Below are 60948 nucleotides of genomic sequence, written 5' to 3' on the forward strand. Positions count from 1 at the left end.
CAGTCCAAAAGACTCGCAAGAGTCTTCTCCAGCACCAGAATTCAAAAGCCTCAATTCTTTGATGCTCGGCCTTCCTTATGGTACAACTTTCTCAGCCATGCATTGCAACTGGGAAGACCATAGCCTTGACTAAACGCACTTTTGTTGGCAGGGTGATGTCTCTGCTTTTTAGGATGCTGTCTAGATTTGCCATAGCTTTCCTCCCCAGGAGCAAGCGTCTTTTCTTTGCTGAAGTCCCCATCTGCAGTGATCTTGGAGCTCAGGAAAATAAAATATGTCACTACCTCCATTTCTTCCCCATCTTCCCCATCTATTTGCCAGGAATTATATTATTGTTGTTGTTGTTGTTGTTGTTATTGTTGTATAATTTCAGTTTCCCCAAAATTTGTGCCTGCTCCCCTCCTCAAGATGGAAAAAGTTCCTCTTTCTCATGACTTCAAAAGTTACAGAAATTTGACATATTTAGGCTGATTCCTCCCCTCTCCTGCTATATTAGAGCTCTGCTTGCAAAGATTTCCTCACCCCCTCATGGCAGAGCATTCCAAAAGGCAGCCCCTCTTCTGCATCTTGAACTGGCCCAGTCTAGGAAAAACTTTACTATTCGGGTGGAGCTGTGATTCAAGTGGAGACCATCTGCTTGGCATGTAGAAGGTCCCAGGTTCAATCCTCAGCATCTCCAGTTAAAAAGTTCAGGTAGCAGGTCATATGAAAGACCGCCACCTGAGACCCCGGAGAGCCACCAGCAATGGGAATATAAAGTACTGACTTTGATGGGCCAGCAGTCTGATTCAGTATAAGGCAGCTTCATGTGTTGAATATATGAATATCTAAATAAAATAAATCAAAATTTGCCCTTAATACAGAGAAGGGAAATGGCACTAGTGGTTCATGGCTATCGTGGCCTCTCATTAGCTTGCATAGCTATATCAGTTTTCAGAGAAGGCAGGCATGGCATACAAAATGGTGCATTATATTTCTGCAGAGTATCTCACCTTCACCCCCTTCTTTGGTTCTTTGCTGCTCTCAGGATTTCTTTTCCTCAAACATATATTTAAGATAATAAGGAAGGATTGGTTGATTTTGTTCAGACACATAGTTCTCCCTTCACCAGAACCGCACACAAATACTATAGTTCACATGTTTCCTGCATGTTGAGGACAGGGCTTCCAAAATATGAACAGACCATATTGTAGAGAACTTGTTAGAGTAGAGAAGTGTACAGAATGCATGTTTTGCATGTTGTTCTCAGCACAAATGAACTTTTCAGCAATGTTGGCACTGAACAGTTTTTAGGAAGTCCCCAACTCATGTTTTGATTGCAACTCAGTTAAATTTTGGAAAGTGAAATCTTTACTAGTGAACCCTTAGAAACTGTGACATGGAACACTGCAGGTTCGTTTTGAAGCAAAAACTGGAGTCTGGATAACGTTTTCCCCCAATGGAAGCCTGGTATAATTCTGGCGCAAGAGACATGGGCAGCCAAAGATCTTGCACTTGACAGCTATCAATCATATAAAGTAGAGACAGCTCCTGGTTTGGGACCAGGGAGGTTGAAAGGGAGCCTGGGTATATTTGCTTCTACTTCCCGAAGAGCAAGGAGTATAGCCATGCCTCCATTGAAACATCTAGCTATGGCCATTCTTCTTCGATTTGGCATGGGTGTGGTGTTATTTTTATTTATTTATTCATTTATTTATTTATTTAGATTTATATACCGCCCTCCCCGAAGGCTCAGGGAGCCTCTCAACAAAAGAAAAGCCAACATTAATGAAAACTGGTTAAAGGCAGAATGTTATGTTGGTGATATCAATGCAATATTAGCCTAGGACAATCCTACTCTGTGGATCAAGTACAAACTAGTTATGGGAGACCAGGAAGAAGAGTCATGGTACACCTTGTTCCCACATTCCTTTAAGAATAAGAGATCAAACAATGCAGAACTTTGCCTTGTGAAAATGGCTAACAGGCTAAGCCTTTATATTTTGAATGGCTCTACCACAGGAGATTACCCTGGCGAGTTTACATTCATCTCCCTCTTTTTCTATAAATGACTTCACCATTTCAACAGACATCCCTGAAGACCCACCTCTCTATCTATGTTTCATTGACAGAACATGCAGGATGTCAAGCTAAATGTTCTAGATTAAAGGTTAGATCAGAGGTCGAAGAAAGGAGAATTTACAGATGTGTCAGTTAGCCCTCGTGGTAATCAACCCAAACAGTGGTCCCTTGACTCTGTATGAAAATCTAGTTCAGATACTGAACTTTACAGGCATGTGATGCCAGTCTAGGTGATAAGAGGCCAACAAAACCATGTATTGAAGTCAAAAAAGCTCTCTTCTGTATTCCATATTTCAAAAAGGCAAATGGAAACGACAGTCAAGCAGCTCATTTATATTTCATTGTTAAAAATACATATTGCAAGCATCTGGTTGCCTGGAAAAAAATAGGAGAAATGAGAGTTTCATGGGAGTGTCATATACAGTCTGTTAAAAGAACACAGCTGTCTTTTGGAGGATGACCAAGCCATGCATTTAAGGACATATCCTCCTCTGGACTCCTACATCTTTTCAGATACCTGGAAATTATCCTTCCAGAAGATGTATGAGGATTCCTCTTATGAGCCCCCCAAACAAACACACACACACACTCAAAAAATAGAGGACTTACCTAAATGGCCTCTATAGGAGAGTTTAAATCACTCATTGACTAACTCAGAAGTGGAAAAGCTCCTGGTGCAGAACTTTTCAAAAAAGCTGGCTAGAGCAGAAAGAATTAATTGCAGAGGAGCAAGGGGGCTTCAGGGGAGGAAGAGCTACTATAGACCACTGCCTAATTTTACAGTGCCTAATAAAAAATATTCATCTAAAATCTTGGTTTCATGCCATGCTGACTTTATAGATCTGAAAGCAGCCTCTCTAGGCCCAAATTATGGGGAAAATTAGGAGCAGCATGAATATTCCATAGACTTCATGCTTTGCACATTTACATCACCCTTAAGATTAGATGCAGTAGGCAAGGGCATCATATGAATCCAATTAAAACCTCAATCAAGGTTGTACTCTGGTCCCATTGCTTTTCATTTAAAACATTTAAATGAATCAGATTTCCACATACTGACCCATAAACTAGTGGATCGTAAGATCGCCCTGTTATTGTATGCAGATGATGCTGTGATTCTATCAAGGACTCCTGTTGGACTCAAAAGAGCACCACCACCCAATACCCAGTACTGTAGTAGGGATCATCTAATAATAAATTAGCAAAATCTAAAATCTGGGAATGGACTATAAATGGCCACCTTTAAGTATTTGTGGGTGGTATTACATGCCTCCGGTTCAAGGAAAGCTCACTGTGAGTACATAGCTGATGATAGACATAAAGCTGCCCATGTCAATATATTCTGGCTGTGCTCAATTTCAAGCTTAGCCACTGGCTCGACTTCTATATGGAACCACGATTGGAGCACTGTCTTTCTACTTTGCATCTTTGGAGCAGGTACAATCGAAATATTTTAGAGCAGTCCTTCCGTTACCTTGTTGTGTCTCAAATGCAACTTTGCACTTTGAGACAGACATGGTAAAAGTTGAGGCTAGGGTATGTCTTGTCTCCATTAACCTTTGTCTTAAGCACAGTTTCAGTTCACCAGGACTAACTCCTTTGATCCTTTGAGATAGTTACAAATCCATGTGGATAACGGCTATTAGGATCAAGTGGACGTGCTTGAGCTTTCCCCCCTCTGTTTTGAAAATGGGGTATGAGCAAGCAAAGCAAGTCTTAAAGCAGAGGGTGATAGACTCTGAGTGGCAGGAAGGTTTAGAAAGGACACCAGTTTTCCTGGCTATAGTGAACTCTAGGTATGTCGTTTCTCTAGCTGCATATCTCTCCCAATTGGAGATTTTTAGTCATAGGAAGGCTTTCCCCCTGGCTAGATGCCAAGTACTCCCTTTAACAAGTTTGGAGGGGCAATGCAAAAAAGTCTCCAAGTATGTGTCCTTGTGGATTAGGGGAGACAGAAACCACGGGACATATTCTTCTTTGTTGGCCCATATACCAAGAGCCTTGTTCCAAAATTATTCTTCCCTCTTTCAGCAGGTATTCTGGGCAATCAGAATCAGCATATGCAAAGTTGCTGCTTATAGATAGAAATCCAAAGATATCGGCTAAGGTATCAATGTTTTGTGCGGCATTCTTTAAGTTTATTTATACACTGTAGTATTTTAATTTTTAAACAAATGTTCATTGTTAAAAACATATAACTTCCACTGAATTTTTATCGTATGCATGGGACTAATTTATATTATATTCTGATGGAACTGGATAACCTTTGTGCTGGTCTATGACCATAATAAGTGGGATTTGGAGAGCGATTTATATTTGTCCATTGTCTGGGCTGGGATGAAGCTCAAATAGTTCATCTCTGCCCCCCTTATTACAGACTCACGGAGCTAGAAAGAAGGAATCCAGGTCCTCTTGCCCAGGTAACACAACACAATCCCCCAAGCCACACAATCCTGATCATAGGGCAGTAGAAACACCATGGAACAAGTGTCGGTGACTGTGGTACAGCAAGGGACCCAAGCAAAGGAACTAGCTCCCTGCAACAAGAGATGATAGAGTGGATTGAAACTGCATAATTTAACAAGCGCCTTCTGACTTCAGGTCCTGCAGAACCAGGAAAGACTTTTGTGTGAGATGGGGCCAATCAGAACTGGGCAAGATAAGTCAATGCATTTGCAAGGCTGGGAACCTGCAGATGTAATAAACTAACAATGCCCCAGTGAAGTTTGCTTTTGACCATTAAGGGAATGGTGTGCAACCTATCTATCCCTCACACTTTTATCTCACCTGTCCTCCAAACAGCTCAGAGCTCAGGTTCTCCTCTCCTCTAGTTTGCCCTTATAACAATCCGGTAAGTTAGGTTAGAATGAGAGAGAATGACCTTCTCAAGGTGACCCATCAAACTTGATGGCTAAGTAAGGATTTGAACCCAAGTCCCCCCAGTCCTAGTCCAACATGCAAGCCACTACAGCACACCGGCTGTCAGCTCTAGTGTGGCTTGAGAGTTACAAGATGCAAGAACTTTTCATAATTATCTGAATAACAACACCAGGGTACTGTTGAGCCACATTTCCTGTTGGTTCTGCATACTTATTCAGCAAGGCCAAATGACCCTAAAGGAGCTCATCTAATGACATTTTCTGAAGAACGTTGTGGCTCCTCCAGCCTAGAGTTGTCTCATTAGTGAATAAAAGTCGCAGTGAAATCAACAGCTGCTTTTTTCATTCATCCCAAGGAAGTTTGTCGATTTGTTTCCAATGCAACCAACACAGAGACTTGTGATGAACAAAAAATTTATTTTCATCCTAATGGATGCAATGTAAAACAATCAGTTTTTTCTCTGAAAGACTGCTTTAAAATATGTTCGTCCCCTACCCAACTCTCTTTTTCTCCCATCTCCTGGGTTGTATACACACGCAAACTGAATTAGAAAGATCTATGGTGGATTTTTTTAAAGGGAAATAATTAATTACTCAACTAACTTTAAAATGCTTTGGAATAATCAGTCACTAATTCAATGAATAGGAGAAGCAGCAAAGGGCTGTTGTAAAAAAAACCCAGCCGGTTGCGTTCTGGGACAGTAAATCTTCTCCCTTTTTTAAGGGTGTCCTTTGTGTATACAGACCCAAGACAGCGCAAGTGAAAGCAGAGCCGTCTACACAGAGAAAGGTCTCTGGGGTCTTTTTCGGCAACATATACACATGCCTGGGGGGTAGCTAGCAACAGACAATCTCCCAGTCCACCCATAGTGTAAACTGGGTTTTTATCACTAGAACTATTAACTGCTTAGGGTGAGGCACTCTCTCCCCACCACCCCTTAGAATCACCTCTGCAAATATTTTATCAGGGCAGGGGGGAGTCCAATCTGCAAGCTGAGACTAAGGACTTGTTCCCACAACCAAACCGGCAACGGTAGTACAGATCTAGGCAGCACAGGAACATCTGCTTTGGCCTCCACCTTGTCAGTGGCTATTTAATTGGGAAGTGTGAGGCATCGGAAAGCAAGATGGCCGACTTCCGCCTTCTTTCAGGCCTATTTCATTCTTCAGAGCGGTCTGAGGTCAGAGAGTGATTTTCTGTTGTGCAGATTCTCTTTCTTTCTTCACACTGTTGTTCTCTGTCCTGGAAGTGAAAGATGTGGATGTTTTTACAACAGTTTTTTAAGGCCTCAGTCAAAAATACACAAAATCCCACATTTGGCCTGGCAATTAGGAAGGATGCGGGGGGAGGGGTTAGGGTTGTCAGATCCAGGTTGGGAAAGTCCTGGAGATTTGGAGATTTGCCTTAATTTAAATTAAGGCAAAAAGTTCAGATAAAGTTCAGATTATAAGAATTCTTTTTAGCCAGCTGTCATTTATTGAAAAGAGCCTCTTGTGGTAGCGATCCCCAACCTGTGGGCCGCGGACCACATGTGGTCCTTCGACTAATTGGAGGTGGGCCCCGAAGGACGCCTTCTCTCCCCCCCCCAGCCCTTTACTTCATCCCCCCCAGTGGTTGAGAGTAGAGGAGTAAACTACCCCCCCCCACCGGGCCTCAGTAAAAGGCGTTGAGTGGTCCCCGGTGAGTGGTCCCCGGTGTTGAGTGGTCCCCGGTGATAAAAAGGTTGCGGACCACTATCTTGTGGCACAGAGTGGTAAGGCAGCGACATGCTGTCTGACTCTGCCCATGAGGCTGGGAGTTCGATCCCAGCAGCCGGCTCAAGGTTGACTCAGCCTTCCATCCTTCCAAGGTCGGTAAAATGAGTACCCAGCTTGCTGGGGGGTAAAACGGTAATGACTGGGGAAGGCACTGGCAAACCACCCCGTATTGAGTCTGCTATGAAAACGATGGAGGGCGTCACCCCATGAGTCAGACATGACTCGGTGCTTGCACAGGGGATACCTTTACCTTTACCTTTTACATTTATTGAAGCCCCTTCACAGAGAGGGAGGAATGAAAAACAGAGAGTCTACAAGGTAAGAAATGACTGTTCTTCTTTGGGGAGGCTTCCCTTCAAATTTAATCCACATATTTAAATCAGTCCAAATGTCAGCCAGTTTAAGAGCTATGACTTCTGGCTAGGTACTAAAGTGCTATGACTGGGCTAATTAATACAAGATTTTTTTTTGTTCATTGATTAGAACTGTTTGAGGCTGCCTGTCTCTGAAGACCCTAGTCAACTAACAACATACCAAGAGGAAGAAATCATTAAAATCAAAGCATACATCAATCTGTTCCACATATTTCCGGTAAGGGCTTGGAGGAGGAACATGTCTCATGGCTTAAGTGCCACTCAATGCTTAACACCCACTTAGGGTTGTTGTCCCGCCCTTGAGTGCCTCCTCCTCCAATCGGCTTGCCTGTCTGTCCAGCAGCCAGCCCATCACCTTCCGTCCCCCACCCCTGACCACTCCTCATCCTTCCACTTCCCTCCAAATCTCAGAAACTGCAGATCCCTGCCGCATGAGAGCTGCCCCTGCCAGTGAGTTTCCTTCCCAGGGGTCTCCAGCCTGTAGCCTTTCCAGGTCCTGGGGGGAGGGAGAGGCCATCCACAGAGTTCTTCCACCCCACTCCCCTAATCTAGCACCAATTGTATTCCTGAATGCAACAGGCTTGGCCCCTAGTTATACAATATAGTCAATGCATCACAACAAATGATAAACTGGTACATCATTTCTTATGAGGCACAAGTACCCAACACCTGTTAGCAGTGTTTGAATTTGCAGAGAAAGTGCAGCACCAGACTGCTTAAAGAATAAAACAGTTTTTATTGTGAAGAGAAACAACTATATATAGAAAGAGTAGAGGAAAGACCTAACTGGCTAAATAGCTGTCGTCTGCAGCCATTCTTCTGTTCAGGCGCTGTTCTGGAGGCAAGAATACCATTTGCTGCAAGAAATCTTTTGATTTGGCTTAATCACTAGTGGTCTTATTTGGGTGCATAAGTATGGCCATTGTTAATTGGTTCCAGATTCTTTTGTGCTGCTTTGTTACCAAGTGTGGAGGTGAACCTTGCCCCTCTATGACATTCTTCCCCCCCCCCTGCAGCTGGAGCTAGAATAAGATTTTTATGGACTGTATCCTATAGATCCAGAGCCTCTTGTGGCGCAGAGTGGTAAGGCAGCAGACATGCAGTCTGAAGCTCTGCCCATGAGGCTGGGAGTTCGGCCCCAGCAGCCGGTTCAAGGTTGACTCAGCCTTCCATCCTTCCGAGGTTGGTAAAATGAGTACCCAGCTTGCTGGGAGGTAAACGGTAATGACTGGGGAAGGCACTGGCAAACCACCCCGTATTGAGTCTGCAATGAAAACGCTAGAGGGCGTCACCCCAAGGGTCAGACATGACCCGGTGCTTGCACAGGGGGTACCTTTACCTTTACCTTTATCCTATAGATCAGCAATTCCCAGCATCGTACCATGTGCTGCCCAATGGGACCATCACCTGGTGTGCCTCCCTCCAGTTCAAGGCACAACAGAGAGATTCTGTTTAAGCAGAGTGACCCTTTTATTGCAATAAGAGGTGGTCCCAAAAAAACAGCTAAGTGTTCTATCCAAGCTGTTATACTCCATAATAAACTATTTCTTCAAGTAAGCACAAATTCTTTGGATTATACAATCTTTATACATGGGTCTTCTACGGACAATACATCAACAATCATATTAGAGCCATAGCATTGGTCTCTATGCAAGGTTATCCTGCCTACTGCTACACAATGGCCCATTCACTTTTGGTATACCTTATCTAGCACACTTACTAAATGTGGCCTACAAGTTGTCCATTGATCTCTAAGATGGTTACAGCCTTGCCTATAATCTAGTTCTGGCCACAGGCATGACCTGTCTAAGATAGAACCATGGTATTTAGTCTTCAGCATAACTTCAGCATTCTGGTCTGCATGTGGGCTAACTTAAGCTGTCTGCAGCCCTCTAAATGGCTCTGAACTAAAATTAATCTAAAATAGCTCCACTTTGGCCTATAACATGGTACCTATAACTACATTTCCTGGCATCTGTTTGCCGTCCCACTTCTTGGCCCCTTCCACACTCCTCCCTTATTCCTTGTCATGTTGCCATCTTCTCTTTTACCCCATCATTGTCTACTCTTCCCTCTGTGTCTTTCCTATTCCTTTGGTCCCTTTTCCCCCACCCTTCTTTCTCAGTTCAACCCCACAACCCTCCTCCAGCTAATTTTAAGATGTGCTGTGGGTCACTGAGAGATTGTGGTAGCAGCCACTGGGAGGAAGGGAGAGCCAAACTCTAGCTGCCTCCCAAAATGTCCAGGAGTCGTCCCAGCATAAAGGACTGTGCGATTCGGCTGCCGAAGCGGCCGTTCCTGTCCATAGCAGCCAGCGCTGCAGTGCTGGCTGCTATGGGTAGGAACAGCCACTTCGGCGGCCGAATCACACAACCCTATCTGTGAGTGTCTGAGTGTTTAGATTGGTAATGTCTATGTACATTAGGGGAATGTGTTTGTTGAAATTGTTTTGCCACCACAACAGCCCCAAGAGCAGCAGAAAAGGTGGGGGCATTGCTATGCTAAATAAATGTAACTACAAGAAGACTCAGGAGAGATGATGATGAACAAAACAATGATCCAGTGGAATACCTTCACAAACATCCCAGATATAGTAAATAGAACACTGTCTAACAGACTTCTCAATATTGACTTCAACTGGATTCACCTGTCAGAATCTCAAGCCCCCCCCCCCCCCCAGAAACTGGACAAATATTAAGTTTGGGCAATTACACTATTACCTGGAAGGGTTTTTTTTCTCATCATCTTCCATTTCCTCCCCCCTTGAATGTTTCATTTAACTGAAACTTAAAACAAAATAATATGTATAATAGGAAAAGCTGAAGGCAGCTGGAGAAAAGAAAGTAATACTCCTTGCTTTGAGGGGGATTTTGCCCACAAATATCCTTTGTCAATGTTGCCTGCACCTTGCTATTACGTTGTTCTGTTAAAAATCGACAAATATGCTTCAGTTTGACCAGTGGTGCTCGTGCAGAAATGCAAAGTGTACTCTCCAGCCAGATGCCAGGCTTTTCAAGAGCTGCCTGGATTCTTCAGGGGACATCATCATCAGCCGGCAGAGGTTCTCAGTCACTAGCTTTTCTCTCCCCTCCCCAGAAACAATGGCAATTTTTAGGTCAATGGCTCACCTAGGAATATTACTAATTTTATCTCCTCTGAAGTGCTTCCCTCTTCAACATGCCTACCTTTTACAGAATTAAATGCAGCTGTCGTCTCACCCCTTGCCCTCCTCTTCTCCAAGCTACACATGCTCAACTCCCTCAGCCTCTCCTCGTAAGGCATGGATTCCAACCTCTCAACCATCTAGTTGACTGAACATGTCCCAACTTCTGGACATAATATTCCTAATGAGGCCTAACCAATGCAGAAAATAATTACTCTTGCTCTAGATCAGCCTTTTGCAACCTTTTTACCATTGTGAAACCCCTGAAATATTCTTCAGGCTTCAAGAAACCCTAGAAGTGGTGCAATCATGCAGAATATGGTTGGGAAGCATGGCTGTGTAGGAGTCACATCCGGGCCCCTCCCTTCCTGCCCGCTCCAGTCCCATCATTGGCTATTTTGGGAGGGGAGAGTGGGTTGACATGACCATATATGGTCATATCACCTGATAAATGTTTAACAAATGTTAAAAATATATTTACAAAGTAATTAACTCCCACCCATTCAGGAAATCCTTCCAAGGCTGCCAAGAAGCCCCAGGTTTTTGCTTAACCATGGATAAGAAAGCCTTAGCAATGCAGCCTAATCTTGCATTAGCCCTCCTACCTGCCATTTTGCACTGTTGGCTCATATTCAACTTATGTACCACCTGAACTCCCTTTCACACACTATCAAGCCAGGTATCCCTCATCTTATATTTTTGGCAACCCAACTGAAGGTAGAAGGCATAAGATTGGTAGTTGAGCCATCATTTGTTCTACTGGTCTGGAGGGTTAGACTGTCAAAACTAGAGAAATGTATGCCCACTCTTGGTGGACATGCAATGAGCTCTCTTTTTCAGTTTCAGATTGGCTTGCAGCATCGCTCTCCCATTCCCTTCTTTTTATCCTCACAACACCCCTTTAATGTAGGTTAGAGCAGTGATCCCCAACCACTGGTCTGGGGACCGGGACCGGTCAGTAGATCAGTCGGTACTGGGCCACGGCTCCTCCTCGTCCTTCTCCTCAGCTGCTGCCTTGGGGGCTGCCCTGCCACTCTGCCGCCAGCTCACCTTTGGTGCTCTCCAGCGGCCGCCATGGCTGGGGCTCCCCCTTGGTAGGGCACTGCACAGCTGCTGCTGGCAGCGCCCCCCAGCAGGCAGCGAGAAGTCAGGGGCGCTGGCGGGAAAGCAAGTGGAGCAGGGGCTCAGGCAGCGGTGGTGACATCCCTTGGCTAAAGACTACCCCCCCCCCCGGGTCTCAGTAAAATTGTCAAGCATTGACCGGTCCCCGGTGATAAAAAAGCTGGGGACCACTGGGTCAGAGTAAGAGGCAGTGAGCATCCCAAGGACACACATTGAGCCCAAACTCCCCCAGTTCCCCATGGCAGAGTGGGGATTTGAACCTGGGTCTCCCAGATCCTAGGGGATACCTGGAGATTTTTTGGGGGGTGGGGGAGTGGAGCCTGAGGAGGGCAGAGTTCTGGGGTGAATATATGCCATGGAGTCCACCTTCCACAGCAGCCATTTTTTATCAGTGAACAGATCTTTTTCACCAGAGGGTTAGTTGTAATAGTAGATCTCCAGCCAGCAAATGGAGGATATTTTTAAAAAGTGAAAGAGTAGCTGAATATTATTTCAGGTATTTAATGATCTTATTTCCAAATAAAAATATTTTAATCTGTGTGTACACGGCTTTAGTCAACGTTTTTATATTAAGAAACCCCGGAAGCAGGGCAACTATGCAGAATAGGGTTGGGAAGCATAGCTGTGGACACGTCCCCCTCCCCCCCTCCCCCCCAGGCCCATCATTGGCTATCTTGAGAAAGAAGAATAGGTCAACATGACCATATATGTTCATATCACCTGAAAAATGTTTAACAAATTTTAAAAATATATAAAATTATTTAATTCCCACCCATTTGGGAAACCCTTCAAGATCAGTCAAGAAACCCCAGGATTTCACAAAACCCTAGTTGAGAAAGCATGGTATAGATGTTTGTGAGCAGGCATTTTATTAACTTTCATGTTATATTACTTAATTTTAGATAAGTGATTAGGTTCTGATTTTTTTAAACAGCTTACATCAGATACTGCTTAACAACGCACAATAAAATAAAATAAAATACATTGGGAAAATATACCTATGAGAATAATTATTTCTGTTCACCATCAATTTTCATATATTTTTGGAAGATCAGTGACCTCTACAATTGAGACTTTTAAGTTTAACTACTGAGTGTTTGAAACTCTGCTGTTCATTTCTTTGGAAATAAGATCATTAAATAGTTGAAATAATATTCAGCTATTTTTGCTTCTCACAGTTTATAATAGTTTTCTACCAAATAAAGGGTGGCAGCCCTAGTGATTGGGTTACATCTGAGTGTTGCATTCAAATGTGGTAAGGATGATAGTCCCCAGAGGCCTCCGCCTGCATTGGCTGCCTCCCTCCCTCCCTCCCTCCATCACAGCTGGTGCCCCTGCCTCTACCTCCCCCGGCCCCCTCCTTCCCTCACAGCCAGCACCCCAACCTCTGCCTCCACCAGTCTTCTCCCTCCCTCCCTGCTTCTTCTGCCATGCTCCCTGGGGCGGGACTACAGATGTCATGTCTGTACCCATTACCATCCCAGGAGGCGCACCATAAGATGTGTTCCATATCAAAAATACACACAAAACCAGACCTGGTCATCTGGCAGTTCTAAGCATATTCACATAAACCAACCAAAAGACACTAAACAATTTGACCTCTGTTTCTGTTGGTACAAGGAGAATCCATGCCTCCAGTATTTGACACTTGAAAGTGCCTTTTTCCTATATTTTTGCAATCAGCGCTCCTAGTTAGGCACTGAAACCTTCCATTTTCCTACAGGAATATCTAATGGTTTTGCTCTCATTTTCATGAATGTATCCGATGTCAAATTAAGCAGAATCTCTTTGTTCAGTTACTTTAATTGCAGAAGGTCACATCAGTGGTTTCCTATCTGAACTTCCATCTTGTCCCAATGATTCAACAGGCCTTGACTACCCGTCTCCTCATCCAAAGGCACTGTTGTTATTCGCAGTAGAAGTAGCTCTGTGTCCATAAATGGAATGCAGGGGGGAGCTGTTGCTTGTGGCTCCCGCTTTACTTTCCCACACAGAGGCGCTCCCATGATCACACTTAAACTTTGCCCACGAGCACCGAACCTTCCCTCAGAAACAGCCTGCTGAAACAGGGAAAGCGTGGCTCTTGGCAACCTGCAGCAGGAGCAACTCTCTCAGAGAAAACCAAACCCAGCTGACTCCTACAGGAAGCGTGTCCCAAGCGTGACTCCCCCCTCTCCCCTCCCCACTCCCCTTTTAAAACAATTTCTACTGTTTTCCCAACAGCATTTAAGTTTCTAAAGTATTTTTGTTTTCTTTCTTAAGCAAACCATCTACCATATGTTCGACCCTGAAAGGGGTAATTGTTGACAGATAATTAAGACATGGCCGTTCAGGCTCCAGGATTCCTTGCCTCAGCCCTATCTCTGGCCTTCTTTCAATGCTCCTTTGAGGCTCTGCTTTGCTAACTTCCTTCTCTGAGGAGAAATGAAAGAGCTACTAAAGTGACCTCTTCACAACTCTCTCTCTTTCTTTTCATTGATTCTCCTCAACACCCAACAATAATTAAGGCTGGCCTGCTGTTCTCATCTGTTGCTCAGCCGGGAGGGGTGGGAGGTGGAGAGAGGAGGCTCCCGGTGGGTCCTGAGGTTTGAATCGTAAGGCCCGATTCATACATTACATTCTGGAGGGTGTATTCTTACTCTTTTGAAGGTGTACACCGAAAAAGGCTTAGCGTGGAATTACAAAATCAAGCTTCCAAACACAGTGGGCTGTGTACTTGTCAGGACACAGGGATTGGCCACAACGCCCTATTGTGTGGGCACCTGGGTTTGTCACTGTGCGATATGTGGTGCGGCACATAGGCTGAGGAGGAGAAAGCCAGCTAGCTGCTGTTGTATCAATAATGAGATGCAGAAAGCAGCCCGCCAGTGGTTTTTCTTGCCAGAGCACCAGCCAGTACTTTGGAATTTGGTCTCAGGGTACAATAATGTTCAGGGGGCATTCATAATTGAGGGCACATGGAGGTGCCCAGACACAGAGGAGAGAGCCCCAGGGCACCCAGATGCTACATTCCTTTCACTGCCATGTTCTGAACTGGACTGGGCTTCTGGCAAAAAAAGCCCCAATGGCCATATTTGATGGGATGGACATAGGGATGCCAGCCCACACGTGGGAACCAGGAATCCCCTGGTTTGTCAGCTCATCTCCACGTGACGGAAATCAGTATCCCTGAAGGAAACAGCTGCCTTGGAGGGTGGTCCCTCCCCACCCCAAATCCTACCCATCCCCAGCTCCACCCCCAAAGTCTTCAGGTGTTTCCCAACCGAGAGCTGGCAACTCTAGAAGAACACAGGTCTGATGACACTGAAAATCGGTTTAGCTGGGGGGATGGTTTGCTGAGCCCTGACTTTTGGGATAGGGGAGATGCGGCATCATCCTTGTTGGGTCAAAGTTTTTTTCGGACCTTTGTTGATCTACAAACTCCACACAGCTTCTGCTGATTTCCCAAGTTAAAATATGCAGCATTCTGAAGGGGTCACCAAACATCTTGCTCCCAATTCCTTCAAGCAACCCCGTCCTACCTGAAGCTCCTGAAGGATATAAGAGACTTAAGCAGTGTTACGTTTGGCAGATGCCTGAGGTGTTTAGTGTTGTGTGACACCTCCTGACTACCTGTCTCATGACCATTTCTGGATTTTCTTAAATCACTGTCTGGTGATATCAATAAAAGGATCATATAGAAGAAAATGCTGTCAACGAACAGACAATTTTAAAAGTGTATTGTTTGTCGGCTGTTGTTCTGAAAAGGGGGGGGGGAGATGCCAGCTGGTGATAGAGTAAACAGTCTCCCAACACCCCAAGTGGATTCAGAAACCTCCTATGCACAAAACATGGGTTCTAATATTGAACTATAGCCTCTCCCTGATAGAAGGCACTAAAGAGATGCAAAACGTAATTTTTGTTTTCTCCCGCCCCCATAATATGCAAAGGATTCATTCCTGTGAAGAGTTGCCAGGACTCAGACTTGAGGGGCCCTTTGGGGTTGCCAACTGACAGGTTAGGCCTGGAGATCTCACTGAATTACAACAGAGAGCCAGCGTGGTGTAATGGTTAAGAGTGGCAACTTCTAGTCTGGCGAACCACTCCTCCTCCACATGCAGTCAGCTGGGTGACCTCGGGCTCATCACAGTCCTGATAGTGCTGTTCTCACAGAGCAGTCCTGTCAGAGCTCTCTCAGCCTCACCTGTCTGTTGTGGAAAGAGAAAGGGGAAGTGATTTAAAGCTGTTTTGAGACCCTTTCAGGCAGTGAAATGCGGGGTATTAAAATAACTCTTATTTCAGCTTATGGAAATCAATTCTCTGGAAGAAAATGGCTGTTTTGGAGGGTGGACTCTATCACTATATCCTATTGAAGGCCCCCCCATCCCCTCCCCAAAATCAGCCCTCCCCAGGCTCCACCCCCCCCCCCACCCCAAATCCTTCAGTCTGGCAAAGAGAGATTCAACATTAACCAGAACATGAGCAGTTCAGGGTGGAGTCTGCACGGAGCTTTTATTCCAATGGCAGGTTGATTCAGTCCCTGCCATCTCCACTGAATGCGATTTCCATTTTGATTTTGTTCAATTTAAATTTTCCCTCTGCAACAAGCTTGATTGATCCGGAGTGACCCTACCTTTATCCTGCAATATCCTAGAGTGGATATAACCTTCAATATTTGATATTGGGTGTTTTGAAAGGACTTCCTCCTTTAAAGGACTCCCTCTTCTCTCCTTAACTGCTCCCGGGTTGATGGCCATATCAGATGCACTCAAAAAGGGGGAGAGGGGTGACAAAAGGGGATCTGGTTGTGCCTGATTTGTTGAAGTGTAATTGTTTATTTGACTTCCTGGGGAAGAGCCTAATGCTGGGAGCGATTGAGGGCAAAAGAAGAAGGGGACAACAGAGAATGAGGTGGCTGGATGGAGTCACAGAAGCAGTTGGTGCGAACTTAAATGGACTTTGAGGAATGGTAGAGGACAGGAAGGCCTGGACGATCATTGTCCATGGGGTTGCAATGGGTCAGACACGACTTCGCACCTAACAACAACAACAATTGTTTAAGGGCTTCTCCCCCCTTGCAAGAAATCTCCCTCCCTTGGGATCTGTAGCCATCCCACGAAGCAGAAGTTAGTGGCTATGAAGTGGTTAAGCCTCTGGGAAAAGCAGATGGAGAAGTTACTCAAAGCTCAGGGTGGCAGCTGAAACCAATTAATCCTGACTCAAAAAGATTCCTTTCCCCAAAAAAGTAGAAGTAGAGGATTTACTGGGAGGGAGGAGGGAATAATCCAGGAGGATCAAGGAAAAAATAGCACTGCTGGCTGGAAAAGCCACCCAAGGTCCTCTCTCTACATCTGTGGAGCCAACCAGACTGGCTCTACGAGGTATACACAAGAATGGCAGAGGCTTAGCATGTCAGTCTAGGATCTGGAAGACCAGGCTTGAATCCTCACTCTGCCATGCAGGTTCATTGGGTGGCCTCAGGCCTGTTGCATTGTCTAATCTACCACACTCTCTAATCTACCCAGTCAAGGGAAGAGACAAACAGACATGGTTTGCCAATGAGTTGAAACTCTGGGCTTCCTTGGTGGTCTCCCAACCAAGCACCAACCAGGGCCCACCCTGCTTAGCTTCTGAGATCTGACAGGACTGGGCCCCTCTGGGCCAACCAAGTGAAACCAGCTCATTGCTCTTGTTGCTGTTAGGATGAAATGGACAAGGAGAGAATGACATTGTTGACCATGCTGGAAAAGAAGCAGGGTATATAAATACAAACAAGACTTTTTATTTATAAAGATCTAACTACCAACAGGGTGTAGTGCTGGAGAATGTTAAGCAATAGAATGTTAAACAAATTTATTAAATAAATTAAATAATAACAATAAGAAAAACTAGGACCAGAAAAGAACCAGATTCAAATCAGTATCTCGCTATGAAGCTCACTGGATGACCTTGGATAAGGAAGGCTCTTTCAGCTGAACCTAACTGATAGGGCTGGGAAGACAGCCCGGACCCCACATCCCATGCCACAATGGACTCCTTCCTCCCCCTTGATATTCACACCCACAGCCTACCCACCGAGCCCTCCGGACAGAGATGGCCAGTTCCCTAGCTTGTGGCCAAGTCCATTAAGGTAGGAGGGGGAAGGCTGCGGGCCTCCTCCAGAGCACCCACAGACCCCTGGTTAGGAATTCCTGACAGTGCAGTTTGTCTGGATGTGGTTCTTTCCAGAACAGGTCCCCTGAGGTTGCAGCCTAATATCCAGAGGGGATGATCAGCAAATGCAGGGAGGGACACTGAAACATGGTTATATTGGGAGCTCTTTGAAAAGGTGGGCTTGAAGGAGCAATGCATAAACATTTAGGGTTATTTTAGGGTTTGTGTTCCAGAAATTAAATGTCCAGTTTTCTCCTGTATTTTAAAAATCAAAATTTTCCTGCTTAAATTATGATTTAAAAAAAATGAGTCCAGCAGCTGTTAGGAATTTTCATGAACTAAAATCCACTTGTTTTATATCGATTTAATTCAGTACTTTCCAAAAGGATTGTAGCAGCTTCTGAGGTGTTCATTGCATCAGCTGCTTGTCCCAGGCTGCTTTCAACCATTCAGGGAAACAAAGAAGAAAGGCTGCCCGTTTTTTTCCCTGTTCTTTTTCCTTTTAAATTTGAGGTCTAATAAAGAGTAAAAGTGTGTATATGTAATTTTCAACAGGTAAGAGGAAAAGTTAACCCGCCCCTCCCCCCACCCAAATTCAACTGTGAAATAATCCCAAATTATGTTGAGAATTAATCGTCTCCACAGCTCCTATATATAGCATTTATAAAACGGCGAGACTATCAAATGGTTGAAGCGCCCAAACTAGTGAAATGCTGGAAAATAGCGATTCGTCTCTGTGCACTTTATGGCCTTCTGTGTTCCTGTGATCAAGCAGTGCCACCTACTGTCCAAATGCGATCATGACAGTACTTAGTTTTATTTTATCCAGCACACTAAAGGTAAAGGTAAAGGTATCCCCTGTGCAAGCACCGAGTCATGTCTGACCCTTGGGGTGACGCCCTCTAGCGTTTTCATGGCAGACTCAATACGGGGGTGGTTTGCCAGTGCCTTCCCCAGTCATGACCGTTTACCCCCCAGCAAGCTGGGTACTCATTTTACCGACCTCGGAAGGATGGAAGGCTGAGTCAACCTTGAGCCGGCTGCTGGGATTGAACTCCCAGCCTTATGGGCAAAGCTTTCAGATGGCTGCCTTACCACTCTGCGCCACAAGAGGCTCTGTCCAGCACACTAGATGAGCTAAAAATAAAGGATATTAAAAAAAATAAAGCTTCATCCAGCACACTAGATGAAGCTTTATTTTTTTTAATATCCTTTATTTTTAGCTCCTCTTACGCCTCAAATTTTTATTTCCTATTTATTGATTATTACCCAAAGGTTTAAAAAATGAGGCAGAATAGAACTATAAAACGTACAATTAATAATCTAAGAAGATATATGTTCTAGGTATAAATTTAAGTGTTTTGTGCCCTTTGACTCAGAATGAGAAATTCAGAGGACGTAGGGATATCTCTTAAATTTCATTAAACCACAATGGCATAAAACCAATATTTCTGCATATAATTACAAGCTTTTTTGGAGTGGGGGGAAGTGCTGCGGGGAACTCTGTTCCTCCCTACGCCGCCCCAGGCAGCCCTGCCAAAGGCTTGGCAAGGCTGCATCCAGAGTTGTTCTGGGCAGCGGGAGCATTGGTAGGTGCTCCCTCCCACCACCCCCCATAACCCCCAGCCACAGTCCCTGGCCCTCTGCCCTCCCTCCTTCCCAGCTCCAGCCTCCCACCTACCTTACTGGTGGCTGGCACTTCTTCCGTATGGAAGAAGTTGGAGGGGGCGTGACCAGGGGTGGGACATCCCTTCTATTTGGCCATTCGTTGCACGTACGGCCAATAAGGGATGGGACACCCAGGACAGCGTCCGTGATCGGTGGGCAGGCAATGAGTCCCAGCTCCCCCCAGAACCCTCTTACTCTTTTATTAAGAGGAACAGATTAATTAATGAAAGTAGTAGCCAGTGTTTGTCTCTTGTGGCCCTTCCTGCATATCCAGTGAATTGCTAACTGTCACTGTGAGGTGGTAGGTGAATTTCCTCCAGGCCAGGCTGGATTCTGGATATTTTTGGTGGGGGGGATCAATTGGGCATGAAATTGGGGTTCACCATGAGTGGGCAGGTAGTTGTGAGTTCCTGCATAGTGCAGGGGTTTGGACTAGATGACCCTGCAGGTCCCAACTCTATGATTCAAGGTCGCTTGTGGAGGAGAAATGGAGAATCAAACCCAGTTCTTTGGATTAGAGTCCGCCGCTCTTAACCACTACACCACTCTGGTCTTTTTCCGATCACATAGTAGTGGTTTGTCAGACTCCCTCTATTGTTGTCTTCCATCAGGATGCAGCCAGCAACGCTACCCCTACAGCTCCTGTCCTCTCAGCCCTACAGCTCCGTTCCTCTCAGATGCACCAGAGACAGAGAAAGAGACACGGGGCCCTGGCAGACTGAATACAAGCCCTCATTCCCTCCTGCTGTGAGGGAGGCAGAGAGAGACACAGAGAGAGCTACCCCAAGCTGCTGACCAGCCCTGCTTCCCTCCTAATTACCTGCTATGGCTCTGCTGCCACAGAGACCATTTATGCACTGGGAACTTCACTGCCCCAGATTCCATGCAAGAACACAAATCGGGGGCAGATGAGGTGTAACGAGCCAAATGCTCCCCCATGTGGGTGCAGGAAGAGGTGGGGCTACCTGCCATGGCTAAAACTCCAGCCTTCAGCCCAGCATGAAACCTCCAGTGCATAAATGGTCAGAGAGAGACACACAGAAAGAGCCGCCCCTGCTGCGACGGAGGGAGAGACATAGAGAGGTGCCTCAAACTGCACACCAGCCCTTCTTCCCTCCTACAAACCAGCTCTGATTATCTGCTATGACTCCTGCTGCGAGGCATACTGAGACATGCAGCGAGAGGGAGAGGGAGAGACACACAGAGAGATCTGCACCTCCTGGTAATCCCTGGGTCCTAGCGCCCATTGTATTCCTGCTTGCAATGGGCCTTCTTGCTAGTATTGTATTTGTATTTGTATTTGTATTTGTATTTGTATTTGTATTTGTATTTGTATTTGTATTTGTATTTGTATTTATATACCGCCCTCCCCGGAGGCTCAGGGCGGTTTACATTGAACTTATGAACCATACATGAAACAAGAGCTCATTCCACCAGGTGGGGGGCAGGACAGAGAATACTCTGGCCCTGGTTAAGAATCTTCAAAGGTTTGATGCTTGCCAGGTTGGGTGGAAAGGTGGCACAAAAATGTTCTGACTAAATAAATAGAACTTGAGTCAACCCATTGAGTTGATGGGCAATAGATTCAGGACAGACAAAATGAAATGCAGAATTCAGACCTCTTTCACACTCAATTTAGCTTTAGCAATTACTTCTTCAGCGGAGGCACCAACCACACCTGACGGAGATGCCATTGCCCTTCCAGCAGATCTGGTACCTCTCGGGCTCTTTCAGGCCAAGCATGCGATTGAACTTTTTGGGGTACCAAAGAACCTTTCTCATCACTTGGAGGAGGGTCAGCTGGAGGCCTCATGACACCCACCCTGCCTTTCCCAGCCATAGGCCCCTCTCCCCTGGCATCCCATCCACTGTTGGCTCGGACAGAACATCTGCAGCCTCTGCGATCATGTGGAAGATATAACAGGTCTCAAATATCCATGGTTTCGATCTCGGCTCTGAGGATCCTGACATAGCTCCCACATCAGAATTCGAAAGAGAATCAGAACTATATTCTCAGGGAGACAGGTATTATTATTTATTATTATTTATTTATTAGGCTTATTATCCGCTACTCCACTACTCCTGAAGTGGCTAAAAACTATGGCAGCCTTCAACCCTCTACCCTCCAAAAACGTCTATATCAGTGGTTCTCAATCTGGGGGTCGGGACGCCTTTGGGGGTCAAACGACCCTTTCACAGGGGTCATGGCAGGGCGAGTAGCTTGGCTGGGGGGGGGCGCTGCCACTGTTGCTGCTCCTCCTGCAGGTGTCCACGCTTGGCCACCAGCCGCTCCAGCAGTGCCTCCAGCACAGCGCAGTCTCCCGCCAGGCACTCCAGGTGGCAGCACAGCTCGGCAGGACAAGAGACAGAACTGAACTGAGAAACCCCGGGGGGAAAAACAATTCATATACAATCCTGAACAGTGGAGCTTCACGCCACTGGTCAGTTTTGGTTTAATTTCTGTGAAAGAACACTTGCATAATTTTATGGTTGGGGGTCACCACAACATGAGCAACTGTATTAAAGGATCGCGGAATTAGGAAGGTTGAGAACCACTGATCTATATTGAGGAGTGGGAAGGGGGAGCCTATCGCACCGGGGGGCCCCAACAGATCTTCCTCGCCATGCCAGCCTCAACCATAGACCTGGTAGAAGAGATCCATCTTGCAGGGGTAGCTCCTCTGTGCCTTATTTATTTAAAAAAGCAGGAAATGGTATGTATGTGCATCTCTCTACACCAGCCTTTCTCAAGTATTTTTACCAGTGAGAAACTCCTGAAAAATTCTTCAGGCTTTGAGAAACCCCAAAAGTAGTGTGATCGTGTAGAATATGGTTGGGATCGTGTAGAATATGGTTGGGAGGCATAGCTGTGGACACAACCACCCAGGGCCCCTCCCCTCCCCTTTCTAGGACAACTTGGGGGCCAAGTCAATATGACCATATACGATCATATCACTTGATAAGAAGAACAGCTGGTTCTTATATGGAGGAGGAGGCTCAAAGCGGTTTACAGTCCCCTTTCCTCTCCCCACAACAGACACCCTGTGAGGTGGGTGAGGCTGAGAGAGCCCTGATATTACAGCTCGGTCAGAACAGTTTTCTCAGTGCTGTGGCGAGCCCAAGGTCACCCAGCTGGTTGCATGTGGGGGAGCGCAAAATCGAACCCGGCATGCCAGATTAGAAGTCCGCACTCCTAACCTCTACGCCAAACTGGCTCTCTCTGTTAAATGTTTAACACATTTAAAAATATAAATTAATTAACTCCCACCCACTCAGGAAACCCTTCCAGGGCCATCATGAAACCCTACTCTACACGTATGTCACTGTCCCCACCACTGGAGTGAATGGACAGCATGTAAACAGGAAGTGAGTTCTCTGTCAGGTAAAATGTCACCACCAAAGAACACCATGTGGGCCATTTCAGAAATAGTATCAGTGGGTGATTTTGTCTCTTCTCTCACGTCCCCAAAATATATGGTAACATGACAGGGTGGGACAGCCAAGGACCAACAAGTAGGAAGAGAAAATACTGTAGAAGGAAGAAGAAACAAAGGAGAAAATCCCGTGTGTGAGGGAGGGAAGAGGTCGAGAGGATCACACCTCGATTGTACTGCTTCAGTGTTTCCTTTGCAAAAGAAAACTGAAGCTGAAATCAAGTACTGGTTTAGCACGGGGCAGCCCTGGCAGGCGTGCACCAGATTGGGTGGCAAAACATCAATGCCAACCAGCATCCTCCAAGCAATGTTCTGATTCCAGTTCATTTTGACCTTAGCACAGGGGTAGTCAAACTGCGGCCCTCCAGATGTCCATGGACTACAATTCCCAGGAGCCCCCTGCCAGCGAACGTTGGCAGGGGGCTCCTGGGAATTGTAGTCCATGGACATCTGGAGGGCCGCAGTTTGACTACCCCTTAGCACATTCTGTCCTTTGAGCGTGCTGCTGTTTCCTTCTTCTGTTATCTGCAGAGACGGGATACGGGATTCAAGTGAGTCGACTGCTGCGCTTGAGGGACGCTTGGGGAGCAGTGCAAGGAGGGGAAAGATGCGACAGCCCCACAAGGTAGGCTGTAGAGAGGGACCAAACGCAGTGGCTTTTTGGCTGTGGCCTTTTCCCCATCAGATGTTTTGGTCCAGCTGTAGCGACTCAGTAGAGAGGCCTTTGCCCTCGGCCTCTAACATTTATCTGCAGCCATTAAGAGAAGCAAGAGGAAAGTGTGCCAGAGGTGGAGGATCGTGTTTTGGAACATCTGGTCCTTGAAAACACATCTTCCAACACTTCTCAGTAATAAAAAAGATTTTCTTTCCCCCCACCTTTTTTTTTTTTTTACAAAATCGTAAAATTTATTTTCCATATAAAAATTAAGTACTCAGGGAGCACGGGGAGAAAGACAAGAATTTCAGTCTGACAGGAAAAGGGGGGAAATACAAGATTCAAATTCATCAGGAACGCTACATAAAGTATACAAAAATCTGTACAGTGGCAAAAGGCATTTTTTTACAACACAAGAATTCATTAGTTGTTTCCGAGTTGGAGAGTGGCTTGTATTAGAAAGGCACAAGGACTCCAGATCAAGGCCTTCAAAAGTGTTTTCGGTAAACCTTAAGAAGCAGCATTAAAAGATGATTGCACAGAAGTAGGAAATCGCTCCCTTATAAGATATAAAGACGCTTTGTTGTTTAAGAATCCATAGGAAGGCACAGGTTCAAAAGTGCCACAGTGTTATACAGTACACACATTCAACAGTGGTTACATTTGAACATTTCTTCCAATTATTCTTACTGGGCTGAAGTTCCACCTTTATTGGCCCTGCTTTTTGGAAGTGTTTCCCTCCTACTTTCACAAAGTATTGTGGTGCATCTGTGCACTTCACAAACTCTCCCCAGCTTTTCTCCCATTTCTCCCAAACTATTTTCTGGTGCAAAGTTTAGAGGAAGATGAGGGCTGCCAAGCAAATGGGAAAATTCAGATTTTACTAGTCCTACTCACACAGCATCTATTTTCCATAATCATCCATTTCCCATAATCATGTCCATGTGGTGTTTTTTTTTAATCAGCAACTGAATATCAGTATGGCGATCTGTGTATCAGATCTTCTGAATTCTCCCTTAGACTTTTCCCTAAAAACTTAAATCTTTAGTCTCTTTCGTTGCAGAGATATAAAGGGAAAGGTATATCACTGCAACAAAAGGAGCGAGAGATTTACTATTAAAAATAAAGAAAGCTGAGAATTTAGAAAACCTGATACATACATCATTTAAAAAAATTAATACTAACATAATGACATACAATTGGTGGAAAAGCCCTTGTTGCAGTTGGGGAGGGGGCTACTGCCTAGGAATTGAGGTGAAGAAAACCCATCGTGGAAAAGTCCCGTTTCCATGAAGCTATCCTGGCAGCTGCAGTATCAACTCTGTCCCTGTGTGGAAAACACCCCACAACAGCCTTGAACAAAATCTCCCAAAGGACACTGCCATTGTCAAAAACAAACAGCGCAGGCATGAACTGGAGAGCAGAAAACTTATCAGAATCCAGTCAGCAATAAAACACAACAGCCAATATTCTTTGCTAACACTGGGGAACAGTCAGGGCCAGTTGGAACAATCACAATGCATTCTACTGCAACAGTCCCATGAATGCGGATGGGAAATTACCATGCTCTGAAAATGGACAGAAATAAAGGTGATTTGCCCAGATGAAACACTGAATATTAATAAAGTGTGGGAGACGGGGTCCCGAGGACTGTTCTTTGCACAGTTCACAATACATTTAACAGTCGGACGGCATTCAAGGCACAATGACAAGGGGGTGTTAGTGAGCTGTCTGTTTCGCTCAGAGGAACCTGCAGCATTATCCAGGGTAGCACATGCAGCAGCCTGTGCCGCTGAATTCGACGCCCATCTTCTGCTGCCCCCCCTCAAGCAGCGAATCGCTAAGCTTGTGCTCCGCAATTATGTCCTCTACTCGGGTGATGTAAAGCAAAGACAGCAGCACTCCAAGGAACTGGGGAATAAAGAGGAAACAATCAACAGGAGGCAGACCATTTGGGGCGTCAAACCTTTTTGTGTGGTCAACATCACTTTGGGCTGAGAGGCCATGCTCAGTTTACATTCTCCGTTTGGGACACAGGTGCCCAGTCAGGGAGCACGGAGGCTGCACAGAACCCCTGGCACATGTCTTTTGAACACGAAGGTGCCTTACACCAAACCAGACTTCTGGCCCACCAAAGTCAAGGGTGGCTACTCAGAATGGCAGTGGTCTTTCCCCTCACCTACCGCCTGGGCCTTTTTAACTGGAGATGCTTTGGACTGAGCCTGCATGCAAAGCAGGACCTCTTCCACTGTGGGACAGCACCTCCCTCATGTTCATCATGTTCTCAATTCACACCAGACCAATTCACCTTTGAGGTGGAAGTTCCACCTCTAGAGATACAGACGAACAGCGTTATTTGGTGGTGATAAATGGCTGCACAGACCAAGAGATGGGTGGGGGCATCGGTACACCCCGTAAGCGAGTTGCTGGGATTTGTATAGAAACTGATTGCCTGTGACAGGGATGAGCTAGACCACAGCACACAACCCTCTCAAGCAGCTGATTCTCTGCCAACCCAAATCGCTTCTCTGGACATAGAGCAGGGGTCCCTGGAGGAATGGGGATGGCTGTGAATTTCCTTCCCTGTGCAGGGGATAGACAAGATGATCCTTGGGATCCCTTCCAGTTCTGCATTTGTCAGAGCAAGGTGTAGTGGTTAGAGTGGTAGACTCTAATCTAGAGAATAGAGTTTGATTCCCATTTCTCCAAATGCAGCCAGCTGAGTGACCTTTGGCTAGTCACAGTTCTCTTAGAGCTTACAAAGCAGGTTTTTTGCGCTCTTTCAGCCCAACCTACTGTTGTGGGGAGAGAAAGGGAAAGGTGTTTGTAAGCTGCTTTGGGATTCTTTCAGGTAGTGAAAAGCAGGGTATAAATAGTCTTCTTTTAAAAAATCAAGAGGCACATACTGACCCAATGCCAAACTATTTTACAAAAAGTCTAAATCATAATATAAATCCAATGTTTCCACTTGAATGCTCCTTACCTGTGGAAACAATACGCCAAGCAGAATGCCAGCCATGATGGCATAGTTGTCCATGAACCAAATGAGTACTGCGTTGGTGCATCCTCTGATGTATATAATGTGTTGAACACTCAGACGCTGCGAAGTAACAAACACAAACAAGTAACACCCCTGATGTGTTGTAAGTCACTGAGGAAAGTAAGGCCCTGATCTTAAATGCTGACAACTGTGCCAAACTTTACACATGGCTTATTGCCAGATGTTGGTTATGTATTTCTTCAAGAAAGAAGGTCTTCGCCTAGTCTGAAGGCCTCGATCTCTGGCAAAGATGGGATACAGAGCAAGTGAATGACTAGGAGCAGGGCCGTTTTGGTAGCAGCATCCTCCTTATGAAGTTTCCTTCTTACGTAGGCTCCATTATCACAGCTCCCTTTGTACTTTTAGAAATTCAGCAAAAACCTCCTTGTTCCAACAACTGAAGCCTTGGCCCAGGCTATGTTTTCTAAATCTACCAGAAAGGTTTTTATACCTTATTTAACCGCTGCTGTTGATTATATGAACGGTTAAATCCAATACTTGTTCTATATCATTTTTATTCTTGTTGTACACTATTATTAGTCCCTCTCATAGATCCAGGAAGGCTGGGATTTGCTGGAGCATCAACTTCAAAGAACAAGATATTTTCTAACACCTGATGCATTTACATTGTGTAAGTACACCTGACCTCAAATTTAAGCCACAAAGAGTCTATAGAGATGGTGTGCGATTCATCTCCTTATTCAAGCTGACATTACTAGTGCCACCAAAGGAATCACAAAATACGATCCTGCCTAGTAACAAAACCCTAGATTGCAAGAGGCTAATGAGTATAAGGCAGGGGTAGTCAACCTGTGTTCCTCCAGATGTTCATGGACTACAATTCCCATGAGCCCCTGCCAGCATTTGCTGGCAGGGGCTCATGGGAATTGTAGTCCATGAACATCTGGAGGAACACAGGTTGACTATCCCTGGTGTAAGTTGATGTGGTCTGTCATGAATGCAGCCTGGCACTTACAAGATCACCCAGTTATGACCTCTTCCTATATCTGTTTTGTTCTCCAAGAGAGTAACTCAGTGAAAAAGTACTAAAATTACCCCAACACTATGCAGAGACCACAACACTCTCCCACAAAAGCTTGCTGCTGGAAAGGCAGGCTGGAGGGCTTTTGTAAGATCTATTTACACAAAGAGGTTCCAGTCAGCACTCTGAAGAGATACGCTTGAAATAGGCACCCCCTCCCCTAACTGTTTATGTGGCTGAAGCCTCCGATGTCAAAGTGAGAGGTTGGGGCATTTACTCGCAAACCACTCCTCTTTGCACGTCCAAATTGAAAAGGTAGAATGAAGAGCAGGAATTTGGGGCTCTTCCACACTTATTTGTGTCGCTTGTGTGCTAATGCCACTGTGTTGTCTTCTTCTTTTCCCCCCCTGCATGTGTTTTGCTCCCTGTCATGGTTGCTTTGATATATCCCTGCTGCATCTTTGGCTTATTTCCCTGCGATTTAAAGTGGAAGAAAAGAAGCCAGAGATTCAGCAATGACATAACGATATGACCACTAGAGGGAGCAAAACACATACAGAAAAGTGGGGGGAGGATGCAGAAAGGGCACACAAGTGATGAAAACAAAGAGTGTGGAGCAAAGGTTAGGCTGCACCCATACAGTGAAGATTCTGTGTTCCACATTCAGTGCAGTGTGAATCCAGAGGCATTTGTACTGGCAATGTAGATCCACACAGCAGTTTTCTATGCTGCAAGCTGCAAGTGCCACTGGGTGTTGTTGTTTCTTTTAACAGTAACTGTTATGGTGCTATAGAGATAGCGGCTGTGAGGTGCTGATGGGAGGGAAGTGGCAGCCACATGGGTGAGACCTTTGAAAACATGCACTCCTTCATCCCGAGGGTGCGATAACACACTTGGACTGCACTTTCCCCAGAAAGACAGGAGAACAGCTGTTCTGGTAAAGAGCATACTGAGGGTGAGGAAGACAGCTGACCCCATCCCACACACTTTATAAAATGCACGTTCAATGCACTTTCAGTGCGCTATAGAAGTACATTTTCCTGCTTCACACAGGGAAGTTCAGCTGCAAAAGCACATAGAAAGCGCATTATCCAATGTGTGCAAAATAAGTGTTGGAGCAGGTTTAAAGCACAAGGATGCTAAAAAAGAAAATCACATTCCAGTTTGAAAGCTGAAGCAGACATTATCTCAGTTTCAGACAAACAAAAATACATAAATCCTTACCTCTTCATTTATAGTTTTATATCCACACATGGTATTGATAACTGCTGTCTGGGAGGGGAAAAAAACACACACAAACATTTCAAAATTCAAGCATTTGTGTAAAATGCACAGCTTTATGTTGTATCATGTGTATATAGAGAACATCAGAACAGGCACAAATCAATGCTAGCTGCCTGCCACCATCAAACCGCACACACACACACCAACTCCTCTGTGTGAAGCTGGCTGACACAAGCAAATAGGCCACCAACCACAGCTATTATTAGAACCTCCCAATGACAGTGGTGGGTCAAACATTACAACCCCGTGTGCTGTTGCACAGTACTTAGTAAAACAGGCATTTAGCCCTTATTGACAGGTTGAGATTTTTGTACCCTGCTTTTCTTCCCGATGAAAAACAGAGCCTCAGTGTTACACGTCGATGGGCTTTTGGAGGCAGAGCCAATGCGAAGGCACCCGCTCAGGTAGCAAACCCAAAGAGACATTGCTTGCTGCTGTCTTGCTCCTACCCTCGCTAATTTCTACTGCAGGAACTGGGAACCAAAGATGGGTAAAGCTCTTCCAAAATGAGACAAGCCATGTACCTTGCAATTGGGTATAGGTGGTAATGCTTTGGAGATGCTGCTAGTTCTTCCCCGCTCCTACCTGGAGGCACAAATTGTGTCACCCACTTACTGGATCAACCACCAGTCTTACTCTCCCCATCAGTCTGACAGAATTTCCCGTGGTCATTTCTTCCTAGTGTTTCAGTTCCTGGTTAATAAGCAGCCACGGGAAAGGACAACTTGGATTGTGGAAGCAGCCCTGGGGGAGAGAAGTTAACCGACACAACTTTTCTAATTTAGGTTCACACTGACTTCCACACGCTGATGGCGCTATTTGGGAAGCCAAATGTTTTCCTTGATGGAGAGAGGCAAGGAGGAAAATTAAGACTAGCAAACTGGACTGGGGTGTTTTAACAACCCCTCAGTATCATTTTCTCCCCAGTAGCCCTACTTTTAAGAAAGCAACTGCAATCTTGGGGGATCAATTTACAAACCTCCTGTATCTCAATTAGGTTTTTCCTAAACACGGTCAACTTCTCTTCAAAAATATTCCCAAAAAATTATGGGATGTGGCACATTTTTAGGGTCACTCATTTTTACTCTTGGCAAAAGAGTCCTGTTAGTGATAAGGAGATTATGCACCACCCTGTTGGTTGAGGATATTTGAAGCTGTTTAAAAAAACGTTTGGATCTCAAGTCTGTTAATCGGTGCTATTAAACTTGATGCAGCAGACCTTTTCTATGTTTATTAAATTGCTCGTAGGAAATGTATGAACTCCAGCCAAAATAGTATACACAAAGCACTAGAAACTGTTAACAAATCTATCAAGGGAGGAGAGGCTAATTAAAATTAAGGATGTTCTGCTGGACAAAGCCACCAACGGAACACATAAAATGAATGGGTCTCCCACCAGGCCCCTCCTGCTGGAAAATGGACCTTCTTTATCTCTGACAAAAATATGTCTGTTCTTCATCACAGTGACATCAACAGAAATATTTGATTACATTTACGCTTTACCTCTAACATTTCTTAAAACTCAATAAAAATAAATCCTGACTGTCAATCCATAACCCATTAAGAAGCGGGACAGTCATACTCAACCAATGTTACCAGCAACCCCAGGGTTACTCCAATTGGGGGGGGGGGGGCAGAGTGGCTTTCTGGTCATCCTTCTGGTCTATGGCGGCCTTGTTGAATTCACACCCAATGGGAAAGGAATGGGAGGGAAGACTTATATCTGCTGCACTCCACCCACTGGCTCCTCCCATTTTCCCCCTCTCAGAATTTCTTCTCAGAGCCCTGCAGGCAGAAAATGGCTGGAGGAAGACTATTGCAAGCAAAGGGATCCAGATATTCAAGCAGGAGAGGACTGTGTCCAATGACAAAGTCTACCCACCAAAGCAGCCATTTTCTCCATACTCTGGATGGCCCATTACGTACGGGCCATAAGGCCCGCACTGGCGGCAGCAGCGCTTCGCTTAAAATCACCAAGAACACACGCTGCCGCCGCAAGTGCAGGCGCCTCCCGGCCCTGGCTCTGGAAGACCCGTGTTAAGCGAACGCAGGAGCTTCCGGAGCTTCCTGGGTAAGCCAGGGCTGCGGCGGCCTGGCGCTGTGCATAATCGGCAGCGCCGGGCTTGTCAGGCCACCCAGCCTCAACCTGTGGTGTCCCTTAAGGGACACCGCTCGCCCCTGCAGGCTCCGTGGCAGCACGGAGCTGGCACGGCCGACCCCCTGCCACCTCCCCCACTCCACCTGGCCCCTCCCCATCTCCCCTGCCCGCACCGCTGCACTTACCTCGGCCGGACCTCCTAGCCCCGGCGTTACGCCGGGGCAACCCAGCATGCCTCGCTCCCGTGTGTTCACGGGAAATGGCGGGGCATTGTGCCCCGCCTCAACGGCATCGCGCCAGTGCTCGGAATCTGGCGCCATGCATAAAGGGCCAATATGAGGTATAATTCCAGAGGATCCCCAGGTACCACCTGTAGGCTGGCATCCCAAGCCAAGAGCTACTACACCTGAGTCCAATGAAAGGACCGTGCACAGCCTGCACAGGGATTCCTTTCTTTCCAGGTTTCCCCTTGCCCTGGCAAACATTTCCGACCCTGGGAAAATATATTCTTGTCTTGCTAGGATTGTCAACTTCCTGGTGGTGTCTGAACATCACCCAAAGTTGACCAGAATTGGACCAGACTCTGCCCAGGCGTCCCCTCCTGACTCCTAAGTGACAAATGCAACAACTAAACAGTGAACTTGCTTGGGATGGCAAAATATGCTGGACAATCAAAGCGTTTCTAAACATCCTAGGATGGAATGAGCGAAGAAGTCATTGACGAAGCCCCTGAAGATTGATTCTGAAAGAGCAGAGGCCGGTCTCTGGTTCTGATATATTTCATGAAACTTGCTCAAAGGTAAAGAAATGGCCCTCATACATTACCTATTTTTTCCATGACCACAAAGTCAATGAGTAATTGCAGTTCCCGTCTCTCCTTTTCCAAGCTGCTTTTGGCAACATTTGTCAAAACAGCAATGATTTATTCAGCTTGATTGGGTTTTAAAGGCTGCCGGGGCAGGCATCCTACAGACAAATTACTATAATGAGACAGTACTGCAAGATTTCAAGGACTGTTGTTTGAAGGATGTGTGTGTAATAAACCAAGCTCTTTTATAACTTAAAAAATCCAACAGCCCTTTTTAGAACTTTATTGGTCCTCTTTGATAATTAAGGGTTGCAAATTTTCCTCAGAGTTTATAATCATGACAGAGAAATAAACATAATTTTACCTCATGAGGTATTATTTGCCTGTCATTTCTTCACTCTCAAAATCTCAATGGAATTTGTATTACTTTTCATAAATTACACATGCTGGTCTACCCTATTTTACCCTATTGAATCAATAGGAATTTACTACTAGGTGTATGTTTTGTTTTGTTTTTTGGAAAGCCAGTGTTACATTGCTTATTTGCAATTCATCAGGAACATCATTATTGATTTCATAAACGGGTGAGGAGGAGGAGAAGAGCTGTTTTTATACCCCACTTTTCATTGCCCAAAGGAGTCGCAACGCGGCTTACAATCGCCTTCCCTCCCTCTTCCTACAACAGGCACCTTGTGATAACTCAGCGGGGCTGAGAGATCTGATAGAACTACTCAGTCAGAACAGCACTATCAGAGCTGTGACAAGCCCAAGGTCACCCAGCTGGTTGCATGTGAAGGAGTGAGGAATCAAACCCTGCTCGCCAGATTAGAAGCCACTGCTCTTAATCACTACACCAACTGAAATTACATCCAAATTAATTTGTCCTCCACAGTTGGAGGAAAAGAAAAAAACACTGCTTAAATATTTTAGAAAACAGAACACACTTGCCAAATAAATTAGTTTATGAGAGAAAGATTTTGAACAATATTTGTATTATAAAAACATTTATAGATGGTCCAAAGTCCTTTCCATATGATCACAGTGTTTTAAAAAACAAAACAAAATATAAGTATGGGCATCCTGGCTGTTTCTCACACTCTGTGTGAGCACGGGTCTCTAGTAGCAACGCAATAAAAATAATAATAATAATAAGCCTTATTCTTGTAGATGCCCTTCCTGGCTTGCTCAGGTCAGGTCACAACATGGTTTAAAAGCAATCAATCACATAATATAAAATCATATTATAGTCAATAAAATATCTTTATAAATTCCAACAGCCCTCAATTGATTTGAACTGGGAGGGGAGATTTAAAATCAATGGGAAGAGTTCTGTTTCCATGCACAGATCATCCTTGCTAGAGATTACTTCAGTTTGCCGAACCAACATTCTTTATTCGTTTTGTGGAATCTGCAGAACAAACGTAAGGCCACCAAATTAACACTCTTTACCTTATTTGTGACACAACAGGTATAAGGGACTCCACAGGCCAGTGGTCCTGGTGCTGCACAGTCATGGTACTGGTTTTGTGCCCAGTCTGTGTAATCTTTTCCACCACAGCATTTAAACTTTAGAAGGGAAAAAAGTGATATGATAAGAAAGCATTCTGATCATTAGTATGGAATGTTAAGAATTCTTCATTTTAGAGCCTTAATATCAGAAACAAAATAAAAAATTGGATTGTTAAAATCGGTGATAATTTTTTTTAATCAGAGTTAAAAATGATAGCATACCATATAAAATGACCATTGAAGAAAAATAAATAAACCCATACAATATGTTGAAAAACTAAAATATCTTCACATGCTTTCCTCACACGTTGGATAATCCACTTTCAATTTATTTTAGATTTTCCTGTTTTGCCCAGGAAAATCCAACTGCAAAAGCACATTATACGACGTGTGCAGAAATTAGGTAAGTCAATAAACAAAATCAAAATGTGAGTGCCTCATGAAGCTGTTGATAGAGAGAATTCTGGAACGGCAATCTGTACACACATGGATGCTGTAGAAGGAACAACGTTCTACATCAGAGGATGGTGACTCCCTTCATACTACAGCTGGATACCAAGCCACACATTGCAACCAACCATGGAAAAGAAGAGGAATTTCAAGAGTGAAGGTATGCATGTATGCAAGTTGCTGTTGAAGTCTAAACACAAAAAGACAGTGTGCAGTTATGCAGGAGTGTCCACCTGCTTCCACAAGCATGTTAGAAGCATGCCTCAGAGGCTGGATTTGAGTTCAGAAGCCCCTCGGAGACCGACAAATTAGAAGCTCTGACTCTCAAAAACTTACACACACACACACCCAAATTTTGTTGGCCTCTAGGGCCCTGCTGGGCTCGAATGTGAGTGTTCTTGAACCCGGCCAGTTGGATAATTTAAAACTGGCTATGATGTCGGCAGATTATATCCTTTCACATGGATGGTGGTTTTGAAATCAATTCAGCCAGAATGTAACAGTCCTGTAAGCAAAGTCCTGCCCTTGCATAACCCATGATCTGATTGCCGGAGAGGTAATTGATTTGCAATGGAAAGACCACTACCATTCAGTTTAAAGATTTTTAAAAATTGAGTATAATTTCATTAAGATCTCATGAAGTCACCTACAGAAATATCTTGTTAAAATCCCAGTGTGTTTAGTGAATATAGTCTTCTGCAGGGGAAAGAATGATTAAAGTCAAGATTTGAGAAAAGCCAAGAACCACATTCTTGAAGCTCAACCTCAAAACATGTCAGGATTTTTAACTAGAAGTTTACAATACTTAGCAATAAAACCTACTTGTATGATGTCTATTTGCTTCATCTACATTTGTTCAGCTGTGGCTACTCACGACACAGTTGCCTCAGAGATTTTAATCAAAACCATGCTGGAATAAATGAGCAACGGACTGTACTTAATGTAAGTTAACATTAATTTAATCGGCAGGAGAAAAAGACTTGATCCGAGAAACCAAACAGTGCTCATCAATCATGAATCCAATTAACTAAACATCTACATGACATAAATTCAAACAAGGGATAAACCAAAACTCACAAGAAGAACTCTGAATCCTTGTATATACGTACAAATGGAAAACTGGTAAAGGTTTAAACTGGTAAAGGTTTAAAGCACCCCCTTCCCGCTTCTAAGTGTTTCTTTTCTTTTTTAAAAAAGAGGTGGGTGCCATTTTGATACCTTAAAGCAGTGGTCCCCAACCTTTTTATCACCGGGGACCAGTCAACGCTTGACAATTTTACTGAGGCCCAGGGGGGGTAGGCTTTTGCTGAGGGACGTCGCCACCTGAGCCCCAGCTCTGCTTGCTTTCCTGCCGATGCCCCTGACTTCCTGCTGCCCACTGTGGGGGCACTGCCAGCAGCAGCTACACAGTGCCACGCCGAGGGGGAGCACCAGCCATGGCGGCCACAGGAGAGCACCAAAGGTGAGCCAGTGGCAGAGTAGCAAGGCAGCCCCCAAGGCAGCAGCAGGGGAGGAGGACTAGTCGCAGCCCAGTACCGACTGATCTACGGACCGGGACCGGTCCCTGGACTGGGGGTTGGGGACAGCTGCCTTAATGGGTTGAATCCACCAGAAAATTCTGCTGTGCAAATCACACTGAAATGTACGGACACATTCTTAGATGCTTCATCTTCCATTAATTTCAGTGCAGCTTGTTGAGGAGACTGAATCGTGCTCAGTCCACGCTCCTAAGCAACAGAAGTCAAAGCATCCACCACCAAGTGAACTAATTCTGTAACAAAAACTAATGAAATAATTGATTATAGAATTAGTTCACTTTTTGGAGAAGTCTTCTGAAACAAATTCCACTGAGGAATTTGATAATACTATATTATTCCTGTTGGTACAAACAGAATTTATGTATATGGCTATTTTAAAATTATAAATTGCAATTTTTGAGACTTGGCATTATTACACCATTTTACATCAATCGTTTAGGTCCACTGTAGAAGGCACCCTCATTTGGACTTCAGCTTTATAAGCAACTACTTTGCACTTCTGAGGGCATTATTTGCTGCAGTTTTTGAGCCATTATTGCACCACCTGGAGATCAGCAAGTCTAACAACCAACAATGGACTGGTATAAAAGAGCTTTAACTGTGGCACTACGATCTAAGGTGACTTTTTATAAAAGGAAAACAGAATCTCATACTTCTGTAAACAACTAGGTAATGTTTACTGAACTGTGGAATACAAAATGTTGTTCTTGTGTTCAACCAATCGTATGTCTTTTATTTTGATTTTGATGATAAATAAATGAATATTTACTATCAGACAACACTGATTTTAGCATCCCAGGAGTTTTAATTCATACATATGCAAATATTCGGCTCTCTACCATTTAATAAATATGCACCTTTTTGACTGGGGCCTTCGTGGCTAAAGATGGCGTTCTGAGAGGATTGCAGTGCAATCACTGAAGCCTGACAGGGGCCAATTGTGGAAGCAATTGGCAGAAAAGAGGAGGGGTACGCAAACCCCACCTCACCTTTCTACCCAGGAAGTCCTAGGGAATTCTTGGGGCCGTCTCCAGTCCTTTAGGGAGTATATCTTCCTGGATTACAGGCTGTCAGCGTTTCGGGTCAAGAGGACGACCGCCATATTCTGGACTTTTCTTTCTTTCTTCCTTCAAGAATTTACTTTAACCCGCTACTACGATTTACTGCAAATGAATGCTGTGAACTGAGGGGAGGACATCTGCCAAATTCCAAGATATCAAGACATCATTTAACGCACAAAGACGCAGGTATTTCTCCGTTTCTCATTTCCCCCCCTTTTGCTCTGCCTGAAGCCACCTTGATATGAGGCAGGCTAATTCTCTTCCCTAAGCAGAAGAAGGACTTAAATCAACTCAAATTAATTAGTAATAGCTCTTACTGCATTTGTTTTGGTTTTCGGAGATAAGAGATAAGAGCCGTGGGTGGGAGGATCTCGCGAGAATTCTGCTCCAGTACGAGATACTGCTTTACTGACTTCAATACGTCACGTGCCAGTGCCAGGAACGTCGGAGATCAAAACAGACTGTTGCTTTCGCTTAGGACTGTGTAGGACCTCTACTGGCTATTTGCAAAATTGCCTGAGATTAGTTGCTGACTTGCACGCCTAAAACATGTCTATGCTAAAAAGAATGGCTCATCTAATAGAGAAACAAACCCAAGATTTGAAAGCATTTACAGAAGGATTGCTTAAAAATATTTTCAAGGAGATCCAAGACGGCAAGGAAGAAGTCTCTAACAGGAATGATGGATCAATAACAGTGGCTGATGATAGCTCTAAACAAGGTGGAAAACCATCAGCAGAAGAGAAATTTGAAACTATGGAGATGGAAAAGGGGATGTCGGAGCCTTGCAGCCTAGATAAGGACACCCTTCTTAAAAAGACATACAACCATTCCAAAGCAACAGTACACAAGAACCAATCAAAAGATATATGGATTTGCTGTGAAAGTAACCGATTTAAAGGAGCTTCTCGGGAAAAAAATTGTATTGATATTGGAGTCCAGGAGGTACAACTGCCTCAAGATTCACCGATGCATACTCCAAGGGAAAGAGTACAACTGCACTTTCTACGCCAAAGGCCAACTGGACGGAACACAAGTCTACGCGAACAACAAGATGCAGCAAGCCTCGATATGAGACCCCCTTAAGAAGACGGGGGAAGGGAAACGAGAAGCATTGGTCGAAATTCTTTCTCTTCTTTTTCTTTTCTTCTGTAGCCACACAGGCAATATAATCAGTTAAGAAGGTAATGTGGGGTCTAAGATCTTCTAAGTAAGCTGAATCTGTATTATTAAATATATCTTCGCAGTGCCTTCCAGCCCAAAATTAAAGCTTAACTAAAAGGAGACACCTAATGGAGTGGGTTTAAGAATAACAGATGCAGACTATATTTTACTGCTCATTGTAAGTCTATACTATTATGTAAGTGTGGGGTCTTAGATTTCCTATGCAAGCTGAATCTGTATTATTAAATATATCTCCGCAGTGACTCCCAGTCTAAACTTAAAGCATAACTTAAATGAGGCACCTAATCGAGGAGGTGTAAATGTAACCAACAAAGACTTTATTTTACTTTTTTTGTATTAACAACTTACACTTATATAACTTATACTCATAAAACAACTTATATATTTTTCTTCTGTACACCTAAGTAGGCCTCTTTTCCTAAATGTGGTGGAAATGGGGATGGCTCTAAGATTGTGTTAAGTATAAATTGTTTTATAGGTGTTATGGGACACCAAAAATGACCGTTAAAATTGTTAAAAACTATGTAAACAAATGTTGGAAAGATGGTAACAAAGTAGGCTTCTCTTTTTAAATGTGGTGGAAACATGAAAAAGTTTATAAGCTTTGGGCAAAAGTTCATACCATTGTGTAGCTATGTGGGGTCTTATATTTCCAAATGAAGAGAAGAGGCCTTTCAAGAACAATAGGGCCCTTATCTGAATTACCTAAGAAAATAAGTCAAAAGGGGATTGAAACGGGGAATTAAGTGTATCAAATGAAGAGCATAATCTATTTTTTTCTGTATCAATAATGTAGATTACCTGTATTGTACTATCGTTAATCTTGGAAAATAAAACAAAAACTTTGATTAAAAAAAATAATAAATATGCAACTTTTTCAATTCATCTAACACATCTGAAGGCAAGAATAACCCAGAAAATATTTCAACTGTGCCAACTGAGCAAAGCTCAGCTGTGGTTCAAAGTAATGTTCATGATATAACAACATATTTCTTTCTGCAAGGATTGCAAGTTTCAACAAATTCCTTACTGGCTGACTTTGTATAAGCAAACTATGTCATCATGTGTCTCTCCTTTGATGCCTGTGAAACAAATATCCTTTAAACATCTGTAATATGTCATGGATCTGGTTATTAGGACATAGCAACCAGTATAAGGTCATTGCTGCAAACTAAACCCTCTCAATCCAAGGAAGAAATGGAAACAGGAATTCTACAGCAGGAAGGAAGTTGAAGGTTATGGAAAAAAACAGCACCTGTGTGCAGATGCTAAACTAGCAAGTGGGCAGCTCAGTTTTAAGCACCGGATGCCTGCACAGCCCAGTGGGGGTCATGGGCCTACCAAACTCCTAAAAGAGGAAACCCCCTCCAAAGGCTTTGGCCTCTCCAAAAAGAAGTTCAGGCGCTGGGGTTGAATAATGCTCTGAGAAGCAACAGCAAGAGAAGACAAACCAGCATATTCAGAGAAGGCATTCCTATCCCCAGTAGTTCACTTGGAGAAAGCTACCAGGTGAGAATTAATATTGAGGCATCCGTAACTCATCCAAGGAAAGGGTGGGAATGAAGCAAATCTGGCCAGCAACAACACAGAAAAATAGGAGAACTAGGACTAGAACCCACACCTCATGCTTTGCGTTCCTTTAACCACACAGGCTAGCTAGCTGTTTGTTTGTTTGTTTGTTTGTTTGTTTGTTTGTTTGTTTGTTTGTTTGTTTGTTTGTTTGTTTACCGCCACTCTCCAAACTCTCGCAGCGGTTTACAGAAATTCATAAAAACAATAAAATCCCATAAAAACCCATTAAAACATAATTAAAACACAATATCGCGATGGCGGATAATAACCCACTCCCTTCCCCCCGCCCAGCAAGGTCTATTACTCTCTCTCTGGGAGTGAGGGACTTAGTTGGTTTCGGCTAGAGATCCACAGAACCAACCATTTCTGTTGGGTCAGGAAAGGCAGGAGAGAAAGGCATAGCAGTGTGGAACAGGACCAACACCTGGCCTTAGGCACAAGTTAGAGTGCCTGGGATCACTGACTTCCTTTAACCTATTTAGCTACAAAAACCTCCAGAAGAGGTGCGAAAGGATGCTCCTACCCATCAATATTAACAAACATATTCCATTTTCAAAGTACTTACAACTATAAGAACTAGAAAATCCTTTCATTTTAGGGAAAAAGTTGCAGACATCTTATGGCAGCCCTTGAGCTTTCAAGGCAAGAGACATTCAGAATGGATTTGCCATGATCAGCCTCTGCAGAAGGACATCTGCATTCCTCGGTGGTCAGACATACAAATACTAACCAGGCAAGACCGTGCTTAGCTTCCAAGATCTGATGAGGTCAGACTAGCCTGGGCTATCCAGGTCAGTGCCCTTTCAATGCTACAATTCTGTTATTCCACTAATGGGATCCAGTGCGCCTATTCAGACTGTGCAGCCTATATACATACGCAGTAATAGGGTTACTGTACAAAAAGTTCCTGAATGCCCAGCTATGCATTTTTTTAATCTTGATGTGAAAAAAACAAACCTGCTTTTGAACAAAATCCATTATGTTTTTGAAATCCAAGTCATCGTAGTAATTCACGATTCCTTTTCCAATGTTTTCATTTACAAAGTCAATTGTCTTAAAAAGAGAAGAGTAAAGTCAGTCACATGCATAATAGGAAAGAAAAGCAAATTAGCAGGTATTCCTGTCATAACTATACCTACCTGCCAGAACTAAACATTCTCAGTTGTACAGAAGAGGAAAAAATTAAACTTCTCCCACGAAAGAGTAAAGCCTCAACTAAATTTGAGTCCAATAGCACCTTTAAGACTAACAAAGATGGTGCCACTGCTCAAATTTTGTTGTATTATTTCAGACCAACCCAGCTACCCACTTGAATAAAGCCACAACTGTCACACAAGTGGCCAAATATTGCACCCAGGCAAATAGGGTCTGAAATGTTCAGCTAAGGATCTACAAAAGGTGACTTGCAGGAGGATCTTTTATCTTTTGTTTTACAAGCTGTTTAATCTTAATATTGTTTTAACCTGTTGTCTAGCTATGAAATTTAAAATTGTTAAACCTATTTTCTGCTGTAATGCTATAGAAGAAGAAGAAGAAGAAGAAGAAGAAGAGTTGGTTCTTATATGCCGCTTTTCCCTACCCGAAGGAGGCTCAAAGCGGCTTACAGTCGCCTTCCCATTCCTCTCCCCACAACAGACACTCTGTGGGGTGGGTGAGGCTGAGAGACCTCTGATATCACTGCTTGGTCAGAACAGTTTTATCAGTGCCGTAGCGAGCCCAAGGTCACCCAGCTGGCTGCATGTGGGGGAGCGCAGAATCGAACCCAGCATGCCAGATTAGAAGTCCACACTCCTAACCACTACACCAAACTGGCTCTATAGCATACAGCAAAATGTTTTTATTATATTTCATTCTGAATTTTCTACCACCTAATATTTGTTTCATCTGGCCCAAGTGCCTTACAGAATAAACAAGATTACACTAGGGATTACCATAGTAATGAGGACTCAACAGGGAATCGTTTAGTTTAGCAGGCTCCAAACGTTCCAGGCCAGAAACTCAAATTTAACTCTTTTCCCCTAGGCCAGTGGTCTCCAACCTTTTTATCACCGGGGACCGGTCAACGCTTGATAATTTTACTGAGGCCCGGGGGGGGGGGAGTCTTTTGCCGAGGGATGTCACCGCCACCTGAGCCCCTGTTCTGCTTGCTTTCCCGCCAGCGCCCCTGACTTCCTGCCGCCCACTGGGGAGTGCTGCCAGCAGCAGCTGTGCAGTGCCATGCTGAGGGGGAGCCCCAGCCATGGCAGCTGCCAGAGAGCACCAAAGGTGAGCCAGCAGCAGAGTAGCAGGGCAGCCCCTGAGGCAGCAGCCGGGGAGGAGGACAGGGAGGAGCACAAGGAGGAGCCGCCGCCCGGTACCGACTGATTTACGGACCGGCACCAGTCCCCGGACCGGGGGTTGAGAACCACTGCCCTAGGCAGCATGGGACCCACTGAATCACAAGCCTTTCACAGGAAGTGATGTGATATCACAGCTGTCCTTGCCTTTGCTAAAAAATAATCTTCTCCACCAAGGGACTTCAGGTCACCATCCTGCTTCTTCTCTGAGGGCTACCTTTGTTTACAAATTATCTCTCATATTCCTTGGTGGTCTCCCATCCAAATTCTAATCAGGGCTGACCTTGTTAAGCTTCTAAGATCTGATGAGACTGGGCAAGCTTGGGCATAGGCCATCCAGGTCAGGGTTCTTGCAGACTATAGGAGTACATGTGTGAGCTCCAGAATGCTGCTTTAAAAGCCTCAGAAAGTGAAACTGAGGAAGGGCAGCATGGGTGGAGGAGGGAGGAGGGAGTGAGGAGCAGGGCCATGCACAAGCTGCTCCACAGCTATGCAAAATACCTTCTCACTGGGGCTTCTTTAGTAGTGGAAAGTGCTGACTTAAGACAATGCAGGACATGTTCAGAGGTGGTTTGTCATTGCCTTCCTCAGTTTAATGACTCTGGACTTCCTTGGTGGTCTCCTATCCAAGTACTAGCCAGGGCTGACCCCACTTAGCTTCTGAGACCTGACAAGATCAGGCTAGCCTGGGTGTTTTAGGCTTGGGGAAAAGTCTGGGCAAGGGGAGCAGGAGTCCTCTCCTCCAACCATGCCAGCAGCTGTGAGCGAAATCTGCTTTGGGGGCTTATAAAGCAACATTCTTGAAGCTGCAGTGAGATTCTGATCAAAGCAGTGAACCTGAAGCTACAAACAAATGTATTGTTTGTCATTTAGCCTTCAGTATAAGTGCAAAAAGAATACGGCCGCATAAGTTCCACCTATTGGAAAACGGACTGTTGCCTTAAAAGACATGTAGTGCAACTTTTCTCTATTCCCATCACTTTGCAACCTTCTGAGAAATATTATTTCTTTATTTATACTTAGAGGATGTCACAGGGATGTGTGGCTCAACAGCAGCCAGCCTTGCAGAGTCTGCACATGTGAAGCCACAGTGCAAAAAGGGACAATTGACTCTTCTCTCTTTCCCCCTCCACTTTGCATGTGATCTTTATGAAAAGCAAAAAGAGCTTTCTCTGTCATTTTTTAAACAGCAATCCAAGCACTAAACTTATCTCACTTGAAAAAGAAAATATGGTGGAAAATTATGGACCTTCTGCACCGATGAACGGTGCAGAGTTGGAGGAATAATATGGGCAGGATAGCAGCCTCCAAGAGGCAGGAAGACGGCAGGGTGGAATCTAAAGGAATCATTATGCACTTTCGGCTTGAGAGTGAAACAAGGGGGGAAAACACTACATAACCACTCTCGGAAAACACCTTCTTATCAAGCAGTAGGACCAGATCCAAGAACACAGACTATGGACCTGTTCCCTTAAGAAGAGTACAACCTCATCCATAAAAGGTGACACTTTAGATCTCAGGTTAGACTTTCTGCCCACTAGTAGCACTTTTGTCTTCTTGGGATTAAGCTTCAGGTTATTTTTTAGCCTACATCCACTCCAAAACTGCCTCCAGGCACTGGTTGAGGGTTTCTACAACCACCATGGGATTAGCTGGAAGTGTAAGATGGAGCAGACATCCAGCCCCAAAATCTAGATGACCTCTTTGAGTGATTCCATGTAGATGTTAAAGAGCATAGGTGACAAGATGGAACTTTGTGGCATCTCAAAGCTTAAGGGGCTGAAGGGCAATCCCCCAGCACCTCCTTCTGAAACTAACTTTCCAGCGAGAACTGGAACCACTGTAGAATGATGCCTCCTATTCCCAGTCCAGATAAACAGTCCAGAAAGATACCATGATTGATGGTACTGAAAGCCACTGAAAGGTCCAGGAGAATCAACCGTCGCAGTCCCTCTGCCTATCTCTCACCACATCATCCACCAGAGCAATTAAGGCTGTCTCAGTCCACATCCTTTTGGTGGGAACTCTGCATATATATATATTGTTGGGATACCTGTGACGGTCACTCAAGCCTTCCCAAATGTGACAAATCATTTAATTCAGTCTAGTTTGATTTCAGGCCCAGTTATGATCTGCAATTCTGCCATAATCAATTATTTTACTTTAGTTTCACAAGCCGTTTTCAAACAGATAGATCATGAGTCTTTGTTTTCAGACTATAGAAGCTTTTAATTTGTTAACATTTTAATTCAACGTGAACATTTTAATTGTATTACCTTATTTCTGAAGAGCAAGGCCATAACTCCACCAACTAATTCTATCAGCAGACAAATTCCCAAGATGTACATGAACTGTAAAATAGGTTCATAAACAGTTCTTTAAAAACTTACCCGTATTACAATAAAAGCCTACAAAATTATTAATTTTTGCGTGAAAATGAAATGGATATTTTAATATGTACAACATATATTGTATTTATCATTCTCTCTCTCACACACACACACATTTCCCCACTCCACTGACAGCATAGCACTAGGAACACTGTGTTAATAAACATCTATAAAATACTCCCAGAACATTCTGTTTTTACATTTCCTAAAGAGATAGAGCTTATTTGTTGGATTCAGATTTCCTGGCAATGAAATTATTTCTTTTCCAGAACCTAAAAGCAGCAAACTCCTCCTGTCACATCAAAATCATTCATTCAAAGTAGGCCAGATTTGGAGAATGGAAAATTTGGAGACAGAGAGAGAGCACTAAGAACAATCTTACATTATATTAGGAAACACACATGCTAGGTTATTTGCATGGCAGTAGAACACACAATACAACAATTGTAAGATATTTTGCATTGCAGTCCTAAGCAGAGCTATACTCGTCTATAAACTCATTGACTTCAATGGATTTAGAAAGGCGAGCGACTGATTAGGATTACACAATTAAAGATACATGCAAAACTACATTACAAAACATATTTAAGGGGTCAGTATTTGAGTAGATTGTCTAACAAGGAAGATTATGTTTTATACACAGGAATTAATTCATGACAGTTTAAATGTAATTATAAGGCAACACAGTGTTGTATGCATGCACACTGTGTACATAAACAGGTGACATGGAAAAAAATTGTAATATATATTTCAGTGGCCTCAATTGAGTGAGCAGGTATTTCAGCTGGCCAAATCTCCATTAGACCAAAATGTATATGAGAGCAACTAACGTATTCTACAGTTACCCCTTTGATTCTAAATCCAGTCTTCCTTCCAAACATTGGGTCACTATCCTCTGATCAGTGTTAATAAAGTTCTCATCTCTTCACTTATTACACCTGGCTCCTCCCAGACCTGGCTCTGCCTACTGACTAGTCATTCTAAAATCAGTTCTAAAGAATCCTCCCATGGGTGTGGAACCAGAACCCAGGATGGGGGTGTGATATGGGAAGGAGGCCAATTAGATGTTGACTGTTTTACTGGCCTCAGCCACAGGCCTGGTGGAAGAGCTATGTCCCGACTCTGACATTTTACTTGAGTTATCAAAGCATGCAAGTTAAATATTAAATGCATTGCCTTTTTATGAGTCTGAATTTATATGATGTTTTTTCCAACACAAACCTTACTTCTGTTTAACCATTTTATTTATTGTCTCAGAGCTGGGCAAAGCTCTTGCCAATACAGAAGCTTTTTTAAACACCTGAAGCACAATACTCCTTTTATACTACAGAGAAGTATTGGAGACTGGCAAGCCACCTGAGATAAATAAGAAGGGTGTTTCTATATCTAGGCCAGTTTTGATTCACTTTATAGATTCACCTATAAATTGAAATAGCAGATGTTAGCCAGGACCCTAAGATTTGTACTGCTTTCAAGTCTTACTGGCCTATTCTTGCAGTTCTCAGAGTAACGAACATGTCCCCCATCCCCCCCAAAGCACCCTTATGCAGAGGACTGAATAACAGTGTCTTTATTCAGCAGTGGCCTAATTGTGCTCCCGGTGAAATTAAGGACATTAACAACTCCCTTCGCAGTCCTACTGCGATTTACTGAAGATGGAATGTACAAGCTGCACTATCTTTAAACTGTTTTCAGAATGAATAATTTAAAATAATTTTATATGCATCATTCAAGTTACAGATAGAACTAAACATACAGAAGTACTTACAGCTTGAAGAAGGCACAAGTTGTCCCTTAAAGAAGCTAATACACCCACAAAGGAAACAAGAAACATTATAATGCCCAGGAGTATCAGAATAATTGCTGGAGCTAAAAAGGCACTTTCAAGGGTCTTGTATTTCTGTCTTTCAACTTCCGCATAAATGCCAACTGCTAGGACAAATCCTCCCAGCAACTGTAATGGGAAAAGAGAGTGCATGTTACTACCTTTTTGTCTAGCAACAATAAATTAAGCATTTAGCATTTCTAAAGCACAGAGAAGAGTTTCATGCTCACATTCCCTCCCTAGGGTCAGAGGCCAGTTATGTCCCTTGTTGAGGGTCCATGGCCTTGGACCCTCGTATCTACAAGACCACCACTCCCCTATGCATTGCCAGGACAACTCTGTTCATCAGAGTTGCTGCAAATGGGCTGGTCCCCATGCCTTCTCTGCTGTGGCCCCCACCTTAGGAAATGGCCTGCCTGAGGAAGTCAGAAAGGTTCCCATTCTCCTGGCTTTAAAAAACTATACAAAACTGAATTATTTAAGAGGGTTTTTCTACACAGTAAATGTTGTTGTTGTTAGTAGCGAAGTCGTGTCCGGCCCATCGCAACCCCATGGACAATGATCCTCCAGGCCTTCCTGTTCTCTACCATTCCCCGGAGTCCATTTAAGCTCGCACTGACTGCTTCAGTGACTCCATCCAGCCACCTCATTCTCTGTCGTCCCCTTCTTCTTTTGCCCTGAATTGCTCCCAGTATTAGGATCTTCTCCAGGGAGTCTTTCCTTCTCATGAGGTGGCCAAAGTACTTGAGTTTCATCTTCAGGAACTGGCCTTCTAAGGAGCAGTCAGGGCTGATCTCCTCTAGGACTGACCGGTTTGTTCGCCTTGCAGACCAAGGGACTCACACTCTTCTCCAGCCTCAATTCTTTGATGCTCGGCCTTCCTTATGGTTCAACTTTCACAGCCATACATTGCAACTGGGAAGACCATAGCTTTAACTAGACACACTTTTGTTGGCAGGGTGATGTCTCTGTGTAATGAAAATTCAACTTCCCTTTCCTTTGTTTGGAAGAACTTCGGACAAAAATATATATTGAAAGCAACAAGACGTTTATTTTTTTACGTGCACAGAGAGAGGGAGTTTAGGACGCACCCAAATCCCTCTCTGGGGTCTATGAGGTAGCACAGCTCATTATTAAGACAACTTTAACACGCCTACTTCTGCCTCATGAACCAATTAGTTCATGAGCTCACACTCTCTACCCGATCATGAAGTACCTAATTAGTGTATACAATTACTTTCACTTTTAAGCCTCCTTTGCCTCCTCATTTTTCAGAGTTACAAAACAGCCACAAGGTAGAATTAGATAACTTGCCTTTAAAAAATACAGGGGGGGGCTTTCTATCTAAAATTAAATTTAAGCCTGAAGATCTTTAACAATTCCTATTCCGCCTAAGGTTCTCCCATTGGCTAATTAGTCAATAAGTTCACATTATAATATTCTACCATGATACATTTCTAAATTTTCCCAGCATAGGCCTCATCCCCCTCTCCCTAAATGATGCTAAACTTTCTGCTACAGTGTCTGTGTCCTTGCGTTCGCTCTTATCTTATAACATACCAGCCTTTGTCTACTCCTACTTTTACTGTCTATTTTTCTATGTGCTGACCTTCTAGCATGTAATGGCTTCACACTGAGACAGAAGACTCTATTTTATTCTTAACATCTGCTTTTTAGGATGTTGTCTAGATTTGCCATAGCTTTCCTCCCCGGGAGCAAGCGTCTTTTAATTTCTTTTCTGCAGTCCCCATCTGCAGTAATCTTGGAGCCCAGGAAAATAAAATCTGTCACTTCCTCCATTTCTTCAGACTGCATGTCTGCGGCCTTACCACTCTGTGCCACAAGAGGCTCTTGACTCACTCTGTAATCCACCTCAAATCCAAGTGAGAACACTGGCCAATAAATTACATTGAAAACTAACAACTGAATAAAATGTAGAGGTGCCTATACTTTATGGCAGTGGTCCCCAACCACCGGGCGCTGGGGCTGCCGTGCGTGCGCGGGCCCCCGGGCCACCCTCTCCCCCCACTCCGCCGCAGCAGTCCGCAGCGGCTGAAAGCTTGGGGACCACTGCCCTAAGCCATAATAATCATACCATGCCAATGCAGGGAGCCATTTCTTCTCAAAGCAATTTACCAAAACTATTTTCCAGTCAACAATCCTAGTCTGTCATCTACAGAATAAGAGAATCCCAATTCTAAACTTCTTTGACTGGATCATTTTAATGAATTACTTTTCATGTTGCTTTCTCTTAATGGGTATGATACCCTAGACCTGAAATGTTTTCCAACCTTGGGATCCACTTTCTCCAAGAAAAGAGGCATGTTTACAGACACTCTATTATTCTATCTTTCACTTACAGTAAGTTTTAAGAATATTTCTTAAAAATCACAGAAGCACTATGGATAACCCCTGGTAGCTTGTCAGCAGGAAGCAACAGATCAAAGACCCTTCCTGTTTGATAAATGAACAGGGGATGTTGAGAGCTGCTAAGTGACCAAGGTTACTCACAGCATGGCCAAAACAAGATGTGTGTGTGGTAAAAGATAGGGTCAGCAGGAGATGTCATGTCACACTTGCAGGTAGAAATGAGATCAAAGACTGAGGGAGAATTAATTCTTACTAACTTATAAAATCCTGAGTCCTACCAATGGTACCCACACCAAATGTTGAGCACCACTGTTCTGTGCAATTGGGGCCATCACACCCCACTGAACTGCTCTGAAGTTTCAATGGCAATAGAAGAAGAGTTGGTTCTTATATGCTGCTTTTCTCTACCTGAAGGAGGCTCAAAGCGGCTTACAGTCGCCTTCCCTTTCCTCTCCCCACAACAGACACCCTGTGAGGTGGGTGAGGCTGAGAGGGCCCTGATATCACTGCTCGGTTAGAACATCAGTGCTGTGAAGAGCCCAAGGTCACCCAGCTGGTTGCATGTGGGGGAGTGCAGAATCGACCCCGGCTCGCCAGAGTAGAAGTCCCAGCAGTCCTAACCACTACACCAAACTGGCTTGGTGAATGTACTGAAGGACTTGGCAGTAATCCCAGCTGTTTCAGAGTGGAGCTTCTCATTTCTGCTATGAAGATGACAGGCAGTAGCAATGGACCACTGCTTCTTGTGTGTTTGGTGGGCTGCTGAACCTCCACTCCCACGTGTGTTGCTGCAGCCTCTTGTTTACTGGGGCTCAAATGTCCTAGCTACACTTTGAATGGCAAGGTTATTTTTGGCCTCTTGATATTAATATCACCCAGGCAAGAACAGAAGCACGCTGCTGAGCTATAGACAATGGTCTGATCCATAATGGCACTCCTCAGGTTCTAACACGTATCAAGAAACACGTGGTTTTAAACATTTTTATTTTGGTATGTTCAATTTCGTATTAGCAAGCTGAAAACCTTAGAAAGAGATCATTCTTACTGTTGCTAGGTGATCATTTCATTCTGCAATAACCAGGTTAAAAGATGATATTAAAAAAATAAAGAAGTGTTGAGCAGTTTATTTCCCTCCTGCTCATATTCTGGGAGAATGTTAGGAATGTGATGATATTGGGGTAGAAAAGTATACTATACTTAAAGATTCAGATTATACTTTATTCTTAAACATACACAGATCTTTATCTTGTGAACTGTTGTATTGCATTTACAAACTCCATTAATAACCTGGATTTACACCAGTATACGGAGCTCTTTATGCAAAGCAATTGTCAGTATTTTATCTGGCTTCCTTTTTATTCAAAACTTGCTATGATGCAAGACTCAGCTCTTGTTGCACTTTGATACATGATAAGGAAACAAGGTTAGTATATTGATCTAACTAAAATTACTAAAGCAAGAGATATATACAAAGGAAAAGTTGTTAGACGGTATACTGACAATGTTTCTCCTAACTGTCTTATGTTCATTTACTTATTTCATTTATACTTTTCTAACACTGTACAAGGAAGGCATAATTATCCAGCTGACCTCTTACCATGGACAACAGAGGTACAAGGTTGCCAACAGGCTGGAAGGAAAATTTTCGGTCCCTTTGACAGAAACTTAATGAGAAGTTATTTACTGGGTTAATTACCTCGTGCCATTAATAGCTTTATGGCTCTCTCCCTCTCAGAGTTTTTTTCACTATTATGCATTTTCGATTTTATGCTCTTTCATCAGCATAAATCCATCCACATTTGACTAACTCATATTCTCGCAGTTTCATTTAAACTATTTAAATCCCAATTTCCTGCAATTTCTCAGTGATGCGCAAACACAAATTCAAACCCCAATGAAACCCAAACAGGGACTAAAAACCGTGTAAAATAAATGCAGTAAAATGGACGTCCTACGTCACCAAGAACCTGCGTTAATAAAATGATTGTAATGTGCCACCCAAACAACAAAAGAGATGGTACCAGGACATGCGTGTTCTCACAACAGGACTTATAATCCCCTGGGGCTATTTCTGATTCATACGCTGGTATGAAAGAGTGGCTTAACACCCCCCTCAAGCCTGATCTAACGTTTACACACTGAAGGAGATGGAGATGGTGAATGGATATGGTATTTGAGAGGATGTATGTGTGAGCCTCTTGTGGCGCAGAGTGGTAAGGCAGCAGACATGCAGTCTGAAAGCTCTGCCCATGAGGCTGGGAGTTCAATCCCAGCAGCCGGCTCAAGGTTGACTCAGCCTTCCATTCTTCTGAGGTCAGTAAAATGAGTACCCAGCTTGCTGGGGGGTGAACGGTAATGACTGGGGAAGGCACTGGCAAACCACCCTGTATTGAGTCTGCCATGAAAACACTAGAGGGCGTCAATCCAAGGGTCAGACATGACCCGGTGCTTGCACAGGGGATACCTTTACATTTTTACTTTTATGTGTGGTGTACATTTGAGAGTTTATTCCAGCTTTCTTAAACAAAGAAACTTGCACAGTTACGATAGTTGTTCATTTAGTCTGAGAAAGAGTGCATGCACTTGAAAGCTGACACCTTGAATAAATCTTTGTTGGTCTTAAAGGTGCTATTGGACTCTATTTTTGAAGTAAAAAGACAGGCACACTCCTGCAAAGCTCGCTGGAATTAATCCTCTTCAGTCCTTAGCACCAAGAGTTTCACTACAGGCACTTAAAACGAAGGGGACAAGAACTGGCACTTCAGTTCCTTTTCAACCACTTCATGGTATCCTAGCTCAAACACAAGAACAAGAAGTACTTGTCGGACTAATCTTGGGCAAGTTAATTAGTAATGCAATCTAATAAAATGTAAGGCTTAGTGCAAGAAAAAGAGAAACTGACTTGGAGAAAACAAAAATGCAAGATGAAGGAAAGCAGAGAAGGTTTTTTTTTATTAAGAGTGTTGCAGAAAAAAATCACATTAAAAAAATTTAATATTGCCAGTCCTGAACAAAACTAGCACCTTTTCCACATTACAAAACATGAAGAGACAGAGAGATAAATCTGAGCATCTTTGTGCCCTTTCTGATGAAAACACTTAATCTAGTGAAGAAAAAGATTCTGGAAATAAAGTTCAGTTTGCAAAAATGCCCTAAGTGCTAGCATCGCACTCTGATGCCCCAAGGAAAACATTCACAATGTTTAAGGAGAAAATAGCTGGGGGGGGGGGGAGTTATACCATGTTTTTCACTACCCAAAGGAGTTCCAAAGTGGCTCACATACACCTTTCCCATCCTCTCCCCACAACAGATACCCTGTGGAGTAGGTGGGGCTGAAAGAGCTCCAAGAGAACTGCTGACTAGCCCAACGTCACCCAGCCTGCTGCATGCGGAGTAGTCCACTGCTCTTTAACCACCTCACTGGCTTTCAAGCTACATGTTATACTTGGGCCCAAGCCCATTGCATTAAGGAATACAATGGGCGCTAGATTAGAGAGGTAGAGTGGAAGAGCTCTGCAGAAGGCCTCTTTCTCCCCCAGGACCTGGAAAGGCTGCAGGCAGCTGTTATGGAACTCACCAGCAGGGGCAGCTCTCATGCAGCAGGGTTCTGCAGCCTCCAAGCCTTGAAGGGAAGTGGAAAAAGGAGGGGGTGATCAAGGGTGGGGGATGGAAGGCAATTGGCTAGCTGCTGGAGAGACAGGCAAGCCAGTTGGAGGAGAAGGCACTCAGGGACATGACAGCCACCCTGAGTGGGTGTTAAGCGCTGAGTTGCACTTAAGCCATGAGACACTCTCCTCCTCCAAGGCCTTACCAGAAATATTAAGTGGAACAGATATCTGATCTCATGGTTGTTGTTGTTGTTAGGTGCGAAGTCGTGTCCGACCCATCGCGACCCCATGGACAAAGATCCTCCAGGCCTTCCTGTCCTCTACCATTCCATTTAAGTTTGCACCTACTGCTTCAGTGACTCCATCCAGCCACCTCATTCTCTGTCGCCCCCTTCTTCTTTTGCCCTTGATCGCTCCCAGTATTAGGCTCTTCTCCAGAGAGTCCTTCCTTCTCATGAGGTGGCCAAAATATTTGAGTTTCATCTTCAGGATCTGGCCTTCTAAGGAGCACTCAGGGCTGATCTCCTCTAGGACTGACCGGTTTGTTTGCCTTGCAGTCCAAGGGACTCGCAAGAGTCTTCTCCAGCACCAGAGTTCCAAAGCCTCAATTCTTTGATGCTCGGCCTTCCTCATGGTCCAACTTTCACAGCCATACATCGCAACTGGGAAGACCATAGCCTTGACTAAACGCACTTTTGTTGACAGGGTGATGTCTCTGCTTTTTAGAATACTGTCTAGATTTGCCATAGCTTTCCTCCCCAGGGGCAAGCATCTTTTAATTTCTTTGCTGCAGTCCCCATCTGCAGTGATCTTGGAGCCCAGGAAAACAAAATCTCTCACTATCTCTATTTCTTCCCCATCTATTTGCCAGGAATTGAGAGGGCCAGATGCCATGATATTTTTTTTCTTGATGTTTCTTTTGCACTCTCCTCCTTCACCCGCATCAAGAGACTCTTTAGTTCCTCTTCACTTTCTGCCATTAGAGTGGTATCATCTGCATATCTGCAAATAAGATGCTCTGGTATTCCCATCTCTTTAAGAACTTGCCACAATTTATTGTGCTCCACACAATCAAAGGCTTTAGCATAGTCAATGAAGCAGAAGTAGATGTTGTTCTGGAACTCCCTAGCTTTCTCCATGATCCAGCGTATGTTGGCGATTTGATCTCTAGTTCCTCTGCCTCTTCGAAATCCTGCCTGTACTTCTGGAAGTTCTTGGTCCACATATTGCTGGAGCCTAGCTTGTAAAATTTTGAGCATAACTTTGCTAGTATGAGAAATGAGTGCAATGGTGCGGTAGTTTGAACATTCTTTGGCATTGCCCTACTTTGAGATTGGAATGTAAACTGACCTTTTCCAATCCTGTGGCCATTGTTGAGTTTTCCAAATTTGCTGGCATATTGAGTGTAGCACTTTTACTGCATCGTCTTTTAAGATTTTGAATAGTTCAACTGGAATGCTGTCACCACCACTAGCTTTATTGTTGCTCAGACTTCCTAAGGCCCATTTGACTTCACATTCCAGGATGTCTGGCTCCAGGTCAGTAACTATCCCATTGTGGTTATCAGGGATGTTAAGCGCGCTCTTGTATAGTTCTTCTGTATAATTTTGCCACCTTTTTAAAATCTCTTCTGCTTCTGTGAGGTTCCTACCATTTTGGTCCCTTATCATACCCATCTTTGCATGAAACATTCTCTTCATATCTCCAATTTTCTTGAAAAGATCTCTGGTCCTCCCCATTCTATTGTTTTCTTCTATTTGTTTGCACTGTTCATTTAAGAAGGCATTCTTATCTCTTCTTGCTTTTCTCTGGAATTCTGCATTCAATTGGGTGTATCTTTCTCTTTCTCCCTTGCCTTTCACTTCCCATCTCTCCTTAGCTATTTGTAAAGCTTCCTCAGACAGCCGTTTTGATTTCTTGCATTTCTTTTTCTTTGGGATGGTTTTAGTTGCTACCTCTTGTACAATGTTGCTAACCTCCATCCACAGTTCTTCAGGCACTCTGTCTATCAGATCTAATTCCTTAAATCTATTTGTCACCTCTACTGTATATTCGTCGGGGATATGATTTAGTTCATACCTGAGTGGCCTAGTGCTTTTCCCTACTTTCTTCAATTTAAGCCTAAATTTTGCAACAAGAAGCTGATGATCTGAACCACAATCAGCTCCTGGTCTTGTTTTTACTGACTGTATAGAACATCTCCATCTTTGGCTGCAGAGCACATAGTCAATCTGATTTCTGTGTTGACCGTCTGGTGATGTCCATGTGTAGAGTTGTCTCTTGGGTTGTTGGAAAAGAGTGTTTGCTATGACCATTGTATTCTCTTGACAAAATTCTACCAGCCTGTGCCCTGCTTCATTTTGTACTCCAAGGCCAAACTTGCCCGTTATCCCGGTTATCTTTTGGCTTCCTACTTTAGCATTCCAATCCCCCATGATGATAAGCACATCATTTTTTGGCGTTTCTTCTAGAAGGTGTTGTAGGGCTTCATAGAACTGGTCAACTTCATCCTCTTCAGCAGCAGTGGTTGGGGCATAGACCTGGATTACTGTGATGTTGAATGGTTTGCTTTGGATTCGAACTGAGTATCTCATGGTATCTACTCAAAAAAAAAAAAAAAAAGCAGGGAACTCCTTGGTTAACCATCTTTTCTCCCCCTGCAGTTTTCCTAAAAGAAATCCATCCTCCATTATAGAGAAATCTGAGAAGTGTTCATCACACCTGCCATTAAATTGGCTGTTTGTTCTGAGAGCTGGCAGATCTGGGAGTGGCAGCATGCAAATATAATTATAAATAAATATTGAACAGTATGTCCAAATCTTAGGAGAGATGCCCTTTCCTCTCTTGGTGCCCCAAATCCCTGAGGCCCCCTTTTCTTGTAAGTAACATACTTAGATTCTGGTAACAAGGAACAATCAAAGAATGATTCCTTCAGAGGAAAGTTTGAAAAGACCTGTTCCTGGATCAGGTGAAAAAGGGAGGCAATACAATTCTGTTCTTCATTTGTTTCAGCATGCTTGGCCCATGACGTCCTCATGTGATGGAAGAGCTAGTCCTTCAGACAAATCTTTACAGCTCCCACTTCTTTCAACACAAATTTGCTTCAGAAACTCACTCGTCAATAAGCCAGGTAGGCGGGATAACAGGAAAACCTCCTCTTAAAACAAAGTAATTCCAAAATCATATTTATGTATTTATAATTACACTTATTTTTCTGCCCCTTCTCGCTGGGGACTCACGGTCACTCATAACAGAATAAATTACATAAGCAGAATAAAACACAAAACTAGGAATTCAAATTCAATTGATCTAAAAACATTAAAACCAGAAATTAAGCACTAAATGGCTGGATTCTCAACATTCTGTGGGAAAAGGCAGGGGGAAGGTCCCAAGAACTCTTTAACTGGAGTCTAATTTGGTGGGTTTCTGGCAGGGAGGTCATCTGTTCCAGATGTTACTTCAGGCCTCAACCATAGGCCTGGAGGGACAGCTCCATCTTACAAGCCCTTCAGAATTGATTTAAGTCCTGCATGGCTCTGATCTCATTTAGCACAGTGTTCCACCAGGCCAGGGCCATGGCTGAAACCAGTTGAGGCCAGTTTAAGCTCTTTGGGGGCGGGGATCTTGAGAAAATGTCAGTCTCCAGCTCTCAACACTCTTTGGGGGACATACGAGAAGAGGTGGTAAAAGTTCTTCATGCTGCTTTGAGATAATTAACATTTTAAATAAATAGAATTTTTAAAAGGTCACTTTCACCTCAATAAAAATTCCTCTGACAAAGAAAAGTCAGACTGCATCCCTGCTCCAGTTTTTCAGGACTTTTCCCCTTAGACAGACAAATGCTGTTATCTGGGAGAGGCCTTTCCCTCTGTGTTGTTATTGTTTATCTATTTAAGTATGACTTTAGATAGACTGAACCCCTCAGCCATACACAGGTGTGTCTCATACAAAAGAAAAAGGGTTTTCAAATACCAGCAGACCCAGCATGTGAGTGGGACAGAACACAATCAACATTCGCATCTACAGAGAGTTCATTTGCAGTTGGAACAGACATTTCGTTGGTCTGCGTACCAATTTCTGGAACCCTGTCTAAACCCTGAAGTGGAATATTCTTCTTCTCATTTCATATTATACTGACTGATTTGAGCACTTTTATCCAAATTCACTAGTAACAGGCTGTCCATTAAAAACCGGCAGTCAAGAGGATGATGGACTTTTTTCACGTACCTGTGAATTGTAAAAGGTACAATTGGAGTAAAAATATATCTGCAAGCCTGATCATATGCCTTGGGAATTCATTAATTTTGGCTTACAAGCATATTTATAAGTTCACCCTGACGTGGATAGTCCAGGCTAGCCTGATCTCTGATCTTGGAAGCTAAGCAGGGTCGGTCCTGGCTAACATTTGGGAAACCTCCAAGGAATACCAGGGTGGTGATACAGATGCAAGCTATGGCCAATCACCTCTGAATGTCTCTTGCTTGAAAACCCTAGGCATTGGTTGTGACTTGATGGCAAAAACAGATTCAGATTTCTTAGCATGGAACAAATGATGGAACGTGGATGGAAAGGGATTGTATGGTGAAATTTTGTCTGCAGAAACCCACACAGCCTCCTTCACTCACTCCTTTCCTTTCTTTGCCTCCCCCAGCCTTCCCACACAGTGCACTGGTGTATTCGGGATCACTTTATTGTCAGCAACACCCAGTTTGCTCAAGGCGTTAACAAGTACAGAGGGTTTGGAATCTGATTAAACTTTCAGATGTTGTCATACATTCTTTTGTTATTCCCAGGTTTAAATCAAAATCCAGCATCTAGGTTCACGGATTTACAGCGCACAATCCCTTCTGACGATTTCAGAATGTTTAAGACTGATGTGTAGAGATGTCAATAATTCTGAATCCAGGAAGTATAAAGATCTGCAGCCACACTACCTCAGATAATGCCAGCCCTACAGCAGCACTGGGGGGGAGGTATTTCCTAATTTGTCAAAATAGGTCATAATTCCTCCCCAAAATTAATATGCATTGCAGGTGACTCAATTTCCTGAATTTTCTTAGCAAGCAGTCGTATGCTAAACTGCCTCTTTAACATACTCTTGTTGTAAAGAGCCAACTGAGTTCTCCTTGACTTCAGCATTTCTCAAGGGCCCAAAGCTAACCATCATAGTAACAGAACAAAGTTTTAGTCTAGTGGCAGCTTTAAGACCCACAAAGCTTTATTCAAGGTATACACTTTCACATGCATGCAGTATATGAGGAAGTGTGCATACACACAAAAATTTATACTTTGAATAAAACAAAGGTGCCACTGACAAAAAAACCTTGTTTTGCTGCTTCAGATCAACACGGCTACCCAGTTAAATCCATCATGGTAACAACGTCTCTGCTGTGCATCGAATATAGACAATCACAATGTTAACTGGATCTCATCTTCTGGGATTGATGTGTTGTGTGGGGGATCCCAAGTGGGGATTCCCACTTGACATCTCCCTAATGACATCATAATGCCCACGACTTTTTCATCAATACCATAGTCTAATCAAACGGACAGATTTTCTTACCACATATTTCCTTTGAAGCCTGTGGTCAAAATTAATTCCCTGCAGATGCAACTAATTTATTTATTTATTATATTTATATACCGCCCTCCCCAGAGGCTCAGGGGATGCAATTAGCATGCAATTAGGTATGTTACGGATGCTAGACAACTCAAATTCTCCCTATGGAGAGTATTTCTTTAAGCCTCTCTTCAGCAGTAGAACTTTAGTTAATGTGACCCAAATAATAATGGCAACAAGGTGAATTATAGCTGTTGACTTTCAAAGGTATGATAAGAGATTTACAGTGGCATCTTAGCTGATAAAGATTTGAATTGCCAAGAACAAGAAAATACTTGTGTCATAAGGTGCCAGCACTTGCACAATACAGGGCTTGGTTCTACTTCTCACATCACCATACCTTACAAACTTTTCCTTCCACAGAGTTGCTTGACTTAATAGACATATTCTTTAATATGATTTACTTCTAAATCATAGTGACCTTATGAAGTAATGATTTTCAAAACATTCAATTCTTAACAGTCTTACTTGGGTTTGCAAACTGAGCATTGTGCCTTCCTTTATTATTTCAATCCATATAATGTTGGAACTTCCTCGTTTTCTGTTGCCCTCAACTTCTACTCACATTATTGTATTTTCCAGTGATTCTTGTCTTCTCGTAATGTGATCAAACATGATCGCCTCAGTTTAGTCATTTTAGCTTCTTGAGAGAGCTCAAGCTTCATTTGGTATACCTATTGATCTTTTGGGAGATCCACAATATCCGTAAAACTCTCCTCTAACACGACACTTCAAATTAATCAACTTTCTTCCAGTCCGCTGTCATCATTGTCCAATTTTCATACCCAAACATAGTAATGGGGAATATGATAGCATGAATTATCTTGATCGTGGTTGTCAGAGACACATATGCTAAATGTTATCTGAAGTCTTATGTACGGCTCTTAAGAGCCAACAGAAAATCATTACATTTGTAACGCATGTTATGTAGTCTTGCAAAATAGCCTCACTGGCAAATCCAGGAATTATCTGAGTTACCTGATGACTCAAGAATAGGTTGTTTCTACAACTCTAGTGAACTCTTCAATGACATGGCAGGGTTTTTTTACGGTGCAACTAAGACCTAACATTTCAGTCTGTACAGCTTACTCACTGTCAAACCAGTTCATTAGCACTCAGTGAAAACCACAAACTACACCCTAAAGACGAAGTGTAATTTCTGGTGATTCCTCGTTCTGTCATGAAGTTCACTGGAAACTTGGGTCAGCCCTCATCTCTCAGCTGAACCTACTTTACGTAATTGTTGTTGTTAGAAGACTTTGAGGACTTTTGCAATGTCTCTTAGCCTCAGAGTCTAGAGGGGGCTATCAGAAGATCCTTTCCTGTCTCTACTTTATGGCTATCCCTTTGATGTGCAGAAGGATAATCTTAGGGACAAAACTTCCTTCCTACTTGTTATTGCTCGCCTCTCACACACACACACAGATTATCCATCTTGGCTCCATGAGAACAGGACATGATTCCTGCATCCCCCTCCGTCCTAGTTAGATAGACTAGATAAGGACTTTCTCTCCTATCTAGAACTGTTGCTCTTGTAAACTACTTGTATTAATTTTGAAGGATAAAGTTGCAGCTCTGTTTTCCTCTTGCACACATGCATAGACCACATGGCTCTGCTGTAGCTATGCCATTGGATACACTGCTAATCAAGGGGACATTAACAATATTATTTATTTGTTTGTTTGTTTGTTTGTTTATTTATTTGTTGGGCTTCTATCCCGCCACTCCCCGAAGACTCGTTGCGGGTTACAGAGTATAATACAGAGTATTCTAACAGTTGTAAGGATGAGAAGGGAGTATATATTGAGAACCACTGCAGTGCATTTGTTGGAGTGGGGCTGAGGATAACTAATGTTTGCTACATGATCTTGGAGTACTCACCCTGGAGTTGTTATGAGGTGAAAAGAACCATACATACTCCCCTGAAGAGAGATGTTACAATAAAAATGTAACAAAATGCAGATAAAAATATGCCACTTGGACCTCCTTGGCATATGAACAAGATATTCAGATTTTTTAAAACAAAAATCTGATGATTCTTACTAGAAACTACATTTCTAGAAATTATTTATTCTCTTCAAAATAAGCTGTGATATCTTGAGTGTTGTGTTGTGCTTTTTCTACATTCTCAGGAGACTACTAATGTGTTCTAAATGTACAAAGCAAGTGTGCCTGCTGAAGATCCCTCCAAGAATTAAGGTTAGTAGCAGCAAATATAAATTATTTCCCATAAACACAAGAAACTTGTTGGATCAGATCAAAAGCTACTCTGGGCATTGTTTTCAGCAATCCCCATTACCAGCTGGCACTAGCAGTCCACCAGCAATCAACAGCCATGACCAGGCATTATGTCTGTGTTCAGCTGACAACAGAAAACACAATACAAAACAAGACTAGCAGGAGGCTGACTGTAGGCACCCTCACCAGCTCTGTCTCCCTGCCCACACATGGATTCTTTACTTTGGGGTTTTTGTTAAATGCAATATCCCTTCAAAGCACTGTTCCAAGCCAACTTGTCAAAACTTCGATTTGAAGGATTTTGTTCCTCAATTTGGGACACCAGGCCAAATTATAGCTTTGATTGCCTATTAAAAATTAGCTTCTGTCCTGCTGGTGCCCAGTGGAGGCAGGCTCTATAGGGGCATCCCATAACAGCCAGAGCTAGAGTTGCCAGGTTCACAATGGGGGAGGGGGGAGAGGGTTGCTGGGTCTAGGTTGGGGAACTCCCATAAATTTGGCAGATGGAGCTGGGAGCAGAAAGAGACTTCTGTGAGGCATAATACCACAGTCCATCTTCCAAAGCATCCATTTTCTTCAGGGGAACTGGTCTGGAGTCTGGAGATGAGCTGTGATTTTTCTTTGTGGGGGGGGAATCCCCACAGCCCACCTGGAGGTTGGCAGGCATCCCTAGCTGCTCTTTTACCAGATCTGCAAATCGAAATCGATTTTGTTTTAAGTAAAACAGAACGGCCGTCTTTTGAAAGATACATAACATCCGCGTCAAGTTATTTGCTTGCAGGTCCCCCCCCTCCCCTCACTTCCCTGAAGTTTGCGGTAAAACGGGCTGGCGCACCTGTGCAGCTGAAACATGGGGCACACCTGTCCTGAGAAGAAGCCCCAGGCGCGCCTTCCCCCCCAACCACCGGGCACCCTCCCACCCACCCACCCACCTACCTAGCCGCCCCGCCGCCCCGCCGAGCATCCCACCAAAGCGCCTCCCGGGCCCGTCCGGGGGAGGCAGGGTGGCGCCCTCCCCCCTCCCTCCTTCCTCCCGCTCACCCAGAAGACGGTGGCGTAGGTGACGAGGGTGAACTTGAGGCACACGTAGGAGAAGCGCGCGCAGTAGCGAATCTGGCCCGAGTCGCCCGTCGCCATCCTCCGTGGAGCCGCCGCCGCCGCGGCCCTGGCGCCTCCCGCTCCTCCGGCCACCTGCCGCGCCCCGTGCCAGGCCACAGGCGGCGGCTCGGCTTCGGGAAACGACGGCCCAGCGCCACAGCCGGCAGGCAGGCAGGCAGGCAGGCAACAGGCAGGCGGGGCCTGAGGAGGGAAAGACGCGCGGCCCTGCGGAGTTCCTGGCCGGCCTGCGGCGTCTCTATGCCCGCAACACGGATCTCTTGCCCTCGCCCTGCACTAGCCGCTGCGACTGAAGCTTTCGGCCGTGCTGGACAGTCCAGCGGCCTGTGCAATGTTTGCTCGGGAAACAGTCCCGCTGGATTGCAGGTTCCTTTGGCGACATCTAGGCAACAAACAAACTCGTGGCGCAGGGTTTAACACGCTGAGGGCCGGGGGAAGCGACCTTATGGCCCTGAGGGCGAGACGTTTGGTTTGCAAACGAGGCTTGCATAGGGCGTTTGGTGCCTTGCATCAGCTGAGCGGAGTGGATGTTATTCGCCCTTAAGGGACCGCCGGACTCCCGTTTTAGTATGCCCTGCACCTGTCCACACACTTGAGTTTTAAAAGTGCACAGAGGCGAATGCATAGTGGCTGCTAAGATTAGTTCTTTTCAGTCTCTCATTTCATGTTGCA

At 44.1% G+C, this 60948-nt stretch overlaps 1 protein-coding gene across 1 annotated transcript; it reads right to left on the reverse strand.

Moving 5' to 3' along the window:
* Positions 1-23806: 23806 nt before the first annotated feature.
* On the reverse strand, positions 23807-60659 carry TSPAN15 (tetraspanin 15). The gene is made up of 8 exons (XM_077350543.1): positions 60202-60659; positions 45268-45453; positions 43386-43460; positions 39731-39826; positions 32908-33024; positions 28493-28540; positions 26230-26346; positions 23807-25157 (listed from the first exon to the last, which is right to left on the reverse strand). The coding sequence occupies exons 1-8, from the start codon at positions 60295-60297 to the stop codon at positions 25005-25007; spliced, it is 888 nt and encodes a 295-aa protein (XP_077206658.1). The 5' UTR covers positions 60298-60659; the 3' UTR covers positions 23807-25004.
* Positions 60660-60948: the final 289 nt, after the last annotated feature.

Source organism: Paroedura picta, chromosome 8 (genome assembly GCF_049243985.1).
Source record: "Paroedura picta isolate Pp20150507F chromosome 8, Ppicta_v3.0, whole genome shotgun sequence".
Lineage (NCBI taxonomy): Eukaryota > Metazoa > Chordata > Lepidosauria > Squamata > Gekkonidae > Paroedura > Paroedura picta.

Bases quoted from the DNA above. Each gene is read 5' to 3' on its own strand.
- TSPAN15 (XM_077350543.1), bottom strand. From the start codon at position 60,297: ATGGCGACGGGCGACTCGGGCCAGATTCGCTACTGCGCGCGCTTCTCC. The intron at 28,541-32,907 runs GTAAAGAGTGTT...TTCCCCTCCCAG, and splicing joins CCTGTTGTGTCACAAATAAG to ACAGCAGTTATCAATACCAT. The intron at 25,158-26,229 runs GTAAGGAGCATT...TTTATTCCCCAG, and splicing joins TTGGCGTATTGTTTCCACAG to TTCCTTGGAGTGCTGCTGTC.